The 72,089-nt window shown below is 41.2% G+C and overlaps 2 protein-coding genes across 2 annotated transcripts; both read left to right on the top strand.

The window, feature by feature from the left end:
* The first annotated feature begins 5,636 nt into the window (after positions 1-5,636).
* LOC139381593 (leucine-rich repeat-containing protein 10-like) lies at positions 5,637-7,575 on the top strand. Its single transcript, XM_071125247.1, has one exon. The coding sequence runs from the start codon at positions 6,126-6,128 to the stop codon at positions 6,990-6,992; it is 867 nt and encodes a 288-aa protein (XP_070981348.1). The 5' UTR covers positions 5,637-6,125; the 3' UTR covers positions 6,993-7,575.
* Positions 7,576-25,709: 18,134 nt separating this feature from the next.
* On the top strand, positions 25,710-37,270 carry LOC139370045 (formin-binding protein 4-like). Its single transcript, XM_071109353.1, has 17 exons — positions 25,710-25,870; positions 26,435-26,512; positions 27,350-27,471; positions 27,945-28,125; positions 28,273-28,423; positions 28,572-28,671; positions 28,783-29,109; positions 31,277-31,469; positions 31,677-31,786; positions 31,918-32,022; positions 32,463-32,596; positions 33,608-33,762; positions 34,086-34,357; positions 34,656-34,782; positions 35,020-35,219; positions 35,432-35,589; positions 36,077-37,270. The coding sequence occupies exons 1-17, from the start codon at positions 25,762-25,764 to the stop codon at positions 36,168-36,170; spliced, it is 2,616 nt and encodes an 871-aa protein (XP_070965454.1). The 5' UTR covers positions 25,710-25,761; the 3' UTR covers positions 36,171-37,270.
* The last annotated feature ends 34,819 nt before the right edge of the window (positions 37,271-72,089 follow it).

Raw genomic sequence — 72,089 nt, forward strand, 5'->3', positions numbered from 1 at the left:
TATAGACAGGTGTGTGCCTTTCCAAATCATCTCCAATCAATTGAATTTACCACAGCTGGACTCCAAGAAAGTTGTAGAAACATCTCAAGGATGATCAATGGAAACAGCAAAGGGTCTGAATACTTATGTATAAAAGGAATTTCAGTTTTTTTTATTTTAATACATTTGCAAAAATTTCTAAAAACCTGTTTTTGCTTTCTCATTATGGGGTATGGTGTGTAGACTGATGAGTAAACAAATCATTTATTCAACTTTATGCACAAAACCATTACCAAGTCGCATTATGCTGATGTCTAATTCCTATTGGAATCCAGCCTGAGTGTGGATATTCAACAACTTTTATTCACCAACAATCTGCATTCAGAATAACTGCCAGATTTAGAACGATGAACAATACATCACGCCAAGCAGCCACAACAGTCAGTAAGAGTGTCCATGATTGAGTCTTTGAATGAAGAGATTGAGATTGCCCATCCTTGACCTAAACTATCTAAATTGGAAAAACCATTTCAAGCATACACTACAGGCTACATATTGTAGTGAAAATAAGTTAAACAACAATAAGTTACTGAATTTTTACAGCCGAATGCTGGTTACTTGAGACTATACCTCACTTGGGATTTGAACTCACAAATTCTTGGGTGCTAATGACCTGCATTTCCTGCTACGCCACCAGGTCTGTGGGCATGACAGAGATTGGCCACAGATTTAATGGCAGGAATACAGTTCTGTAATTTGCTGAATGTTGCCCAGAATCAAGTCAATAATTGTCCGACAAAACCACTTTACTTGATGTAAACAATTATAAAACACAATACTTGATTAAAAATCGAATTTGGGTCTTACTGCTAGTAGCACATGAAAACGCACTAAAAAACATATTCATACATGGCAAACAGATAGTCAAAAAATAAACAAAAGGAAGTTTGTTTTGAAATGTTTGGCATATTGTCACGCCCTGACCTTAGATATATCTGTTTTTCTATATATTTTGGTTAGGTCAGGGTGTGACTAGGGTGGGTACTCTAGTTTTTGTATGTCTAGGGTTTTTGTATGTCTAGGGGGTTTTGTATGTCTATGTTGGCCTGATATGGTTCCCAATCAGAGACAGCTGATTATCGTTGTATTTAGGTAGCCATTTTCCTAATTTGTGTTGTGGGATCTTGTCTACATTTAGTTGCCTGAGTGCACAACAGTAGCGGTTTGTTCGTGCTTTTGTTGTTTTGTTCAGTGAGTTTCGGATTATTAAAATTATGTGGAACTCTACTCACGCTGCGCCTTGGTCTCATCATTATGACGACCGTGACGCATATCTTAGAGATATAAGAAGGATCATTAAATGTGTATATATACACAGTACCAGTCAAAAGTTTGGACACATACTCATTGAAGTGTTTTCCTTTATTTGTACTATTACTATATTGTAGAATAATAGTGAAGATATCAAAACTATGAGAACATATGGAATCATGTAGTAACCAAAAAAGTGTTAAAAAATGTTATATTTGAGATTCTTCAAAGTAGCCAACCTTCGCCTTGACAGCTTTGCAGACTCTTGGCATTCTCTCAACTAACTTCACCTGGAATGCTTTTCCAACAGTCTTGAAGGAGTTTCCACATATGCTGAGCAATTGTTGGCTGCTTTTCCTTCACTCTGCGGTCCAACTCATCCCAAACCATCTCAACTGGGTTGAGGTCGGGTGATTGTGGAGGCCAGGTCATCTGATGCAGCACTCCATCACTCTCCTTCTTAGTCAAATAGCCCTTACACAGCCTGGAAGTGTGTTGGGTCATTGTCCTGTTGAAAAACAACTAAGCACAAACCAGATGGGAAGTGTTTAGTCCCACAGTTCTTAGCTTAGGGATGAGCTTCGTGGGCACTGTGATGTTGAACGCTGAGCTGTAGTTGATGAACAGCATTCTGACATAGGTGTTCCTTTTGTCCAGGTGAGAAAGGGCAGTGTGGAGTGCGATTGAGATTGCGTCATCTGTGGATCTGTTGGGGCGGTATGCGAATTGGAGTGAGTCTATTGTGTCTGGGAGGATGCTGTTGATGTGAGCCATGACCAGCCTTTCAAAGCACTTCATGGCTACAGACGTAGTTTGATGGATTTTGCGACAGCACTTGAAGAAACCTTCAAAGTTCTTGACATTTTCATTTTGAATGACTCCAACCTAAGTGTATTTAAACTTCCGACCTCAACTGTGTACACTACCGTTCAAAAGTTTGGGGTCACTTGAAATGTCTTTGTTTTTCATGAAAACATACATGAAATGAGTTGAAAAATGAATAGGAAATATAGTCAAGACGTTGACAATAATGATTTTTAATTGAAATAATAAGAGTGTCGTTCAAACCTTGCTTTCGTCAAAGAATCCTCCATTTACAGTAATTACAGCCTTGCAGACCTTTGGCATTCTAGTTGTCAATTTGTTGAGGTAATCTGATGCTTCCATGATTCCTGAAGCACCTCCCACAAGTTGGATTGGCTTGATGGACAGTTCGTACGTACCATACGATCAAGCTGCTCCCACAACAGCTCAATAGGGTTGAGATCCGGTGATAGGCTAGCCACTCCATTATAGACAGAATACCAGCTGACTGCTTCTACCCTAAATAGTTCTTGCTTAGTTTGGTGCTGTGCTTTGGGTCATTGCCATGTTGTAGGAGGAAATTGGCTCCAATTAAGCGCCGTTCGGGTATGGCTTGGCATTGCAAAATGGATTGACAGCCTTCCTTCTTCAAGATGCCTTTTACCCTGTACAAATCTCCCACTTTACCACCACCAAAGCACCCCCAGACCATCACATTGCCTCCACCATGCTTGACAGATAGCGTCAAGCACTCCTCCAGCATCTTTTCATTTTTTTCTGCGTCACATGAATGTTCTTCTTTGTGATCCGAATACCTCAAACTTAGATTTGTCTGTCCATAGCACTTTTTTTCCCAATCTTCCTCTGTCCAGTGTCTGTGTTATTTTGCCCATCTTAATCTTTTCATTTTATTGGCCAGTCTGAGATATGGCTTTTTCTTTGCAACTTTGCCTAGAAGGCCAGCATCCCGGAGTCGCCTCTTCACTGTTGACGTTGAGACTGGTGTTTTGTGAGTACTATTTAATGAAGCTGCCAGTTGAGGACTTGTGAGGCTTCTGTTTCTCATACTTGTTCTTGTCCTCTTGCTCAGTTGTGTACTGGGGCCTCCCACTCCTCTTTCTATTCTGGTTAAAGACAGTTTGCCCTGTTCTGTGAAGGGAGTTGTACACAGCATTGTACGAGAGCTTCATTTTCTTGGCAATTTCTCGCATGGAATAGCCTCCATTTCTCAGAACAAGAGTAGACTGATGAGTTTCAGAAGAAAGTTATTTGTTTCTGGCCATTTTGAGCCTGTAAACAAACCCATAAATGCTGATGCTCCAGATACTCAACTAGAGATGGACTAAAGAAGGACAGTTTTATTGCTTCTTTAATTAGCACAACAGTTTTCAGCTGTGCTAACATAATTGCAAAAGGGTTTTCTAATGATCAATTAGCATTTTAAAAGGATAAACTTGGATTAGCTAATGCAATGTGCCATTGGAACACAGGAGTGATGGTTGCTGATAATGGGCCTCTGTACCCCTATGTAGATATTCATTCAAAATCAGCCGTTTCCAGGTACAATAGTCATTTACAACATTAACAATGTCTACACTGTATTTCTGATAAATTTGATGTTATTGTAATGGACAAAAATTTGCTTCTCTTTCAAAAACAATGACATTTCTAAGTGACTACAAACTTTTGAATGGTAGTGTATATATATATATATTCCCCCATATTTAACCTCTACTTCCATATATACTCCCATAAATTTTTTAAACTGGTACCGGGCTACCTTCATATGAGTCTTGTGATGCTTCTGGGTATCCTAGAGCAAATCCGGCATGTACGTGTTTGTGAGAGTCTCACCTTTTGGTGGTGGGGTCATATCAGTGTGTAGTCCAAACGGTTTGGATGCTACAGACGTTTTCGTGAGAAGACCGATTTTTGGGGTGACTCCTATTCTGATAATAACCAGCTGTAGTTCTGCCACCTTCAACCGCAGGTGCGGAAAGCTGATGTCTGCTGATGTGGTAGATTGAGACACAGCCCATTCAAATAAACTGATATCTCTAGCTTAATCAGACGTATATTGATCGGGATGTTTTTATTATGCTAATTTGTTTGTATTATGCTAATTTTATTGTGCTAATTAAAAACTCCAGGGGGTTCATTATTGTACTCACAGATCCTGTGGCACAGCAGGAATGTCAGGTTGCTGGCAACCGAGAGGTTGTGAGTTTAAATCCCAAGTGATGTTGACTCCCAAGTAATGCACACTTTGCTGGTCTGCAAAACCATGTCCATCATTATCATATTTCCCAGCATGCTCTTTTGCCGATAGATTTTTTGAATTGTTTGTTTCAATATCTGTTTTGGCATGTAGATTGATTGATTAATCTATCTTGTGCTACACAAATATAAATAATTGACCTTTTTCTAAACAAATTCAATCTGTTAGTTGGATATATTGCACCTGTTATTGAAATGGTTGATCTAGTTTAGATTGTTTAGCTAGTCTCAAATGTGTATCTTTCTAACCCTAGCAGTCATTTTGAATGCTGATTGTGGGAATCCACTCTGCCTGGATTCCAAAAGAAATTAAACATCACTTTGCAAACCAGTATAATGTGACTTGATGCTGGCTTTCCTTTAGCTTATGCTTGTCACCAATGTCCAAAACACAACGAAGGCTAGTCACCAGCAAAAACACAACGAAGGCTAGCCACCAGCAAAAACACAACGAAGGCTAGTCACCAGCAAAAACACAATGAAGGCTAGTCACCAGCAAAAACGCAACGAAGGCTGGTCACCAGCAAAAACACATCAATGGCTGGTCACCTGCAAAATACAACAAAGGCTGGTCTGCCAGTGAAAAACACAATGAAGGCTGGTCTGCCAGCATAACCAGCTAGACCATGCTGGTCAGACCAGCTTGACCTGCTAGACCATGCTGGTCAGCTAGACCATGCTGGTGTGAGCTGTGAGTGGGACCTCACACACTCACAGCTCACACCAAGTCAATGTGAACGAAGCAGACAGGACTCCCTAACCTGGGGTTGACGAAGCCCAGACCACTCTGGCATTTACACCTCCCTCATACGCTGCTTTACTTTTTTTGGGAGGCTGTTACTTCATTTTCCACTCCCTACAGCAAACATTTCAAACCACCCGATGATTTACTGGTTTTCCAGTTTGACCAAAACACTCTCTGGCTCTCTCACATGGCTGCCTGCAACACTGTGCCATAGCTCAGAAACATGACAGGCAGCCTCTGCTAACAGTCACAAATTCTGCACATCATAGTGAAGGGCGAATGGCCACTTGTGTGGCGATGTTAAAGGTATGAATCACAGGCTGTGTGAGGGCTTGTATACGGACGGAATGTAGATGACCTCCCATGCTTTCTTTATTTAACACCTCTTACACTTATTAACTGACTACATTCTGTTCTGTAGACCATAGCCCACCCCCCGCTCTCTCCCGTTATGAAGACGGGAAAAGTCATTAAGCACAAATGGGGAGGAGTGAGCAGCTCGTCATTTGCTTTTGCTTGAGAGGCAAAGCTCAGAACCATAGACAGACAGAGAGAGAGCCAACAGAGGTCTGTGCAAGGGTATGGGAATATCAGCAACACTTTCACTATGAGGGATACAACAATGGCATACCACTATTTGGGGGAATGCTGGCAAACATCATTTGGAAGTCTGTGTTTTTTGAGAGACCGTCATGTATAATCTCCAGTTTTGTGGGGGTCACAACAGAATTGGCTGATGCATGGACCGGTAGCTTGACATTGGAATTGCCTTTCAGGGTTTCAATCAAGTCGTAAGTTATTCACTCATATAGTGTGATATTTCATGTTTAATTCTTGTTTTTTTCTATAAAATAGCAACAGACTTGACAGCTTATATTGCTAAGTAATCATGAAAGATAAGGAATGGACTTTCCTGGACTTTCTTCCATGAGCCCCTCACTCCTCCCTCACCTCTGTGGCTAAATCAGAGGTGAGTGAGGGGCAGCATCAGGTTGAGGACAGGGTGTTCATGATGGGGAACGTCATGCGTGGCGCTGTGGCCTTCATCCCCTCCGAGCGCTGCCAGCGTTTCCTGGTGGGCGACCTAAAGGAGATGCCTCTTGATCGGACACTAGACCTGAGCAATTTCCAGCTGCGTCGGCTTCCTATGGCTGCCTGCCTGTTCAATGAGCTGGTAAAGCTCTACCTGAGTGGCAACAACCTGAACACCCTACCTGCAGACCTGCAGGACCTGAGGAAGCTGCAGCTCCTAGCTTTAGACTTTAACAGTTTCGAAGAGCTGCCTGCGGCGGTGTGTCAGCTACCCCAGCTTAACATCCTGTATCTGGGCAACAACAAGCTCTGGAGCCTCCCCCGGGAGCTGCGTGAGGTGAAAGAACTTAATACCCTTTGGTTGGAGACAAACCGCTTCATTGAGTTCCCTAGTGTAGTCTGCGACCTCTCCAACCTCAAGACCCTCCATCTGGGGTACAACCAGATAAGCAAACTGCCAATGGAGCTCAGTGGGCTGAAGGAGCTGAGGAGTATCTGGCTAGCCGGGAACCAGCTGTTTGAGTTCCCGCCAGTGTTGCTTGCCATGCACTTTCTGACTGTGATTGATGTGGACAGCAACAACATCTGCCGTTTTCCCGGTCTCTCCCACTTGCAGGGGTTAAAACTGGTAATCTACGACCACAACCCCTGTGTGAACGCACCTGTGGTCGGGGAGGGGGTCAGGAGGGTTGGACGCTGGGCGGACAGCTCAGATGATGAAGAGGATGGTGAGGATGGGTCGAAAGTGTGTGAGACGCTGACTGAGGTGAAGGAACTTGCCACAGAGCTTGCCTCAGAGGGAGAATTGGACACACTACTTGAAAAGGGTCGTGGAGGAATCTGACCTTCAGCCGTGGATAGGCTGGAGAACAGGATGCCAGTCAAGTGGAGCACTTACTGGAGAGCGGCCATTTGTCTCGGCATGTTACACAAGCAGACAGGCCTGATGGTGTTGGCTTCCAAATATGGTAAAGCCAATAATATGGACCTAAACACAGATGACAAATAATAAGCCATTACAATTGGTTTTCCATCATGATGAAACATGGACCTCATGAAAAGCTCCAGGAGAAATCTCACATGAAGTTCTCTATTACATAACTGTCTGCAGACTTGAATGAAATTGTGGCTAGTTTTTAGTTAATGTAACAGGTGATTATCCAATTTAAATAATTTATTGAGTCATGAAGAAATTCTACCAGGTGTCCCTATTCATGAACTTTTGCTGGGGACAGTATACTGTTTGTATAGCATTGAGTGCAGAGCAAATTCTCCTGTGTTAAATCAATACTGACTGTATAAATGTAACACTGGCCATGGCTACACAGGTCCACACTTTTGAGTGTTAAATGAACACTGTGCTTAGTGCTGACACTATTACACTTTGTCAGTGTTAAGGAATTAAAACTTTCAGTGTTGTGAAATAACACCTTATATTGTATTTTTACCCATTGCACCAAGAGGTCAGTATCTCTTGACAAGGTCACACAGTTGGGTTAAGGACATTACAATAATGTTTCAAGTCTTTATTGTAACATGCTCTTATGTAAGAGTTTATAAAAACTTCAGAACTGGAAGCAGACATGCTCAAATGTTTATTAACATAACTATAGACCACTTAAACTAGTACAACGCTTCCACTCACAGGTGGCCAAAAATACCTAATTGAAAGCCACGTCCCCAATAAACCACACCTCAAATATAATTTCCCAGTGTGCCTTGCCTTTTCGAGTGAATTGTATCCTTAACGCCCATGACTGTATTAGTTAGTGACAGAGGCATCGTTGTTAAATTAATTCCTTTTCAGTCCTGTGGACTTCAAGTGGGTTCCTACTGTAGGCAAATGTTATCATTAAAATTAAACTGTTTATGACAATACATTACATATATCATAAAGACCTTACTTTGACGGCCAAGTTTTACACAGAGGTGTTAGGAACCTCCTGGTTTACAAGCCACATCAGGCCTGCAAGTCATATTATGCTGGTTTGCTAAATTATGTGTAATTTCTATTGGAATCCAGCCAGAGTTAGGACAGCCAACAATTAAACATTTTTATTCACCCGCATCCTGCGTTAATAATGATTATCAGGGTTAGGAACATTGATAAAAGAGACTACCTAAACCATTTAAACTGGAACAATGGGCGCAATAAATCTACATTGAACAAAAATATAAACGCAACATGCAACAATTTTAAAGATTTTACCGAGTTACAGTTCATATAAGGAAATCATTGAATTAGGCCCTAATCTATGGATTTCACATGACTGGGTATACAGATATGCATCTGTTGGTCACAGATACTGTAAAAAAAAGGTAGGGCCATGGATCAGAAAACCCGTCAGTATCTGGTGTGACTACCATTTGCCTCATGCAGTGACATCACCTTCGCATAGAGTTGATCAGGCTGGAATGTTGTCCCAAACCTCTCTAATGGCTGTGCAAAGTTGCTGGATATTGGTGGGAACTGGAACACGCTGCAGTACACGTCGATCCATAGCATCCCAAACATGCTCAATGAGTGACATGTCTGGTGACTATGCAGGCCATGGAAGAACTGGGACATTTTCAGCTTCCAGGAAAAGTGTACAGATCCTTGCGACATGGGGCCGTGCATTATCATGCCGAAACATGAGGTGATGGCGGCGGATGAATGGCATGATAATGGTCCTCAGGATCTTGTTACGGTATCCCTGTGCATTCAAATTGCCATCGACAAAATGCAATTGTGTTTATTGTCTGTAGCTTATGCCTGCCCATACCGTAACCCCACCGCCACCATGGAGCACTGTGTTCACAACATTGACATTAGCAAACCGCACACCCACAGGACGCCATACCTGCTGTCTGCCATCTGCCTGGTACAGTTCATGGATTCATCCGTGAAGAGCACACTGCTCCAGTGTGTCAGTGGCCATCGAAAATTAGCATTTGCCCACTGAAGTCAGTTAAGATGCCGAACTGCAGTCAGTTCAAGACTCTGGTGACTACAACGAGCACGCAGATGAGCTTCCCTGAGACAGTTTCTGACCGTTTGTGATGAAATTCTTCTGTTGTTCAAACCCACTGTTTCATCAGCTGTCCAAGTGGCTGGTCTCAGATGATCCCGCAGGTGACAAAGCCAGGTGTTAAGGTCATGGGCTGGCGTGGTTATACATGGTCTGTGGTTGTGAAGCCAGTTCGAAATACTGCCAAATTCTCTAAAACAACATTGAGAAATCAACATTCAATTCTCTGGCAACAGCTCTGGTGGACATTCTTGCAGTCAGCCTGCTAATTGCAACTGTGCAAAACTTGAACGATCTGGGGCATTGTGTCGTGTGACAAAACTGCACATTTTAGAGTAGACTTTTATTGTCACCAGCACAAGGTACACCTCTGTAAAGATCATGCTGTTTAATCAGCTTCTTGATATGCCACCCCGGTCAGGTGGATGGATTCATTTAGATTTTTTAAATGTTATTTATCTTTATGTAGCATAAGATGAATCAATCAACGTACATGCAAAAACACAGATATTAAAAACAATTGTGAGAAAATCTAACTGCAGTAGAGTAAGCATGAAAATATTATAATGATGGGCATGGTTTTGATGGGAATGTTTTACTCTCCACAGAGTAAAACTGACACAATCACACTCTCATATTCAACACTTTTTATTAACACCAATGAGTGTTACATTCACTCTTAGAAAGTTAAATGAACTCCTGAATCAACACTAGAAATGTTACACTGAAAAATCAACACTTGGTAACACTGGTCAATTTGCTGTGTAGATATTATTTTCATGAAAGGATTGTATACAGATATTGTCGTCATAGGCTCTTACAGAGCAGTGTTGAGACACTTCTTAGTTATCAGAATTTACATAGACCTACTTCATTTTCCAAATTTCTCGAGAATATGAAATACTGTCTCAACCTGCCAAGCCTTATTTCGGTGAGGTGATTAACATCTTTGATATATGGTTAAAGTCAAGCTACATCTTTCATCCAGAATGATGCATAATTTAGGTTATATGACAGGTAGGGCTGTAGATTTGATTTAAAGGTGTTTAATGGGTTTTTAATATTATCACAGGAGCTTCTTACCTACAATAAAAACACAGCTGTATGAGACTAGCTAAAGAAATGACACACAGGTTAAATATTGTGCTACCTCAATTGGCCTAGCGTCGCCCGGGTTAGGGAGGGCTTGGTCGGTAGGGGTGTCCTTGTCTCATCGCGCACCAGCGACTCCTGTGGCGGGCTGGGCGCAGTGTACGCTAGCCAAGGTGGCCAGGTGCACAGTGTTTCCTCCGGCGCATTGGTGCGGCTGGCTTCCGGGTTGGATGTGCGCTGTGTTAAAGAAGCAGCGGCTTGGTTGGTTGTGTATCGGAGGACGCATGACTTTCAACCTTCGTCTCTCCCGAGCCCGTACGGGAGTTGTAGCGATGAGACAAGATAGTAGCTACTACAACAATTGGATACTACGAAATTAGGGAGAAAAAGGGGGTAAAATTCAACAAAAAAAATAAAATAAATTTAAAAAATTTTAAAAAATTGTGCTACCTGAGAGAACACTATAAACCCCAATGTGCTGTCGTTACTCAAAACATTGGAGGAAACCACTTAATACTTAAACACTTAATATATCTCAGTACAGTTACTTAAAGTGATTTTGTAGTCGTTACTCAAACCAATAGAGTCACTGTGACCCTGTAGGCGGTCCAGATTTGGAGTTTTATCAGCTTGAACATTTTGAGTAATGTCCCCACTAAGGCCATATTCCAACTACGAGATATGAAATGAGTCTGAGAAGCTGTGGCGAAAGAGCCCACTGTGCACAGATGTCAATTCAACATCAATTCCACTTTGGTTCAATGTAATTTTGTTGAAATTACGTGGAAACAACATTGATTCAACCAGTGTGTTCCCAGTGGGAGATTTCTACTTTTCAATTCACATTACATCCTTGCCTTACCTTTCGTTGTGGCTGGCAATGCAACATTCTTGGTCACAGTACCCACTATAGCCAGTAAACACAATTATTCAACAATGACAGAAACCTTTCTTCTAAAACACATTACACTATTCAATAATGCAAAAATGCTCAAGCATGTGGAGACACAGTTGGGTTTGTTTTCTGGTCTGTAGGCTACACATGACATTTTAGCTTCAAGACAAAAGCACAGAGTTGCTAACAGAATGTCTTCAAGTAACATTAGTTTATCAAAAATTAACAATTAACCTTCTCATACGAATATAAAAGTACACTGGGTCTACCTGAGGTTAACACAGGCTTATGAGATCATATCTGTTTTGTTCTATGAGATAATAGCAGTCAGTTAACCCTACAAAACAACTATACATTTTCCCATTGGTGAAAAATATATCTTCTAACCTTCAATTCAGCACCTGGAATGCACGTGATGTCAACGTCTGGAATCAACATCATTTCGCTTACTGGGATGTTTGACTTATTAGCTATGGATTTGGAGTTTCTGTATCCCAATTTGCCAAGGCAAAAAATTATGGAACGCCGTTTGGGCCTTTGCGTGTCAAAAAAGATACACGTCAGTGTTATTTGACGTGTCAAATAACACTATTTGACATGTCAAATAAGCTTGTTGACCAATCAGGACCTGAATATGACTTCACATCACATTAATTTAACACGTTCATACATTTTTTACGTAACTGTTACACATTGATTACACCATCACTCGTATTTCTTACGTCACAACGATTCATCGATACGTATCGATGCTGGTAAAGTTGTCTCGCGAATCTACAGTGTTGGTCATAAAAAAGCTAGCAAGCTCAGGGATGCAAACAATGTTCTTCTCCAAAAACAGAAAAATTACAATCTGTTTCAGTAGCTATAGTTAGCTAGCTAGCTAGCTAGCTAGGTGTCGTCATCTAAAATAACCCTAATTCAAAATAAAAGTATGGAATTGACAGTGATGGAAATGAATACAAACAGCATAATTATACCATAATTGAACAGATCGAGCTAAACGAGGCTGGAATGTTGCTATATAAAATTTTAAAAAGACAAGAATTTGTTAATTTGACAAAAATCTGTTGAAATCACACTGGATGCATTATACTTCAGAATTGCATTGGGGGCATACCTATTTAACTGTTCAGCCTTACCTATGGATTGTGGATCAATGACATGGGGTATCAGTCTACTCAGTGACACCCAGAGAACATTAGCGTTGTAGCTCTTATTGCGTGAATTGAGCCACATGTATTGTCAACCTATGTATTGAACACTAGTTCAGAGGAAAAACAATAGTGCGTGAATTAATGATTTGGAGTCTGATAACTCTGAGGAGGACGCTGGGAAAAAATATATTGGGTAATGAGTAGACTGATACCCCATTTCATTTATCCCCAATCCTTAGGTAAAGCTGTACAGTGCAATATGAATGTCAATACAGACAATAGGCTGACTGGGGGGTGATTTCACAGTCACAGACCCGCGATAAGAGCTACAACGCTAATATTTGCATAAACCCTTCACAGTTGTGTTCTGTGGGTGTCACATAGTAGATTGATACCCCAATTTCACTGCTTCACATTCCATCCTTGTTTAACATTATCTAGTCTAAATATGGCATGATTCCACCAATTGCATCACTTTCAAATAGGTACTTTTATATTGAAGGCAAAATAGATTCCACTTTTGTGCCTAATCCTTGTTGTGGCTAGCTTCACAACACATAACCCAGTCGAGCGTCACTAGCCAGATGAAGCTAGCTATCTGCTTATAACGTTAGCTTTGGGCAACAGGGTTAAGTAGCTGGCTAGCTATTTATTTTCATGAACTGAAGTTCAATTTCAATAGGCGAACAACAAGTGGCAACCTATCTAGTACTTACTCACAAGGATTCCTAAATCATTGCTAAGAATAATGAAAATGACTGGAGTTTCTAATTGTCATTGTTTTCAGGCTGGTTGTATTGGTGCTAGCTAGGTACCAAGCTAAAGCTAGCTACCCCAGAAGTTTCGGTTGAACAAATAATGCCTTATTACCAAAGCGGTATTGTAAACACATCGTTCTTTGCCGGTGTTTGCTTGTTTGCAGACTTTTATGTACAGTTTTGACAGTGCTACTAGTAGTGGTTGCGCTTGGCTTTCACGTGCAAATTCAGAACATGCATCATTCTATAATAGAACTGTGTTATTTGACGTGTCAAATGAAAAGCTTATTTGACGTGTATCTTTTTTGACATACAAAGACCCAAACGGCGTTCCAAATTTTTTTTGAAAGACTGATATTTCAGTGGAGGATATACACTTATTTGTTTTTTACATAGCTGAGTGCCCACTCAGCTGTCTATGTAGCTGCTGTGCTGAGTGCCCCGCTTCCCCCTCTTTGATGCCTCGGTCTGGTCACTCGTCTAGCCTACAAACTTCATGCTGTACACAAAACTGTTCGAACTATTGCATTCCCTCAGTAGGCTATTAAGCATAAGCACATTTTCCTACAAGCTTTGTTGTTCACAAATCTGTTCGAACTATTGTATTCCATGCCTCAGTAAGCATACCCTTACAAAGAAAATTGCTGTTTTTAAACTACCGTATATGCAGTCAATTTTGGACACAGTAATTGCAGAATAACTGCAGTTTTACTGCACTGTGACTGCAGTTACGCTTCGAACACACCGACAGTGTCTTACATTTTGGTACACCAGAATTACATTAATTTCCAAATAAACGCTGCCTTTGCCTTGCAGCATTGGTTGCAGAGGCAGTTTCAGTGCGTTCGGTGTGGTGCATACATTGGATTTATCGAACACATGCGTCAAACTGTACGTGTAGACGGCTTGACATAAATGTTAGCAGAAGTTGAATGTTGAACTTTTATTGCATACATATCAAGATGATGCTGCATATTATTTTGCGCAAAAATGCTGTCAGTGTGTTCGAAGTGTTAGACTGCAAAATTACTATACAGTTTGAGGCATACCTTCGTTAAATCCAACATATGCACCACACAGAACGCACTGCAACTCTGTCTGCCTCTGCAACACAGCAAGGCAAATGCAGCGTTCCATTAGACATTAATGTACTTCTTGTGTACCAAAATTTACACAATCAGCGTGATCAAGGCAATGGGCTACACATCATCATGGTTCAGAAGAGGGTGGTAAATATCGAAACGTGAAGGGAGGGGGAGCAGCAGCATTAGAAAAACTAATGTGTTTGTAACATGTACAGAACGTGAGCCAGATCCTAATGCCAAATTTTAGAGCTTTGAGATAACACTAATTAAAAGTGCTATACAAATTAAATGTATTATTATGTATTATTATTTTAGCTTCAAAAAAGAGGAATGGAACTCACACTTGAATGCGCTCATGACTCCATTCAATGCGCACCAAAATTACAATCTGTTTTGCTTTTGAAAGCCAAACACTGTAAAATCATATTTTATAACTTAGCCATGTTGGCAATTGAATGCTGTCAAATGATGCCCACCTGTCCTTGCGATTTATAATTTAACTTTTTTGGAATGCGTAAACACAAAAGTAATTGTGTGGTGGTGGGGATTCAGGGCTGTGTTCCAAACAAAAAATTACAAACTGCTTGCTTCAGTTCCTCAATGGCAAAGCTAGGAGAGCTAAAAAATAAAAAGCAGCTTTCCTTGAGTCATATTAGTGCATTGGAATTACTTATAGGCTGACTACACCACTCGCATTGTAAAATAAATGTAGAAATCGATGTTATTCAATTATTGCACCCACACTGCTCGCACTCCATTGCCAAGGGCTAAAATAGAAGTCTGTTCTATTTCTGATGCAGATCGCACTGCACATCCTGCCTCCCATCTCCTCATTGGTTTATAGAAGCAGGTACCCACGTGCCATCTCCTCATTGGTTATACCCACGTGGGTGACTGAAAGACGAATGAGGTCAGTGGCGGTAATACACCTAATTTATGAAAGTTGCCAATCTCAATATAAAGCCAAGAGAAGAAAAAGCCTGGAAGGAAGAGAGATGACTAGAAACAATTCGGTTGACCGGTGTCACGACTTCCACCGAAGTCGGCTCCTCTCCTTGTTCGGGCGGCGTTGGGCTGTCGAAGTCACCGGCTTTCTAGCCATCGCCGCTCCATTTTTCATGTATCCATTTGTTTTGTCTTGTTCCCTGCACGCCTGGTTTTCATTCCCCAATCAATTCATATGTATTTATTCCTCTGTTCCCCATAATGTCTTTGTGTAGGATTGTTTGTGTTACATGTATTTTGTTATTGTGGATATTGTTACGCGCATTACTTTTTGTCTATGTTCCGTGTTTTGGGCACATTTTATGTTATTTTGTGCTGTCATTTTGACCGGAATAAAAAGTGCGCCTGTTCACTACACTCTGCTCTCCTGCACCTGACTTCGCCCCCAATACACACTCCTAACAACCGGTTTATGTGTGGATTAATTGGCGGAGTAGAGGACTTTGTGCATTTCAGGTAAAATAACAACTCAATGTTTATATCCTAGGACAAATTAGCTAGCAACAGCAAGCTAGCTAAATAGGACAAATTAGCTAGCAAGTGCAAGCTAACTAGCTAAATTGCCATACATGTTTAATGCTTTTCGACCTGTCCCCAAATTAATATAATTGGTTCAGAGTTTGTTTTGATGTTTTAACCTGCGTGTCGTGATTGCGTTTGGTGTGGGGGGACAAAATACATTTATGCACGATGGCGCACGCATGCAGCCGGATTGGTTCCCGTGTTAGGCACTTTGCACAGTATGTGGCCACTTGGAGACACCAGTTAGACCTCTCACTCAAACCCTTGTAATAGTTTTTTTTCCATCTTGCACCTACTCTAAAAATTGTCTGAATGTTATTATTATGTTACTGAATGTATCCAGTGTATTTTCAAATGTAGTTATTTACAAATGCTGTGAAAAGTACAGTAAATGTAAAATGCACATAAAATCAACTGTGTAATGTTTGAATTCAGTCTTGTGTCAGGTGAACTGTTGTGTCCTCACCTTTGGTCTGATAATTTCCCCATCATCTCGAAAGTGTTCCCTTTCAATTGCTACTATGGTTATAGGGTGAATTCAGAAAGATTGGGACATCATATAAACTGGGACAGCTTAATCCTGATGTGTTTATTTCTGACAAGAGAAAATATATTGTTACTAAACCCATGAAGAGAAACCACATCTCAAAATCACATCACTTCAATGGTGTGACATAGAGGGGGGCTGAGCAAGCTTCAAACAGGAAGCTAACCACCCAAGCCCACAGTAAGATCTGTGACATAGCTGTTTTTCAGTTTTGATGTTTAGGTTATAAAATGTATAAATAATGCACTGTGCCACATTGTGATGTAAATGTGAAACATCTGTACTGCTGCATCAAAATACATAAAAAAATGTGCCAATATTATCTTAAAATGTTGGAAATCAGTAATGTTTTTTGTTTTCCCACTTTACCAACCATAGCTAGCTAAAGTAGGACAGCATGGAGTAGCTAAAGTGTGACAGTCTTATAGGAAAGAGATCCAGTTTACATTAGGGATCCCCTGTACTTAGGTTAGGCAGGGCTCTGGTTCTTGTAGTACTTTTTCTTGTTATTTTTTTTCTTGTAGTTCTGTTATTAGTACTGTTTATTTGAGAAAGTGGGACACTTTTTGCATTTCCGTCTCCTGGTAACCCTCTTCAGACATATCCAACATATTAGCCCAACACATGATGCATTTATGAAAACTTCAGATGTTTCTGAGTCACACAACATTGAATTGAATTGTCATTGGGGTACAATTTGGACTAAAATAATGGTGTCACACAGTCCAAGTGTATCTAACCTGCTTCCCAGTCTACCAAATGCAAACTAAAAATATGGTTTTGTCTCAGTGTACACAAATGGGTGTGTCATGCCTTTTTTTGTAGTGTGATTAGGAAACATCTTGAGGATTGCAGAAATGTATCATGTGTTGGGCTAATATGTTGGATAGATGTCGAAAGAGGTTACAGAAGACAGAACTGCAAAAAATGTCCCACTTTTTTCCAAATTCCCCCTATATGCTTTTTAAAGTGCTTCTGTTAGAAACATTTAAATTTGGCCCTATCCATATAGATAGGGCCATATATAAAAATGTACCAACAGAAAAACAACAACAACAAAAAAAATAATAATAATTAATGTTCCTTCAATTCGCAAAAGGCTGAATATATTTCACCGGAGAAAGCATCTGAGCGAAGGAATCAGCGCCCCTCTGTCTTTGTATGTTTAGCCCATCTATCTGATGCTGTCTGGTCAAAAAGAGTATTACATAATAAAGTATAAAATAATAGCCAATCAGCTTTGAGGTAAACTGAGTGAGCTATAGTGTGAATAGCACTGGTGCTCCAAAAACAAAGTGTCAAGGGAAGCCAGTTTGTAGTTGGCTTCACACCAATCACATCAACTACAAAAAACGTCATTGATAGAAAAAAAATGAATTGTTGTTCTCTGGTTGCTAGCTAGCTAGCTAGCTAAAATTGTCCCTTTCCTGTCACGCCCTGTTCTGTTTGACCTGTTCCTGTGATTGTTTCCACCTCCTCCAGGTGTCGCTTATTTTCCCCAGTCTATTTATCCCTGTGTTTCCTGTCTCTCTGTGCCAGTTCGTTTTGTATTTTTCCAAGTCAACCAGCATTTTTCCTGTTCTCCTGCTTTTTGAATTCTCCTTTTCTAGTCCTCCCGGTTTTGACCCTTGCCTGTTTCTGGACTTTGTACCCGCCTAACCTGACCATTCTGCCTGCCTTGACCACTAGCCTGTCTGCCACTCTGTACCTCCTGGACTCTGTTCTTGTTTTGACCTTTTTGCCTGTCCACGACCATTCTCTTGCCTACCCCTTTGGATTAATGAACATTGTAAGACTCCAACCATCTGCCTCTGTGTCTGCATTTGGGCCTCGCCTTGTGCCTTGATATTTCCTAAATTAGCCATGGATGGAGATAGGGATTTGTACTTGTGGTTTTACTTAATTGTCTGTACTGGCCAATTATTATAACGGAGATTCTGATCCAACCATAAATTCTTACATTGTGCCCCTGGCCTGAGAGGATGGAAGTTCAATATGTAGCTAGATGTAGTATGCTAATGTTAAGTAGCTGGCTCTTTGTTGCCCATGAAAGGAAGTTAGGCTAGCGAGCAAGCATTTTAACCAGGTAGCCTAGGACAACAAACTAAAAGTGTGTACTGTATGACAGAGTCATAGATTGTTTTGTCAACTATGGTGGAAATTACAAGATTATTTTATAATACTTTTATTGCATCAAATTGTTGTTTTATGCAACAGAATAGAGGGTTCTTATAACTCTTTTGTGTCTGTGTGAACTGAAAGTGGGCCTCTGGGAGATAACACTGACAGGAGATTTATGATGTCTTTGGGGATACGCATTCTAGAGCATGAGTTAATGTTTCTGTACTGGGGTACCAGGGGGAGATGGTTGCAGTATGGAGTTGGGGGGCCAGACACTGGTCTCTACACAATGAGAACTGTTTTTACAGCAGATTCTGTCTGCTGTGAATTATAAGTATCTTTCATACAAATCTTAACCTTGTGACCCACACATACATCTGTTGTGTGTCATGAGACTGAATGAGGATGGACTTTGCTATAAAATGCTGTGGCTCAAACCAGCTGGATGAGTTCTCAGTGATTACCTCCAGGCGTTATTACCGACCAGCTCCATTAGCAGCAGTATTTAGCACTAACTGAAGTTTATTTAGTGCTTTATCCGGGTAGCCGGAAAGTAGAGCATTGCAGTAGTCTAACCTATAAGTAACAAAAGCATGGATTAATTTTTCTGCATCATTTTTGGATAGAAAGTTTCTGATTTTTGCAATGTTACGTAGATGGAAAAAAGCTGTCCTTGAAACAGTCTTGATATGTTCGTCAAAAGAGAGATCAGGGTCCAGAGTAACGCCGAGGTCCTTCACAGTTTTCTTTGAGACGACTGTACAACCATCAAGATTAATTGTCAGATTCAACAGAAGATCTCTTTGTTTCTTGGGACCTAGAACAAGCATCTCTGTTTTGTCCGAGTTTAAAAGTAAAAAGTTTGCAGCCATCCACTTCCTTATGTCTGAAACACAGGCTTCTAGCGAGGGCAATTTTAGGGCTTCACCATGTTTCATTGAAATGTACAGCTGTGTGTCATCCGCATAGCAGTGAAAGTTAACATTATGTTTTCGAATGACATCCCCAAGAGGTAAAATATATAGTGAAAACAATAGTGGTCCTAAAACGGAACCTTGAGGAACACCAACATTTACAGTTGATTTGTCATTCACAGAGACAAACTGATATCTTTCCAACAGATAAGATCTAAACCAGGCCAGAACTTGTCCGTGTAGACCAATTTGGGTTTCCAATCTCTCCAAAAGAATGTGGTGATTGAAGGTATCAAAAGCAGCACTAAGGTCTAGGAGCACGAGGACAGATGCAGAGCCTCGGTCTGATGTCATTTACCACCTTCACAAGTGCAGTCTCAGTGCTATGATGGGGTCTAAAACCAGACTGAAGCATTTTGTAATCATTGTTTGTCTTCAGGAAGGCAGTGAGTTGCTGCGCAAAAGCTTTTTCTTTTGAGAGGAATGGAAGGGATAAAGCCCTTAGCCTTGGTATATTGGCCATATAACACAAAGGTGCCTTATTGCTATTATATACTGGTTACCAATGTAATTAGTAAGCAGTAAAATAAAAAAATGAATCCAAAAGTAACTGAAAGTAATGAGATTACTTCACTGAGTTTGGTTAATCCAAAAATTATGCTATTGATTACAAGTTTGGATAGGTAACTACCCAGCAAGCACAAGTACCCAGCAAGTTCTGAGAACAATATGTTTTTTAGAGCTCGGTGAGAGTGTTGTTGTCTTATGGTTGTTGTGCATACAACCTTCCCAGGTTCTGGGAATGGTACTGGATACCCAGCTAGCACATAACATCCTGAGATTCATATGTTTCTGTGAATTTAAGTACTTCAGCATAATGTTTCCTACAAGTTTCCTCATGGTTCCATTTAAAGTCATGTTCTCAGGACATTAAGAAAATGTTCTATAAAAACAACAAGAAAACATTAGTAACGTTCAAATAACGTTTTAATGTTATTTCAAAACATATACATTCCGTTCTCAGTGTCTATCTTGTTAAGTGTCTTCAGGTGTGTGGGCAATTAGTGGGTGCAGCCAACACACCTGAACACACTTAATAAGATAGAGAGAGTTTTGGTGACACTGAGAACAGAATGTATATATTTTTAAATAACATTCTTAAAACGTTATTTGATCTTAATGAGTGTGTGTTTCCTTTGGAATGGGATCTGTTTGAAAATAATAAAATGAACTGCTTTGTATGAGTAAAAAAAACATGGTATACTAGCTCCATCCTGGTGGTGCAGTGGACTAATTCCAGGGATAGCGAACAGAATATTATAGGCTGAATCTCACTGACTTCGTAATAAAAAATAAATATGCTGCTTCCTACCTTTGCTTAGAGTTCAAAACAGTTAAACTAAGCTAGCAGTGCTGTTTTTGAAAAATGTTCTCAGAATGTTATTTAATTACCTTCAAATAACCTTTTGCAATCGCAACAAATAATCTGCTTAGACTCCATCCGAGGATCATCCAAAGTCATGCTATAAATTATCGGACAACCCAAAGATTCCTAGATGCCCTTCCAGACTCCCTCCACCTACCCAAGGACGTCAGAGTACAAAAATCAGTTAACCACCTGACTGAGGAACTCAATTGAACCTTGCGCAATACCCTAGATGCAGTCACACTCCTAAAAGCAAAAAACATTTGTCATAACAAACTAGCTCCCTGTTATACAGAAAATACCCGAGCTCTGAAGCAAGCTTCCAGAAAATTTGAACGGAAATGGCTCTACACAAAACTGGAAGTCTTCCGACTAGCTTGGAAAGACCGTACCGTGCAGTACCGTGCAGTATCGAAGAGCCCTCACTGCTTCTCGATCATCCTATTTTTCTAACTTAAATTGAGGAAAATAAGAACAATCCAAAATGGCTTCTTGACACTGTCGCAAAACTAACTAAAAAGCAACATTCCTCAAGGGATGGCTTTCACTTTAGCAGTGATAAATTCATGAACTTCTTTGAGGAAAAGATCATGATCATTAGAAAGCAAGTTCCTCTTTAAATAGCACTGAGACTGCACTTGTGAAGGTGGTAAATGACCTTTTAATGGCATCAGACTGAGGCTCTGCATCTGTCTTCATGCTCATAGACCTTAGTGCTGCTTTTGATACCATCAATCACCACATTCTTTTGGAGAGATGGGAAACCCAAATTGGTCTATAAGGACAAGTTCTGGCCTGGTTTAGATCTTATCTGTCGGAAAGATATCAGTTTGTCTCTGTGGCTCTGACAAATCAACTGTAATTTTTGGTGTTCCTCAAGGCTCCATTTTAGGACCACTATTGTTTTCACTATATATTTTACCTCTTGGTGATGTCATTCAGAAACATAATGTTAACTTTCACTGCTATGCAGATGACACATAGCTCTACATTTTAATGACACATGGTGAAGCCCCAAAATTGCACACCCTGGAAGCCTGTGTTTCAGAAATAAGGAAGTGGATGGTGGCAAATGTTCTACTTCTAAACTTGGACAAAACAGAGATGCTTGTTCTAGGTCCCAAGAAACAAAGAGATCTTCTCTTGAATCTGACAATTTATCTTGACGGTTGTTCATTGGTCTCAAATATAACTGTGAAGGACCTCGGCTTTACTCTGGACCCTGATCTCTCTTTTGACGAACATACAGTGCCTTGCGAAAGTATTCGGCCCCCTTGAACTTTGCGACCTTTTGCCACATTTCAGGCTTCAAACATAAAGATGTAAAACTGTATTTTTTGTGAAGAATCAACAACAAGTGGGACACAATCATGAAGTGGAACGACATTTATTGGATATTTCAAACTTTTTTAACAAATCAAAAACTGAAAAATTGGGCGTGCAAAATTATTCAGCCCCTTTACTTTCAGTGCAGCAAACTCTCTCCAGAAGTTCAGTGAGGATCTCTGAATGATCCAATGTTGACCTAAATGACTAATGATGATAAATACAATCCACCTGTGTGTAATCAAATCACCAGGCAGGTCCGAGATACTGTTGTGAAGAAGTTTAAAGCCGGATTTGGATACAAAAAGATTTCCCAAGCTTTAAACATCCCAAGGAGCACTGTGCAAGCGATAATATTTAAATGGAAGGAGTATCAGACCACTGCAAATCTACCAAGACCTGGCCGTCCCTCTAAACTTTCAGCTCATACAAGGAGAAGACTGATCAGAGATGCAGCCAAGAGGCCCATGATCACTCTGGATGAACTGCAGAGATCTACAGCTGAGGTGGGAGACTCTGTCCATAGGACAACAATCAGTCGTATATTGCACAAATCTGGCCTTTATGGAAGAAGGTGCTCTGGTCAGATGAAACCAAAATTGAACTTTTTGGCAACAATGCAAAACGTTATGTTTGGCGTAAAAGCAACACAGCTGAACACACCATCCCCACTGTCAAACATGGTGGTGGCAGCATCATGGTTTGGGCCTGCTTTTCTTCAGCAGGGACAGGGAAGATGGTTAAAATTGATGGGAAGATGGATGGAGCCAAATACAGGACCATTCTGGAAGAAAACCTGATGGAGTCTGCAAAAGACCTGAGACTGGGACGGAGATTTGTCTTCCAACAAGACAATGATTCAAAACATAAAGCAAAATCTACAATGGAATGGTTCAAAAATAAACATATCCAGGTGTTAGAATGGCCAAGTCAAAATCCAGACCTGAATCCAATCGAGAATCTGTGGAAAGAACTGAAAACTGCTGTTCACAAATACTCTCCATCCAACCTCACTGAGCTCGAGCTGTTTTGCAAGGAGGAATGGGAAAAAAATTCAGTCTCTCGATGTGCAAAACTGATAGAGACATACCCCAAGCGACTTACAGCTGTAATCGCAGCAAAAGGTGGCGCTACAAAGTATTAACTTAAGGGGGCTGAATAATTTTGCACGCCCAATTTTTCAGTTTTTGATTTGTTAAAAAAGTTTGAAATATCCAATAAATGTTGTTCCACTTCATGATCGTGTCCCACTTGTTGATTCTTCACAAAAAAAATACAGTTTTACATCTTTATGTTTGAAGCCTGAAATGTGGCAAAAGGTTGCAAAGTTCAAAGGGGCCGAATACTTTCGCAAGGCACTGTATCAAGAATGTTTTAAGGACAGCTTTTTTCCATCTACGTAACATTGCAAAAATCAAAAACTTTCTGTCCTAAAATTATGCAGAAAAATTAATCTGTGCTTTTGTCACTTCTAGGTTAGACTACTGCAATGCTCTACTTTCCGGCTACCCGGATAAAGCCCTAAATAAACTTCAGTTAGTGCTAAACACGGCAGCTAGAATCTTGACTAGAACCAAAAAATGTTATCATATTACTCCAGTGCTAGCCTCTTTACACTGGCTTCCTGTTAAGGCAAGGGCTTCTTTCAAGGTTTTACTGCTAACCTACACAGCTTTACATGTGCTTGCTCCTACCTATCTTCTGATTTGGTCCTGCCGTAAATACCTACACGTACGCTATAACAAGACGCAGGCCTCCTTACTGTCCCTAGAATTTCTAAGCAAACAGCTGGAGGCAGGGCTTTCTCCTATAGAGCTCCATTTTTATGGAATGGTCTGCCTACCCATGTGAGAGACGCAGAATCAGTCTCAACCTTTAAGTCTTTACTGTAGACTCATCTCTTCAGTAGGTTCTATGATTGAGTGTAGTCTGGCCCAGGAGTGTGAAGGTGAACTGAAAAGCACTGGAGCAACGAACTGCCCTTGCTGTCTCTGCCTGGCCGGTTCCCCTCTCTCCACTGGAATTCTGTGCCTCTAACCCTATTACAGGTGCTGAGTCACTGGCTTACTGGTGCTCTTCCATGCCGTCCCTAGGAGGGGTGCATCACTTGAGTGGGTTGAGTCACTGACGTGATCTTCCTGTCCGGGTTGGCGCCCCCCCTTGGGTTGTGCCGTGGCGGAGATCTTCATGGTCTATACTTGGCCTTGTCTCAGGATGATAAATTGGTGGTTGAAGATATCCCTCTAGTGGTGTGGGGGCTGTGCTTTGGCAAAGTGGTTCGGTGTTATATCCTGCCTGTTTGGCCCTGTCTGGGGGTATCGTCGGACGGGAACACAGTGTCTCCTGACCCCTCCTGTCTCAGCCTCCAATATTTATGCTGCAGTAGTTTATGTGTCGGGGGGCTATGGTCAGTCTGTTGTATCTGGAGTATTTCTCCTGTCTTTTCCGGTGTCCTGTGTGAATTTAAGTATTCTCTCTCTAATTCTCTCTCTTTCTTTCTCTCTCTTTCTTTCTTTCTTTCTTTCTTTCTCTCTTTCTTTCTTTCTTTCTCTCTCTCGGAGGACCTGAGCCCTAGGACCATGCCTCAGGACGACCTGGCCGGATGACTCCTTGCTGTCCCCAGTCCACCTGGCCGTGCTGCTGCTCCAGTTTCAACTGTTCTGCCTGCGGCAATGGAACCTGACCTGTTCACCAGACGTGCTACCTGTCCCAGACTTGCTATTTTCAACTCTCTAGAGACAACAGGAGCGGTAGAGATACTCTGAATGATCGGCTATGAAAACCCAACTGACATTTACTCCTGAGATTGCACCCTCGACAACGACTGTGATTATTATTACTTGACCATGCTGGTCATCTATGAACATTTGAACATCTTGGCCATGTTCTGTTATAATCTCCACCCGGCACAGCCAGAAGAGGACTGGCCACCCCTCATAGCCTGGTTCCTCTATAGTTTTCTTCCTAGGTTCTGGCCTTTCGAGGGAGTATTTCTTAGCCATCGTGCTTCTACACCTGCATTGCTTGCTATTTGGGGTTTTAGGCTGGGCTTCTGTACAGCACTTTGTGACATCAGCTGATGTAAGAAGGGCTTTATAAATACACTTGATTTTATGTTTTACAGATCAATAAATGTCTAGCTTTGTACCAAGAACCAATGGGAAACCAAAAACGTACCTTCCCACAACTTCCAAGGAACCAAATGTGCTATTTGCGTAGTAACTGTAATAGATTAGGCCTACATTTAGAGAGGAATCTACCCAACACTGCCTGAGAGTGAGTAGTAGGCTAAAACAAGAAAAACAAATGTAGCCTAAAAAAATCATGCTGTAGATGATGATTTTTTATCTTGACAGGCTTTCCAAATAAAGAGAACTGAAATGTTGCAAACATATGAATGTACTTCATGGTGAATCTACTCCTTTAATGCAATCAAATATTCATACATTCAATTGATCAAATATACTACTGTGTACTAGAGACAATGCCTACAGGACTTCCTTATGATAATCCCTCGTTCAACATGATGTTCCATATACACATGCAATAGAAATGTAAGAAATACACAAATTGGCTTATAAAACAGCATTGCAACTGTGATATTATGCAAGATACAAAAACATATATACGATTTTTTATAAATCCTCCCCTCCCTTTGACACCGGATGTGGCTAGTTTCTTCTTTTTTTTCAACTGTACAAGCAGCAACACCTTGGTTCCATGGGATAGTGCTTTGGCGCTACACAGACCAGCGATGGGAAAGAAAACTCGCACAGGAACAGGAGGACGCAGAACAATACTGCAACTTTCCCCACCTCGAAGCGGGACAGGCGGTGGAAGAGAAGACGCTTTAGGTTCCGAAGGTAAAAACACCATCATATTTTCTGTTTTAGTTTATGGTTGGTGGATGATTCGTTCAAAATGGGGCCCATTTTTCTACTGATCAACACTGAAGAGAAACTAGCTAGCCTAACGTTAACTAATTGGCCTCGCCGGTGACGTAGCCTAGCTAGTTGTTCAAAATGTAGCTGGCTACGTTAGTTACCGATATTCCGGAAATATATGCATTGCTTGACTTGGTTACTATATTTAAATAACTGGTTGCTCTTTTCGAAACAAAGTATGCCAATGCTATTTATGTATGTTGGTGTTTTTCGGTTTCTAAATAGTGTTAGCTAGTTAGCCTAGCCAGCTAGCATGTTAGCATATTGGTGAAATAACGATTTGTAGTGGCGCGCGGCCTGTGTATTTCGCGAACAAACGCCGCGACACCAGCGAACTAGCTAGGCATATCAATGGTAACGTTAGCTTACTGTTGATTACGAGTTAATAGACTCACTCTACTGAGGCCTCTGGTCAATCCAGACCACATATATAACTACATAATTCAGCTACTTTGACAATCGCAGTGATGCCTTTTTCTGCAGACGAAGGTAACGGTGATGGATACAGTTTTCTGAGAGAAGTAACAACCGAAATGAGGATCCCAGCAGTTAAGGCCACAGGTAAGATATAACTTGTGTGTAACTTTGTTAATGCACCCGTTTGTTTGCAAGCTTGTGTGAACTCGTGAACGACTGGGTTCAAACCTGGGTCTCCTGCCACAAGACTGTCATCCTGCCACAAGACTGTCATCCTGCCACAAGACTGTCATCCTGCCACAAGACTGTCATCCTGCCACAAGACTGTCATCCTGCTGAGCTCTAGCCAAGTAGCTATCTCAACTCCACTAGACCATGTCCATGGAGTTGAGCGCAAGTGTTTTTGGAGTGAACCTCTGACTCGAGTCGCTGTGCAGTCAATTTCAAAAATGTATATTCTTACACCCTTACCATGTACCTATGTTTGTCATCTGTTGTGTGGTTATTCTTTGTTAGCTAAAATCCTTTCTTTTTAACAAAACGTTAATAAAATATAACTACCAACTGTTTCATTGTCGCTCTTGCTCTAATGGCAACTGAGCGTGAATGCATGTTCCGATTGAATCTCAGAGGAAACAGTCAGTGGCTTTATTTTATTACCATTTTATTAAAAGTTCTGGATTTCAGTAAACAAATACATGCAACAGAGGACAAACATATGTACACGATAAGGTTGTAAGAATGAACATTTTTGAACTATTGACTGCACTATGAGTCAGAGGTTCACTCATCTCATCTGCACTCAACTCTGCGGATATGGTATCGTGGAGTCGAGGTGTACTTGGCTAGCTGAGCTCAAGCCTATGCATTATCTGGGGGGGCAACACAAGATGTCTTCAGGTCTCAGGTTACTAATCACACACAAGCATGTTTGCCTACAAACAGTACATTACCTCACCAGTTTGTTGTGTTTCTTCCCAGAGGGTCTGTCCCTCCTGGGGGCCTATGAGGACAGTGATGAAGAAGAGGATACAGACTCACAGCCTTCCACCATCAGGACCCAACACAACCAGTCTGCAGACATACTCGCCAACTTCATGGCCGTCAGTATAAAAATGCTGTTTTTCTGTTAGTTTCATAGTCTTTTCTCAGTCGGCTGTGTTCCTACCTCAGTCAGTAGGTGATGTGATGAACTGTTTGTTTCCATTAAGCTGTGTCACTGACGTTGGTAGTGTAAATCCTTCTCTGCACACCACAGCCTTGAAATAGCTTCTCACAGAAGAAAATATACCTTAGGCCTTGACATCCTTTTAACTTTCAACCCATTGTTTTATGTCATACATTTTATAACCGTATTGGTACTTGGGAAATTCAAATTTATAACAAAAGAAATGAAAATACATCTTACTTTTTCTACAATAAATATGGTGATATCAGGGCTCTCTTCCTAGTTGTCTTAGAATGCTATATACCTGTGATTGTCTCGTGTAGGCCTGTATTTCTCTGCTTTGTTCATGTCTTTAGACAGGTGGTGTCCTTCGACAACCTAATTTAATCACCCCCCCCCCCCCCATAGGAAATTGATGCCATCACCACACAGCCGGGCTCAGAGGAACCCACAGGGGATCTGTCGGCCCCAGCCCCCACCCCACCACGTCCAGAACCCAAAGCCCAGCAACATGCCTCTGAGACTGGGACAGAGCCGGAGAGCACTGAGGCGGACTTCCAGTATGATACCCATACTTCACTAGCTGGAGGTGACTGTTTTTTTTAGTATTTAATAAATAGCATAAACTTACCTGAGAAGTAGCAGTTAGCCTAGCCATTGTTTGGGATTGTGACATGTTAAGTGTATGTTTTTGAAGACTGGAGTTCCTTCCTTATTTGTGTTTCCTGTCCACCAGTTGGAGGATTGGAGATGGGTGACTGGCAGGAGGTGTGGGATGACAACACAGGTTGTTACTACTACTGGAACACTCAAACCAATGAGGTGGCTTGGCAGCTGCCTTACTACCTGGCCCACCAGGTGCAAGGCTTGCAGCAGTACGCAGACAGGTGAAGTGTAAAAATGGATGGTACTACATAATAATATACAAATGTTAGTCATACACAAGTGGTTTTGTATTTTACAGCATGACTCTGAAATGTGTATTTTCTACTTGGAGTTGAAGATTTCACCTGTTTTCTATTTCATCCCCTGTAGCTCAACAGTCAATGGCAACGGAACTACACAGAGTGCAGGTTACCATGTTGAACAACACTCCACTGGCGTCAGTGCTCCGACGCCTAAGACAATAAAGAAGGTGAGTTATTTGAGTATTTTTGTGCGCTCAATGATTTAGTTTTAATCCAAACATAGTACTCAACTATCCATTTGTGTGTGTGTCTATAACTCTGTGTCTATCCTCTGACAGGAGGTGATGGAGAGCGTGGTTGCCCTGACCAGTGAAGAAGAGGATCGTCATGGTGTGGCCGCCTCCCTCCTCGGTCCCCTCATCCCCGCAGAGGTGAAAGAAGCGGAGGAGAAGTGGAGGAAAAGGCTTGTAGGAGGGCTGGAGGAGAAGGAGAACAGTCTGGAGGATAGCTTGCCAGGGTCCCCCGCTCCCCCCCTGAATGAGCCAGACACCCCCACGCACCCCCTGAGAGACCAGCGCAGCAGGAACCAGTCTGTGGAAAACTCTGAGGAAGAGGAGACGGAAGAGGACACCATGGAGCTGGAGCTGGCTCTGGAGAGGAAAAAGGTCAGCTTAAGTCTTTATTCATCCTTTATTAAACCAGGGATGTTGACATTGACATCTCTTTCAAGTGAGTTTATACACTGAGTGTACAAAACATTATGCTCTTTCCATGACATAGACTGACCAGATGAATCCAAGTTAAATCTATGATGCCACCTGTTAAATCTACTTAATTTAATGTAGGTGGAGGGGACAGGTTAAATTATTTTAAGGCTTGAGACATGGATTGTGTGCGTGTTCCATTTAGAGGGTGAATGGGCAAGACACAAGTTTTAAGTGCCTTTGAACGGGGTATGTAGTAGGTGCCAGATGCAATGGTTTGAGTCAAGAACTGCAACGCTGCTGGGTTTTTCACTCTGTGTCCCATGTGTATCAAGTATGGTGGACCTCCCAAAGGACATCCAGCCAACTTGACACAAATGTGGGAAGCATTGGAATCAACATGTCTAGTATCTCTGTGGAACGCTTTCGACACCTTGTAGAGTCCATGCCCTGACGAATTGAGGCTGTTCTGAGGGCAAAGGGGGGTTCAACTCAATATAATGAATTTGTCCTAAATCTTTTGTGCACTATGTATGTTGTGGTTATTTTGAAAAGGTCAGACCAGAATGTTGACACAATTAAATACTTGCAGAATTAAGTGTACCTTCGGGAGTTATCCTGTTTGGGATAGGGTGCAGCATTTTCACGTTTGAATGAAAATCATGCCCAGAGTAAACTGCCTGCTACTCAGTTCCAGTTGCTAATATATGCATATTATTAGTAGTTTTGCATAGAAAACACTCTGAAGTTTATAAAACTGTTTGAATGATGTCTGTGAGTATAACAGAACTCATATGGCAGGCGAAAACCTGAGAATAATCCAACCAGGAAGTGGGGAATCTGAGGTTTGTAGTTTTTCAACTCATTGCCTTTCTACTATACAGTGTAAATGGGGTCATATTGCACTTCCTACGGCTTCCACTAGATGTCAATAGTCTTTAGAACCTTGTTTGATGCTTCTGCTGTGAAGGAGGGGGGAATGAGAGGGGGAGTGCCACGAGCTGGTCACGCGCATTCACGTGAGAGTTAGCTTGAGCTCCATTGCATTTCTGAAGACAAAGGAATTCGCCGGTTGGAACATCATAAATCTTCAATAATAAAACCACCCTAAAGATTGATTCTATACTTTGTTTGACATGTTTCTACGAACTGTAATGACTTTTCGTCTGAACTAAGCAATTGAGCATTTGGATTACTGGGCTAAACGCGCAGACAAAAAGGAGGTATTTGGACATAAATTATGGACTTTACTGAACAAATCAAACATTTTATTGTGGAACTGGGATTCCTGGGAGTGCATTCTGATGAGGATCATCAAAGGTAAGTTAATATTTATAATGCTATTTCTGACTTCTGTTGACTCCATGGTGGATATCTGTATGGCTTGATTTGTTGTCTGAGCGCCGTACTCCGACTATTGCATGGTTTGCTTTTTCCGTAAAGTTTTTTTGAAATCTGACACAGCAGTTGCATTAAGGAGAAGTATATATTTAATTCTGTGCATAACACTTGTATCTTATATTAAAGGTTATGATGACTATTTCTGTAAATTGATGTGGCTCTCTGCAAAATCACCGGATGTTTTGTAAGCAAAACATTACTGAACGTAACGCGCCAATGTAAACTGAGATTTTGGGATATAAATATGCACTTTATCGAACAAAACATGCATGTATTGTGTAACATGAAGTCCTATGAGTGTCATCTGATGAAGATCACCAAAGGTTAGTGATTAATTTGATCTCTATTTCTGCTTTTTGTGACTCCTCTCTTTGGCTGGAAAATGGCTGTGTTTTTGTGACTAGGCTCTGACCTAACATAATCATATGTTGTGCTTTTGCTGTAAAGCCTTTTTGAAATTGGACACGATGGGTAGATTAACAAGAAGTTTCTTTCATTTGGTGTATTGCACTTGTTAATGTATGAAAGTTTCATATTTCAAAAAAATATGTGTATATATATATATATATATATATATATATATATATTACACAAATATTTGAATTTCGAGCGCTGCCTTTTCAGCGGAATGTTGTTGAGTCTAGCGAAACCCCTAGCCATAAGAGGTTATCGTTTACAATGACTTGAACATGAAAATTTGTCCTCTTTTTGTTGTTCTGCCCCCCAGGCTGAGTTACGGGCGTTGGAGGAGGGTGATGGTAGTGCGGGGGGCTCCAGCCCCTGTTCTGAGGCAAGTCAGGAGGCCCCCGAGCCCTGTAGCCTGCTCCTGAAGAAGGCCAAGTGGAAGACGGCCTTCCTTAGAGCAGCCAGCCCCGACTCAAACAGCAGGGGCTCAGATACACGGGAAGACCCCGACACAAGTGAGTGTCTGGAGAACAGTTAGGGTGCGATCTGGTCCGGATAAACTGCCAAGAATTTGTGTATCATTCAATTTTTCTGATGTGGTTCATCCTAAAATGTAAACACTTCTCAAGGTCTTCTGATCTGATATGCTGCATAGACCAATTGTCATACAAATGTAATGTGTAGGCGTCATCTTAATACTAGTCCTCTTGTGTGTCTTGCAGCACATTCCAAAGTCCCAGAGAAGGCCGGGGAAGAGCAGGAGAAGGAGACCGGGGACAGAACGTTAACCAACGTGCCACCAAAAGAGGAGGTGGAAACTCCGGAGCTCAGGGTATGGAACCTTTTTAACTACTCCCACACCGATTTAACTCTCAGTAGTAAAGCCTGAGCAGGAAAAACCCAGAGTGATAAAATAACTGGTGGATAACATTTAAAAATTATTGTTGTCTTTTGAATGATCAGTTTCAGATCGGAGAACTTGCCAACACCTTAACCAGCAAGATGGAGTTCTTAGGGATCAACAAGAAAACCATCTCTAACTTCCAGCTGCTTCTGTTACAAACTGAGGTGAGATGACCATGACCTGTTTATTATAGCTTACCTCCAGTCACAGTGAAAGCCTATATCTTTAGGTCCAGATTAGATTATTTTGGCCTAGAAACCACACTAGTTAGCTAGCTGCATGACTCTCAATGGTGAGAACTTTCACAGACCTTTCAGATTGTGTTTACTAGTCACATTTGCAGGTGTGATTGCAGGGTACAACCTTTGAGCACCAACATGCAGGACTAAGTCAAATAAAATAATACAAATGGTAATAAAAAAACAAGAATATACTGTAATAGAAAAAGCTCCTATTTACATAACAATCTGTACTGAATGACGGCAATTGATCATTCTGATGGGCGATGTTTATTTTTTTAAAATTAATGTTATAACATTATAGAAAATAAATGTACATGCCTAACCGTCATTGTTTCCCCCCCCCATGCTTCTCTCCCTCTCAGACGCGGATCGCTGACTGGCGGGAAGGGGCTCTGAACGGGATCTATCTCCGCCGTAGGCTGCAGGAAGCCGCCGAGCACATAAAACATTACGAACTTAACGCCGCCCCTAAAGGCTGGTCCTGCCACTGGGACAGGTACGCGCTCCTTACCTTTAACATCTCTTAAACACCCCCCACCTCCCCAAACCCAGTGTGACCACGACCCCCTCAGAGCTGGGGTTGCCATCTATTTAACCTGATATGAGGGAGATCTTAACCAGTCCCAGTGGATAAAATGAAACCGAGACAGACCCTCAAGGTTTCTGTGATGCAATGCTGGCACTGTCAGTGGTGATATGGGAGCAGCCATACAGGCCAGCTTGATCCCCTAACACTATACCACCAGATGCGGATACGGGATCCCTGTCCTGTCCACCCATAGCCCAGACTCTGGCTCTTGTCTTTGGGGGGCCCTCTGTAGACTGTTTGGGGGGTCCAGTCAGTGGAACGGGGGTACGTAGCTAGGAAGGTGGTTGTGTGCACTTTACAGGACTACAGCCCCCAGAATGCATTGCTGGGCGAAATGAGTGACAGATTGAAGCCCCGGAAACGCGGAGTGTCAAAAACATCAGTTAAAGCGAAGACGGAGCGTTGACGAGGACCCAGCAGGTCAGACCAACTCTATTTCATATGTTTCCTGTTTTTACTTTTTATTCCTTGATTGACTGAATGTATAGATAGTTCTGATGTAAAAAAAAATATTAAAAAAAAGTTGAATTGATGACTGTCTCTTTTGCATCTATCTCTGTTTGGGGGGGCTGTATGTTGTCATAACAACCATTATGTGGACCATTATTCTGAACGTCTGAACACTGCTTTGACGATCAACTTTGCAGGACCCGAGCTGATAGGTTTTGGTTTGTTAATTTGGTTTTAAGAAAGTTAGTGGGTTCACCATCAATGTCCCCCATCATGATCCAATCTGGCTCTTCTCCTGGATGGCTAACCTGGCTGTCCAGCCCAACATTCCCCCTCTCCTCCCCCCCAACGGGGCATTGTCCCCCCCCCCCCCCCCCCCCCCCCCCCCTCCTTGGGGTATACTGCGACTCAGCTAGTTATAAGGCCAGCTGTTGAGACTCTGCCTTGTATCTCTGTTCTCCCTCCTAGAGAGCACAGGAGGTATTTCTATACCAATGACCGCACCAATGCCTCCCAGTGGGACTTCCCAGCTGAGGAGGAGGAGGAAGGACCAGAAACCACGTTGTCCATACAGGGGGAACCCAAACCCCCACCCGTACCCGCTGGTGGGCTCGCAGTTGCAGGTCCGTTCTCAAGACCCCTCACCATTTATTTTAAAATCCCCTTATTTTCTCCTAAGTGACAGCCTCTATCTTTAGATCCAGATTTATCGCTTGGCCTTGAAACCACGCTAGTTGTGTAGTTGCATGACTCAAACTTTCGCAGACCTGTACTGAAGGAGGGATGCATAGAGCATTCGGCTTAGTAACTAACAAGCATGTCTTGCGCTATGGAACCTGCCACGGTCATATGTTACTAAAAAGTTAGTATTTGGTGAACCTTACTCACTTCTCCCCTCTGACAAAGAAAATGGGTAAATTTTTATACATTTTCTATCATATTGCAGGAGCTTCAGTCTTCTCACCCGTCGTCCCCCCTCAGCCTAGCCTTCCCTCCTGTTGGTCTATGCCTCAGCCCCCACTTCCCCCTGACCAGCCCCCTCCCCCGTCCGACATCCCCCTGCCCCCCCCTCCACCCCCGGAGTCGCCTCCCCCGCCCCCTCCTCCTCCCCTGGAGGAGGATGGTGAGATAGAGGAGGTAGAGATGGAGGATGATGACTGTGAGCCTCCAGCACCAGGAACAGAGCCTCCCCTCCCCCTGGGTGTCGGCGGCATGAAGGTATGGGACCGTTCTACACATCCAGACCTCAAGTCTCATCTCAGTAGGCTTGTGAATAGACTAACCAAGCACACTTTCTAGGTGACAGCCTAGTCCAGCAGTTGTCAAGTGCCAGTCAGTGGGCCTGCTGGTTTTTATGTTAACATGACTCTCTCAATGATAACTTTCACAGACCTGTACTGAATTACTGTGATTGCAAACCATTTTTTTGTTGTTGATGGGAGACGTGCATAGCGAGCATTTTGTTGGACATTAGCATAAGCTTTTACTGTAAGCTTATCTTTTTGTCTTCACTCAGGTTGTGGAGTCTACAGCTTCCCTGGGTAAGGGTCAGAAACGCAAAGCTTCAGGAGCAGGTCAGCTGACCAAGGCAGTAACAATCGGCAGCAGTGCCATCCTCTATACACAGATCACCTCCACGGCAGGTAAAAAGCTATGATATCATCGAGTCGGTGTGCCTGCTGTTTTTTTCATGAAAACATGATTCTTTAAAGTAGTAGGACTCTCAATGATGACAACTTTCACAGACCTGTACTGAATTACTGTGATTGACTGATTTTTCTGATTGGAGATATATGGCCCTAGTGTATCTCTGTATAGGTGTCTGGCTGTTTAATTGCAAACCATAAAGTTTTTTTGTGTGTTCCTTTCTGTGTCCTCAGCCCCTGTGATGTCAGGAGCTGCCTACTGGGGAGTGTCTGCGGTAGCTGCACCTCCACTGCCTTCTGAACCTGCGGCCCCACCTCTCCCACCTCCCCCTACTCGCCCCCCGCTACCCCCCACTCAGCCCCCCTCTACCCTGGACCCCACAGGGCTTAAAACACTGCCCACGGACAAGACCAAGAAACTGAAGAAGGATAAGGTTGGGCGTCTTTGACTTATACAATGGCATCTGTTCTATGCATTGATAAGGAAAAAGGATGGTACAAGATTGGCACCGTCTAATTCGATGTAATAACTATTTAAATTGAAAGCTTTCTCCTAGTTGTATCGAACCACAGTGACGCTCTTAAATGACAATCCCCCATTGTCTCCTTTATTCCCCTTCCCCACATCCCTGGTTGATGTGTCCAGTCGAAGAAGAGCAAGACGAAGATGCCGTCCCTGGTGAAGAAGTGGCAGAGCATCCAGAAGGAACTGGATGAGGAGGAGAAGTCTAGTTCCAGTGACGAGGACAGGGACCAGCTCAACAAGAGGGGCATTGAGGAGTGGAAACAGCAGCAGCTACTCACGTAAGTGGTTCCCCTGAACTACTGTGATTTCAAGCTATTTTTCTGACGAGGACAACTATCTATCAATCTTACTAATAAAGCCCTTTTTACATCAGCCGATGTCAGTGTTATACATAAACCCAGCTTAAAACCCCAAACAGCAAGCAATGCAGATGTAGAAGCACGGTGGCTAGGGAAAACTCTCAAGGAAGAAACCGAGAGGAACCAGGCTATGAGGAGTGGCCGGTCCTCTTCTGGCTGTGCCGGGTGGAGATTACAGTACATGGCCAAGATGTTCAAACGTTCATTGATGACCAGCAGGGTATAATAATAAACACAGTGGTTGTAGAGGGTGCAACAGGTCAGCACCTCAGGAGTAAATGTCAGTTGGCTTTTCATAGCCAGTGCGGTAGAGAATGTCAAACATACTTTTTGTATATTTTAACAACTTCTAATGTTTTTTTTGTGAAAATAATCTTTCTTACTACCTCTATCTTTTGGTTTGCAGGGGAAAAGCTGGAAAGAACGCAAACTTTGAGGCTTTACCTGATGACTGGCGAGAGAGACTGTTGAAGAAGAGGAAGATGATGAAGAGCACGTAACACGCACACTCCTCTCCCTGCCTCCACATATATGCGTGTGTGTGCACACGCCATCCTCCCCTAAACCCTTACTGAGAAGAATCAGTGGACTGTGCACTTTTTACGCTTTCACTGTCATTTTGAAACGGTTTGAAAAGCCCCTCATATCTTGGATGAATACATTGGATGGGTTTGAATGTTCTTTTTTTTTCTTTTTTATTCGCTGTAATACCCACTATTGTTTTTACATGTTACCTTGGAGACTCCCCCTACCAAGCCTCCCTCTGCTTGACCTGTTTTAAAGCATAAATGCTGTTTTCTGTGAAATGTTTGGGAATGCTGGAGTTTCTAAACCTTTGTTTATAGTGGAGATCAACTCTATATGTAGTTGTTTTGACCTCCCCCATGTCCTTGCCCATTTTCATAAACTATGATCAATGACACCTTCCTAATAACTCTGGTCCATATTCAGTTTTTAATGTTGCTGTATCGCCCTCTGCTGTTACTCGAAAGTATCCAGGCAGGGCAGAAGACTGCTGGATGCTACAACTATAGAGACTGACAGTACTTTTAGTTTATTCATGGTATACCCTCTACATATCCTGTCAGATTTTTCTTGTCGTCTGACTAAAGATATGATCTTTAAACCGTGTATACAAGTGCGTTTTCACATGGTCCAATAGTGGAAACCACTTCATTGCAGACTTTCTCTGCACAAATTTGAAGTAAAGCCAGTAGGTGAAATGACCAAACAACCCATTTCCCAGCCCACTATTTTTGTCTTGTATTTGTCAACTCTGGACAAAGGGAAAATACATGATGACATGCCAATAATAAAAATATGTGCCAATTGATTTATCATACTATTTGCATAAATATATTTTCAATTTGTGCTGAAAATCAAGTATAGTTTGGTGGCAAGGACAGTGTCCTGTTTTTTTTGGGGAGCAGTTTTCAGTTGTGTACATTGCATATGTCTTAGTAAAAACGCCCTTGATGTTTATGATATGGTGGTGGGGAAGGAATGCAACAATATTGTATATTGTTTGGGGAAAACATATGGGGTCAATTTCACGCCTTTAAGAATTGAATTCAAAATAAAATAAATCGTAAACATCAAATTAAGTTGGAAATGTGAAGAATGAGAGAAGTGATGGATGTTGAGAGAATTGTTTGTAGATTTGTAAACACAAGGAGCAAAACTAATTTAAAAGCAGAACAAATTATTTGAAAAGTAATTTAAAAATAGTCTTTCATTTGAACTTTTCAAACAACCAACCCTATTGAATCCATTTTGCTCTTGCCTGCAGTTACTACCTTTGGTTAGTTGACTTGGATCTTTGCTTTCACTGCCAGTTTTTTTTTTTCAATTGTGAGTTTTGGTGGTTTTATTTTGTCCTACTCAGTTGTGTAATTTTATGATTTCATGTCTATAGACTGTTTAGTGAGGAGCTAAACCGGAAATTGCTTCTGCTACATTTTTCAAGTACCATCCCTGAGATGACTAATACAAGAAATGATTGACAGTCATTTTCAGCAATCAATATAACCGGTCTAGTTTCCTGATCATATTGGAGCTCCCTCCTATGTGTTGCTCTGGATGTCTTAGTCTAACGTCTGTAACTAGATGCTTAACCTATAGAATGAGAGTAGTTACTCAATATTTTTATGTCGTTCAAGGCTCAAACTCCTATGGGTCCATTTGGCAAAACCACTCCCACCATCACTGACCGAAGTTGCCGCCATTGTGTCCTTTCCAAATAGCCTATATGTTTTGTATTTAATTACTTGTAAACTTCATACTTTTTAGTAGTTCCAGTAGGCCTCCAGTGTTGTTATTTGCTTGAACAGTCACTGAGGCTGTATTTAACTTTAAACTATAATTATTTCAGATGCAGCAGGTTTAGATACTTAGGTAACTAGCATTGATAGCTTAGCACAAAAGATACAGGCTGAGAGACTAGGATTCCTGTAAATTTTTTCAAGTTATTCTTCTAACAGGCTTAATGTTACATCAGAATTTCTGAACCAAGAGGCGCAACATGACAAGACTTTCTTGAATGCTTGAGAAACAGACCAGGGTGGGGTTTGACATGTGAAAAATTCTTGCATTGGTTGTTAATTTTGTCAATCTAAAGGCACAACCTGAATTCGAGCCAATAATAAGTAGTTGAATATGTTACTCCACAACCTTGTGAAAATGACATGTTTTTATTTTAGTCAAAAAAAACTATAGAAGGAGTGCCTTTTGATTTGACTGCCTGCGATTTGAGATTCTTGGATCCAACGTCTGTGTCTTTGTGAGACGCAGAGTAGGTGAACGGATCATTTCTGCATGTGTGATTTCCACCGTAAAGCATGGAGGAGGAGGTGTGATAGTGTGGGGGTGCTTTGCTTTATTTAGAATTCAAGGCACACTTAACCAGCATGGCTACCACAGCATTCTGCAGCGATACGCCAGCCCATCTGGTTTGTGTTAGTGTAATTTGTTTTTCAACAGGACAATGACCTAACCCACCTCCAGGCTGTGTAAGGGCTATTTGACCAAGATGAGTGATGTACCAGATGACCTGGCCTCCACAATCATCTGACCTCAACCCAATTGAGATGATTTGAGATTAATTGGACCACAGAGTGAAGGAAAAGCAGCCAACAATTGCTCAGCATATGTGGGAACTCCTTCAAGACTGTTGGAAAAGCATTCCAGGTGAAGCAGGCTGATAGAATGCCAAGAGGGTGCAAAGCTGTTATCAAGGCAAAGGGTGGCTACTTTGAAGAATCTCAAATATAAAATATATTTGGATTTGTTAAACACTTTTTTGGTTACTACATGATTCCATATGTGTTGCATAGTTTTGATGTCTTCACTATTCTACAATGTAGAAAATAGTAAAAAAAAATAAAGAAAAACCCTTCAATGAGTGGGTGCATCCAAACTTCTGACTGGTACTGTATAGCTTACACCAAAGGCTCAAATGTATATATTTTGAGAAAAATAGTGCGTCTCAGCGTCTGTGGTCTATGATTTATGCCTAATGATATGGATTGCAAATTACATCATGATGGGAGTAGGCCTGGGCTCACAGAAATAAGAATGAATAGAATGGGCTTGGAACTCTAACCCTGGAAATTGACTGGTAACTTCATGGGTACACTCCCAATGGCTGCCAGGTATTGTGACGCAATAATTTCAATGGTATTTTGGAATTTCTATTCATTCTTATTTCTAAGCCAGTTTAATATTCAGTAGCATTTAAGCTTTGGCATGTTGGTTCATTTTTTGGAGACCGAAGTAGGCCTGTAGCATGGACGGCGACGAGGCCCGAAAAGTAAGTCAATTTCTATCGCTATAGGCCTACCTTGAAATTATTGACTGTAGACCGTTTTTGTATTGATTACACTGAAAAATGTACGGAAAAGGGTGCATGTCTGAGTTTATGTGTAAATCCCCTGTCGCCAGCATGGAGTCTATAAATGGATCGATTTGGCTTAGATCATTGTATGTTAGGAATTGCCATGTAATCAGACCCTTATGGCCGAGGCAGCTCACGCACACCCGGCGTCAGGAAACATTTACTAAGGGGGCAGTCAAAATCGATGAGGGGGCACATTTTGGGGGGTTCTTGCATTGGAATTATATTGGATTCTGCTCATATCACAAACATAAAGTTCAAATGCTGAGACTCAGAGATCATTGAGTGCATTTGAAGTGACAGGTAGTTTGGTGCAAAATCTGTAGTATTTCCGCTGCGTATCAGCACAATGGACAGTGCCCTACACACTAAAGCAAGGCCGTTTGGTAATGAATATAGGCTACAAGATAGTTAGGGTAATTCACTTATTACAAACAGCCTATGTGAATGCAGCTGTACACACAACTGTTTTACCAAAATAATACAAACTAAATCCTGAAAGTAGCCTAGTTATTCATGCATGCAAACACATCTTTCTAGCTGATTTACACGCAGAAGCTATGTTGCGCTTGGTGATCTCTGACTGTTTCATCCTAACATCGTTGGTGCCGACGTGGATAACAATATCTCTATACTCTCTACACTCGACAGTTTTAAAATCAAGTATAGTTTGGTGGCAAGGGCAGTGTCCTGTTTTTTTGGGAGCAGTTTTCAGTTGTGTACATTGCACATGTCTTAGTAAAACGCCCTCGATGTTTGAAAATGTGAAGATTGAGTGAAGTGATGGATGTTGAGAGAATCGTTTGTAGATTTGTAAACAAAGGGAGCAAAACTAATTTAAAAGCAGAACAAATGATTTGGAAACTAATTTAAAAATAGTTTTTCATTTGAACTTTTCAAACAACCAACCCTATTGAATCCATTTCGCTCTTGCCTGCAGTTACTACCTTTGGTTAGATGACTTGCATCTTTGCTTTCACTGCCAGTTTTTTTTTTAAATTGAGTTTTGCTGGTTTTATTTTGTCCTACTCAGTTGTGTAATTTTATGATTTCATGTCTATAGACTGTTTAGTGAGGTGCTAAACCGGAAATTGCTTATGCTACATTTTTCAAGTACCATCCCTGAGATGACTAATACAAGAAATGATTGACAGTCATTTTCAGCGATCTATATAACCGGTCTAGTTTCCTGATCATATTGGAGCTCCCTGCTATGTGTTGCTCTGGATGTCTTAGTCTACCGTCTGTAACTAGATGCTTAAAAACCTGTAGAATGAGAGTAGTTACTCAATATTTTTCTGTTGTTCAAGGCTCAAACTCCTATGGGTCCATTTGGCAAAACCACTCCCACCATCACCGACCGAGGTTGCAGCCATTGTGTCCTTTCCAAATAGCCTATATTTTTTGTATTTAATTACTTGTAAACTTCATACTTTTTAGTAGTTCCAATAGGCCTCCAGTGTTGTTGTTTGCTTGAACAGTCACTGAGGCTGTATTTAACGTTAAACGATAGTTATTTCAGATGCATCAGGTTTAGATACTTTGCTAACTAGCATTGATAGCTTAGCACAAAAGATACAGGCTGAGAGACTAGGATTCCTGTATATTTTTCCTGTAAATGTTATTCTTCAAACAGGCTCAATGTTACATCAGAATTTCTGAACCAAGACGCGCAACATCACAAGACTTTCTTGAACGCTTACGAAACAAACCAAGCAGACCAGGGCAGGGTTTGACAAGTGAAAAATTCTTGCATTGGTTGTTAATTTTGTCAATCTACAGGCACAACCTGAATTCGAGCCAATAATAAGTAGTTGAACATGTTATTCCACAACCTTGTGAAAATGACATGTTTTCATTTTAGTCAAAAACAACTTTATCGAAGGAGTGCCTTTTGATATGACAGACTGCGATTTGAGATTCTTGGATCCAACGGCCGTGTCTTTGTGAGACACAGAGGAGGTGAATGGATGATTTCTGCATGTGTGATTTCCAACATGAAAGAATGGAGGAGGAGGTGTGATGGTGCTTTGCTTTTTTTAGAATTCAAGGCACACTTAACCAGCATGGCTACCACAGCATTCTGCAGCGATACGCCAGCCCATCTGGTTTGTGTTTAGTGGGAGTGCAATTTGTTTTTCAACAGGACAATGACCTAACCCACCTCCAGGCTGTGTAAGGGCTATTTGACCAAGATGAGTGATGGAGTGATGCACCAGATGACTTGGCCTCAACTCAATTGAGATGGTTTGAGATTAATTGGACCGCAGAGTGAAGGAAAAGCAGCCAACAATTGCTCAGCATATGTAGGAACTCTTTCAAGACTGTTGGAAAAGTAGTCCATGTGAAGCTGGCTCATGCCAAGAGTGTGCAAAGCTGTTATCACGGCAAAGGGTGGCTACTTTGAAGAATCTCAAATATAAAATATATTTGGATTTGTTTAACACTTTTTGGTTACTACATGATTCCATATGTGTTTCATAGTTTTGATGTCTTCACTATTCTACAATGTAGAAAATAGTAAAAATGAAGAAAAACCCTTGAAGGAGTGGGTGCATCCAAACTTCTGAATGGTACTGTATAGCTTACACCAAAGGGTAAAAGCTATATATTTTGAGCAAAATAGTGCATCTCAGCATCTGTGGTCTAAGATTTATGCTTAATGATGTGGACTGCAAATTACATCATGATGGAAGTAGGCCTGGGCTCACAGAAATAAGAATTAATAGAATGGGCTTGGAACCTTAACCCTGGAAATTGACTGGTAACTTCATGGGTACACTCCCAATGGCTGCCTGGTATTGTGACGCAATAATTTCAATGTTTTTTTGGAATTACTATTCATTCTTATTTCTAAGCCAGTTTAATATTCAGTAGCATTCAAGCTTTGGCAACCTCAGATGAAGTACGATGTTTTACCGGCTCATTTTGGAGAACGAATTAGGCGTGTAGCATGGACGGCGACGAGGCCCGAAAAGTAAGTCCATTTCTATCGCTACAGGCCTACCTTGAAATTATTGACTGTAGACAGTTTTTGTATTGATTACACAAAAAAATGTATGGAAACGGGTGCATGTCTGAGGTTATGTGTAAATCCCCTGTCGCCAGCATGGAGTCTATAAAATCAATCGATTTGGCTTAGATCATTGTGTGTTAGGAATTGCCATTTAATCAGACCCATATGCCCGAGGCCGCTCACGCACACCAGGCGTCAGGAAACATTTACTAAGGGGGCAGTCGAAATCGATGAGGGGGCACATTTTTGGGGGGTTCTTGCATTGGAATTATATTGAATTCTGCTTATATCACAAACATTAAAATGCTGAGACTCAGAGATCATTGAGTGCATTTGAAGTAAGGTAGGTTGGTGCAAAATCTGTAGTATTTCCAGCTGCGTATCAGCACCATGTACAGTGCCCTACACACTAAAGCAAGGTTGTTTGGTAATGAATATAGGCTACAAGATAGATAGGGCAATTCACTTATTACAAACAGCCTATGTGAATGCAGCTGTTCAAAATAATACAAACTAAATGCTGAAAGTAGCCTAGTAACCTAGTTATTCATGCATGCAGACAAAAATAGGCTACTGAATAGCAGTTTGGCTTGGAATAGCCTACTGACACAACTGTGAATGCAACGAATGATCGTGAACAGCGGTACCAAGTAGTATGACTAGTAAACAAAATGTAAGATTGATAAAGATATGACACAATCTACAGTATATTAAGGCTAGTTACATTAACAGTAAACAAATGCAGCAAACAAAAGGCAAATAACCAAAACATAGTCTACAGCCTGCTACAGTGAGATGCAGCCATGCACAGCTGTCTTGCCAAAACAACAGGCCCGCTTCAAACATGGAAAGTCGTACTGCTCAGGGGTTCAGCATCACGTTGTGATGTGGTACAATGCACTTCTGTGGATCAAATTAGACCCACATAATCAATTAAGCAATGCCAGCCTACCATAAATCCGTTTCCAATATGTACTATTCCATTTACAACCACGAAACCAATAGGCTACAAAGAAAACCACAATAGAATGTATCTACTGTATTTCTATGATTAAACATACCAATATGTACAGTGCTTTCAGAAAGTATTCACACCCCTTGACCTTCTCCATATTGTGTTGTGTTACAGCCTGAATATAACATTTATTAAATTACGTTTTTGTGCCACTAATCTTCACATAATAACCCATAATGTAAAAGTGGAATTAAGTTTTTTAGACATTTTTACAAATTAATAAAATATTAAGAGCTGAAATATCTTGAGTCAAAAAGTATTCAACCCCTTTGTTATGGCAAGCATTGGCTGACTGGGACAAAAATTCAGCAATTTAGCAACACATCATACCCTAGTGGTAATCATTACTCCCTCACTAGCTTTAAGCACCAACTGTCAGAGCAGCTCACAGATTACTGCACCTGTACATAGCCCACCTATAATTTAGCCCAAACAACTACTTCTTTCCCTACTGTATTTAATTTAGTTATATATTTTGCTCCTTTCTATTGCAAATCTACCATTCCAGTGTTTTACTTGCTATATTGTATATACTTTGCCACCATGGCCTTTTTTTTGCCTTTACCTCCCTTCTCACCTCATTTGCTCACATCGTATATAGACTTGTTTATACTGTATTATTGACTGTATGTTTGTTTTACTCCATGTGTAACTCTGTGTCGTTGTATCTGTCGAACTGCTTTGCTTTATCTTGGCCAGGTCGCAATTGTAAATGAGAACTTGTTCTCAACTTGCCTACCTGGTTAAATAAAGGTGAAATAAAAATAAATAAATAAAAATTCCATATTATGGAATTGGCATTACATTTGTGTCTCTTTCTGTTTTCTTCCTACCGCCACTGCACCTACCTGTCACGATCGTCGTATGAAGGAGACCAAGGCGCAGCGTGGTATGCATACATTCTCTTTATTAAAAGAATGAACACCGAACAAACTAACAAAATAACAAACTAAACATGAAGCTATACAATATAGTGCAAACAGGCAACTACACATAGTCAAGATCCCACACCAGAAAGTGGGAAAAAGGGCTACCTAAATATGATCCCCAATCAGAGACAATGATAAACAGCTGTCTCTGATTGGGAACAATGTCAGGCCAACAAAAATATACAATATCCTTAGACATACAAAAACCCTAGACATACAAAAAAACCTAGACATACAAAAAACTAGAGTACCCACCCTCGTCACCCTGACCTAACCCTGACCTGACCCTAGTCACCCTGACCTGTATAGAAAAACAGAGATATCTAAGGTCAGGGCGTGACACTACCGCCACTGAGCCATCTCTGCTAGGCCTAGCATCCTTTCTCACAGCTCTGGTACCAGTAGACCAGGGGACCACAATGCCTATACTGACCCAGCAACATCTTAGTTGTGAATGAATAAACAAATGTATTAGATAAAGAAGAAAAAAATACTGAATAAATGCCTAATAGGTGACCATTGGCTCATAATACCTTATATTTATTTGGCTAATTAGTGCCTGGCCATCATCAAATCAAAATATATTGGTCACATTCCCAGAATACAGGACGTAAATGTTGCAGTGAAATGCTTACTCACAGGCTCTCCTCAACAGTGCAACACACACACACATACACACAGACATAAATACAACCAAGTAATAGAAACATATTTTTAAAAGTAGGAAGGGTAGTAGGAATATATACTATGAATATACTATGAGGATACTATGAATATACTATGAATACTACAGAATATGCTGGGATGGAAAGGTAAAGAAAGAAGATACCTAGTCAGTTGCACAACTGAATGCATTCAACTGAAATGTGTCTCCTGCATTTAACTCAACCCCTCTGAATCAGAGAGGTGCAGTGGGGTGTTCGTAGTAAGGATGACTGGCTACTATTTGGAACTTTGTGAGGTGAGCTTTCTGATGCCCAGAAACACTGAGGCATCACCCAAGTGGGTGCTACCCAGAGTGGAAGAGAAATCCAGTGGCTATAAGACTCAGGCTGGTTCCCAGTCTAGCCCTCTACAAGATCATCAGCAAACTCCATCACCATCATCTACCATTCTCTGACCAGCTCTCCCCGCTCAAGCCATGAACGGACCCTCCATCTTCGGAGGATGCAGCTTTCAAAGACTTGGCCTCTATTGGTTGACCTGTCCTGATATATTGCTTGTTTGTTTTTTGTTGTTGAAGCGCTTTGAGAATCGATGAAAAGCGCTACAGAAATGCCATATATTATTATTATTACTACTACTAATATTATTATCAATACTATTACTACTATTATTACTATAATTATTACTATTGTTATTATTACTATTTTTATTATTATTATTACTATTTATATTATTACTATTATTACTGTTGTTATTATTCCTACTATTATTATTATTACTACTATTACTACTATTATTACTATAATTATTACTATTGTTATTATTACTATTTTTATGATTATTATTACTATTTCTATTATAACTATTATTGTTATGATTATTATTACTATTATTATCAGTATTACTATTATTACTGTTGTTATTATTCCTACTATTATTATTATTACTATTATTCCTACTATTATTATTATTACTATTATTACTACTATTATTATTATTATTACTATTATGGACTCTGCATGGTCAATCCAAATTCTGCATTGGCCGCAGAAGTCAGAGCATTCATGCTTCTTGCGCTTCGCGGATGTCAGGGATCCCGCCAGAACTTTCATTACGCACACCTGTCCCCTATTCCCACTGATTAGGACTTGTATAAGTGTGCCCTTTGGTTTCCATTGGACTTTTGATTATTATTACAATGTCCGTTGGTGCGCATGAGGACCTGTGCTGTGTGTTTTTGGCTTTCGTGCCCATGTGGATTGCGCAGATGATTTCGGGTCTCGTCCCGTGAGTTTGCTAATAAAAACATTTTATTTGTATTTTTTCAAATAACACTTTTGAATGAATAAATAACAGCTTTATGAAGTAATGCTGTTCACAGCCAAGTCATTCCAGAATTGCCTTCGATTTGCAGGCATATCAGAGGACACATCTTGGTGATTATGTCCATCTTCTTGGACTCTTCTATCCCTCTATCCTGTATACATAGTGTCAAGGGTGTCTCTAGAGTGACTTTCTTCATGAGGAAGTCAAGCTCTGTGAAGTCCTTTTCTTCATGGGAGACTTTGTAGAAGAGGCTCCTGGATCCACGCCTCAACTGGATCTCAGCCAATTCTGCCAGCTTTGGTGCTGCTGCCTTCTTCAGCTTGATGATGGAATGGCCAGCTTTCCATGCCAGGATGTTTTCCTTTTTCATTCTGGCCACCTCCACCTTGCCTGCATTGGAAGTAGCGACCACATGGAGGAAGTCCCCGAAGTCGTACACCACACCTCCAGGTCGAGCTTTCATTTCCTGTTCCACGACATGGTGGAAACTGTCTGCACTCATGAAGGTGTGTCCTTGCTCGAACAACTTGAGGGTGGTGTCCTCCATCAAAGTTGAGTCAGCATTGACAACGCTCAGCAGTGATGTTAGGAGGCACCAGTTTTTGTTTTGAGAAGTGCAGTTATCCACCCAATACACTGCATGCTTGACATCTCTCTCACTCTCCAGTGCTGTTACGTAACATGAAGTAATCTACTCTGCCTTCCCGAACAGCTGTTCCTTCATGCCATACCACTGAGATTGTTTACTTCTTTTGAGACTTCTTTCCAATAGTGGTGAATGTCTCGTGATAGGCAACGATTTTTCTTGTGAACAATGCTGTTTTCACACCTGGCATGCGAGGGAGCATGATGACTTTTTGCATATCAACGCTCTTCATAGACCAGTCCTCAGGCCAATCTTTCTGTGCATCAGCCTGGTAATTGCTTCTGCTCTGCCCTGCAGACTTCTTATGTTCCTCATATCTTCCACATTGAATGCAGTCGGGGTTGGTGATGGTGAATTCAGGTGCTGCATGGCTGTTGTCTTGGCAGGCTTGGGTTTCCATGGCCTCATTCGCCCTGTGCTCCATCTTCAGATGATGACCCTGCACCAAACAGAGCTTGCACTCCTCCTCTCCAATCTTCACAAAGCTGATGTTCCTTCCCTTTACTGCCTTGCGATAGGTTTCATAACCGCAGCTGGCATCTTTGTTCTTCTCCTTGTAGTCATTATGCATGAACCGAATATTGACGTCACTAGGGAGGTAGAGGCGATGTGGGGCATGCTCTCGTCTGTAGTGCCTGATTTGGGGATGTAAGGACTCAATGTGTTGCAGGATTGGATTCATGTTCAATTTGCTCGCTGAAGCTTTCTTTCCCCTCTGATCCTTTGGTGGAATCAGTTTAGTTGTGATTGACTTGCCCATCATTGTGACAATCAACCTGTCATTTTTGGGGTGGTAGCCCAATGTTGTCAGAACAAACACTTTGCACACCTGTTGTGCAGAACCGCTCTGGTTTAGAAGATGGTACAGAAACGACCTGCTGCGTCGACTGTAAGCACCAAGTGTAAACATTTTCTTAGATTGCTGTGTGTAACGGATGTGAAACACTAGCTTAGTTAGCGGTGGTTCGCGCTAAATAGCGTTTCAATCGGTGACGTCACTTGCTCTGAGACCTTGAAGTAGTAGTTCCCCTTGCTCTGAAAATCTTTATACTCTCTTTGGATAATTCATTCCAATCATTTAAAAGTTAACAGCAGGTATTTTGTGGAGCGATTGGTAACGATGCTTCGAGGGTGACTGTTGTTGATGTGTGCAGAGGGTCCCTGGTTCGCGCCCGGGTAATGGGCGAGGGGACGGTCTAAAGTTATAATGTTACATTGATACTGTTGACCCGGATCACTGGTTGCTGCGGAAAAGGGGGTTGAGTGTAACGGATGTGAAACGCTAGCTTAGTTAGCGGTGGTTCGCGCTAAATAGCGTTTCAATCGGTGACGTCACTTGAAATAGTAGTTCCCCTTGCTCTGCAAGGGCCGCGGCTTTTGTGGAGCGATGGGTAACGATGCTTCGAGGGTGACTGGTATTGATGTGTGCAGAGGGTCCCTGGTTCGCGAGGGGACGGTCTAAAGTTATACTGTTACATGTGCCACCGTGTGGAAGATCCATGTCCTCTTCTCCTTATAATTAATCTCCCATTCATTTTCCCATATTTCCTTTCGCCTAACCTCTGAAATATTCTGAGTACATTGCCTCGTGCATTTGGGACCACATGGTTTGCCCATTGGTGGAATCTTGGATTTCTTATTTGATAGGTGTTCTGGAGTTGTGTCCACAGGCTCAGCTGCCACTTGTGCTGGAACATCCAACTCTGAAGGTGGATGATACTCTTCATCATCATCATCATTGACAATTGATTTCTCTTCTGATAGTCTGATGTCTAATGAGTCAGAGACCACCCACTGGTTCTCTCTTTCTTCAAATAGTGTTGACACTGTGACTTCAGTTAAAGGGGGTAGATCAGGAATCTTTGTTGAAATGTGGCCCTCAAAATCAACTGAAATAAATAGAGCAAATAATCAGGGACATGCATCCTAATGATTCTAATCTGTCATGGATGATAATAATTAATAGTGACATTTTCTGGTGTGCAAACATATGATCATAATCCTTTTCAGTTATTCTATAATATAGGATATAATCAATGTTGATTTTATCTTGTGCAAACATTATCTTAATAATTTTCACTGTCAAAACTCAGTTCATCTATTAATTCCATACCTGCTCCCAAAAAGGCTCTTACATTTTCATTTACAAATACAAAAATATTGCATGGATGGACATTGACAGGAATAAAACCTAGTATTGACGTGGTTGTACTGTCTAATACACCCTCACATGGCAACTTTGATCCGCATTGATACTAATCATCTAGGCCACAGGGATTGGTGGAAGTCATGCAAAACAGTTTTTCCGCATTCATGTAAAGATGGCACTGAAGCAGACACATTGAGCACACGTTTGGCATGTCAAAGCTTGTTGTACTAATTACATATGCCACCAACAAAGGTGATGGATACAATTTGGGATTTTAACTTCCCTGACCAGGACAGTCACGCAATACTGGAATATAAAAGAAAACCAGAAACATGTGAGTGGATATATTATTAATGAGCTAGCAATGCTGTGTGTGCGCTCATCCGGAAAAAGAGTGTGCGTGGCTTTTGACAATTCAGTATGGGGTGCACGTACAACTGACCGTCAGCTGGCTAAAGATCGTGTGTGTGGTGTAACGTTACGGATTCAAATAACCCATTGAATGTCAGAATACAACTAAAAGGATGATATTAAATCCAGGTATAATAGATTGAAGCTAGTATAAATTGTTGATCGTCTCTTATGGGAACATGTAGCACAAATCTATTGATTCATGCTAATGCTAGCTAGGTAGGTTTTGAAGTTTTGGTAGTGGCGCGTCAGTTTTAGCTAAGTGGCTGTCACTGGCTAGAAATCGTGTGTATGTTGTACTGATTCAAAGAAACCAGCAGATGAAATTTCAGAATATAATTGATTATATGGCTAATAGATTGATGTTAGTATCAATTGCAGATCTCTTATGCGAGCAGGGAGCATTGTTAGTCTATGCTAGCTAGCTAATTTATTTTGATGTCAGATGTACTTAGCTAGTTCTTACCAGTGTCTGAATGTCGGCGTTTCAGAGCAAGTTCAACCATCATTTCTCCCGGGAATGCTGTGCCATGGTGTTGTATCCCTAGATTAGCAATGTATGTGTGTAGCTGTCAGTCAGTGTCATACATGTTCAATTGCATCACTATCAGAATAGAATGATATGATACAAAGGTAAAACGCAGTAACTGCAGCCAATGGCAGGTTGAAACTAAGCTAAAAGGCAGTAAGTTCAGTTACTGCCATTTACCTTGGTTTCACAGTAAATTTTTGCAGTTACTGCTAAACTCAATACAATAGAGGCAGGATACTTGTCCACTGACTCGCCAAACATGACCCCGTGTGAACCAAGGTCCTTTACACCACACATAAAACGGTCAACCGAATCGTTTCTAGTCATCTCTCCTCCTTCCAGGCTTTTTCTTCTCTTCAATATTTCGATTGGCAACTTTCATAAATTAGGTGCCTTACCGCCACTGACCTCTTTGGTTGTTCAGTCACCCACGTGGGTATAACCAATGAGGAGATGGCACGTTGGTACCTGCTTCTATAAACCAATGAGGAGTTGGGAGAGGCAGGACTTGCAGTGGGATCTGCAACAGAAATAGAACTGTCTTCTATTTTAGCCCTTTGCTATGCAGATGCTCGTTGGCGCGCCCAAGCAGTGTGGGTGCAATAATTGAATAATATAGACGTAGTCGTGGTAATGCTTTAAATCCATCACTGCAAATGACTGACAATATCGACATCGAATACATGTGGATCACATTTTAGGGTTGAGATATGATTCTGTGGAAGGCTTGGCAACAGAGTGCACGTGTTGCAGCAAGCCCAGGCACAACTGGAGGTGTGCTTTATGGAGCAGGCAAACCATAAATAAACCTGTAGACTATATCAGTAGGTTAAGGCTACAATATCCTTTCATAGTGTTTATATCAGTACAACAACATAGGTCTATCAGATAGCGGACGTTTGGAGGGCATAGGGCCTACCTTTTCTGGAGACACAGGATAATCAAGTTTCAGTTATGACATCACTTGTTTACAATATTAGTCAATATACCTACTATGTCAAAAAGTGCGGGCAAAGAAGAAGAAAATGTGAGTAGGCCTAGGATAATGCTTTGTTTGTTCTTCATATTAATGTCGCTTCACATTTGTATAATTCTAAAGATGGACGATGAAAGTCTATGAGATGAATATGTAGCCTACAGAATCAGTCATCATGTAGGCCTACGGCTAGTTGACTAGTTTAAGGATAGTTTAACAATGTAAATGGATCAAACTAATTTGTTTTAGAGATAAGCTTGATTAAAAAATTTTCATGCAAGTGAATTGGCAAAAGGTGGAATTATTGCAAACCAAGTGACAGGGATGGGGTCTACTATCAAAACCATTACCAAAACCCCACATCTAAAAAGTTTTGTCATGATTGTCTCTGTCTTTGTAGGGGTTACAGGAAGCCCCAGAAAGGACATTCCCTGTATTCTTCAGAGGAAAACTGGGGGAGAAGGTTGGTGTGATAGTATGACATTCCAAATGATCTGAGATCCTCAATTTCTTTCAAATGAAATGTTACCTAATTATATATTTTTAATTACTTTCTTCCCATTTCCAGTCCTAATTCCAAAACCATTCCCACTGTAGTATCCATTGCCCTGACATTGAGGTTTGTTAAACCACAATCCACAGCTCCATCAGGAGACCCCAGGGTTTGACCTGTTGGACCCCAACATGAGAGTCATAGATGTTAGTTATAACTGCCTCCACGACAAACACCTGAAGAGTTTTTTCCGCCATCCGGAAAGGAAGAAGCGGCTGGTGAAGCAAGGCCTCATCACCTCAAATGAGAAGGCAAGGCAGACCTCCCTTTTCTTTCCAAAATCTAAAAGTGACACTTATATGGAACTGAGAAAATTGGACAGGTGTAAGCAATATGATGGCTAGGTGAAATGTTTGCCATTTTGCTTAGTTTACACAAATCCAAATCTACATATGGTCATTGTTAGTGCAAGTTGTAAACGAGAATGTGTTCTTAATGTCTTACCTGGTTAAATAAAGGCAAAATCAATCAATATTGGGGTTTCGGGTAGAGGTAGATTTGGGATTGGGTGTTTGTACACATGAACTTCCTCTAAAAATGGCTCTTTTGTGGCTCCTCCCATTCAGGTGCTGTGTACGTGTAAAGAGTACAATCGCTACAGTAGCTACATCAAGTCAGTTCAGTTGCTGTGGGAGAAGCAGTGCTGTGCCCAGCAGGTTAGAGTGGTCTGCTTTCTAGATGCATAATTATAAAAACACAAATGCTATATTGTAAGACACCTTTCCATGCGTTTTATTCCAACTGTGTATGTAACTTGCTGTCGCTCATCGATCGGGAAAGGGTTTTCTGATCACGTCACAAGACCAGGAAGATCTTGTGGAAGGCAAGGGTGCAAATTAGTCCCCCTCTCTCTCAGAAAATGCTTTTCAAGCAGTTCCTAGTCTTGCAGCAGCAAGGGGAGGTTCCGTCCCACATCACACTGACGGATGTTAGAGATTGGCTCATTAAGATGATGATGATTTGTTAAAAAAGTTTGAAATATCCAATAAATGTCGTTCCACTTCATGATTGTGTCCCACTTGTTGTTGATTCTTCACAAAAAAAAATACAGTTTTATATCTTTATGTTTGAAGCCTGAAATGTGGCAAAAGGTCGCAAAGTTCAAGGGGGCCGAATACTTTCGCAAGGCACTGTATCTATCTGTTCCTCGTGGTGTTCCCTGTGTACGCTTTACTTGGTGTTGTGTGTTTCTGTCCAGACGCTGTTCCTGTTCTGTTTAATGTCTTTCAGTTATCAAACCTTCTCTCCCTGTACCTGTATTGGCACTTCGTCTCAGGCCTATAAACACCCGTGCCAATATATTCTCCAAACACCAGCTTCTCCGGCATTATCACTTAAATATCCACAGCCATTGGAGGCTGGAAAGTCCCACCTAAAATTTAATTTGCTCATCAGAGGGCCCGTCACTGCTTGCTTGAAACAAAGCACAACGCTGGAAATCTGTCCGCATCCACAGAAACTAGTCCCATCGTTCTATGACGAACACAGATGGTTTTATATCAAATTCAGAGAGAGCAGTGGAGAGACTCTGACACAGATGTACTGCCAGTTCCTTGTTGGTTTGGCTGTACACTGAGTGTACAAAACATTAGGAACACCTTCCCAATATTCCATTGCACCCCTTTTGCCCTCAGAACACCCTTGTCGAGGCAAGGCGTCAAAGCGTCCCATAGGGAGACTGGCCCATGTTGATTTCAATGCTTTTGATCAAGTTGGTTGGATGTGCTTTGGGTGGTGGACCATTCTTGATACACACAGGAAACTATTGGCACCTACTACCATACCTCGTTCAAAGGCAATTCAATCTTAAATCTGTTGTCATGCCCATTCACCCTCTGAACGGCACACAATCCATGTATCAATTGTCTCTTCTTCTTCTGTATTATGGTGGTCCACAAATAAATGTCATAGGTGCATGCTGCTGTATTGGCTGTGTATCAGTCTACTATTCTATAGTATGAATTCATTACACTTTGTGAATAAAAAAAAAACTAAATATAAAGACTAAAACTAATCTTACCAACTAACCCTGATCCCATTAAAACCTTACCACAATGCCACTACTTTGGCCCTATTTGATTCTACTCCAGGCCGGCAGCCTGGGAGGATGGGACATTATCATTCAAAACATCTTGTAACTCTTCGGCAGTGATATCTCGTACACCAAATTATTTCTCTTCAAGCTGCCATCACATCGTCTATCCTCTGTGATTTACATTCTATTCCTGCGGTACAGTTGACAACCATGACCATGAACGGCAAAAAACAAACCCTAGGAAGAAAACAAATACACACTCGCACACCAAAGCTGGTGTTTGGAGGATACCCGTGCCAATATATCCTCCGAACACCAGCTTCTCGGACATTATCACTTAAATAAACCACATTCATATGCAATACATAAGCAAACAAAAATATTAACTTGGGGTTGTTTGTGAAAAGCGGACAAGCATTTATGAAAATAAAATCTATTTATTATTTATTATATATTTTGGTAATGAAGCACAGATGAGATGTTTTTGAGACAAGAATTTGGTGCAATGCCATAGTCCTATGTTTACTGACCAGATTGAATAGGCAAAGGTACAGTATAACTATAAAATACTATAAAAATATGTTAGATAAAAAACATTTCTCTCTCTCATGTATATATAAAGTCAGCAAAAGAAGAAACGTCAGTTTTTTAGGACCCTGTCTTTCAAAGATAATTCGTAAAAATCCAAATAACTTCACAGATCTTCACTGTAAAGGGTTTAAACACTATTTCCCATGCTTGTTAAATGAACCATACTGCCCTCCCAAGCAAAAAGGCAGTAACTGCTCATTTGGTCGAAAATGAGTTAATGTCATTTTTTGTTACATTTAATGCATGCTTAATCATGTGGACATGTATCCCGCCACTATTGTAATGTGTTTTGGAGAAAATGGGGGTCGTATTAGCAGTAACTGCAAAAAGTTACTGTGAAACCAAGGTAAATGGCAGTAACTGAACTTACTGCCTTTTAGCTTGGTTTCAACCTGCCCTTGGCTGCAGTTACTGCGTTTAACCTTTGTATCATATCATTCTATTCTGATAGTGATGCAATCAAACCTGTATGACACTGACTGACAGCTACACACACATACATTGCTAATCTAGGGATACAACACCATGGCACAGCATTCCCGGGGGAAATTATGGTTCAATTTGCCCTGAAACGCCGACATCCAGACACTGGTAAGAACTAGCTAGCTAAGTACATCTGACATCAAAATAAATTAGCTAGCTAGCATAGACTAACAATGCTCCCTGCTCGCATAAGAGATCTGCAATTGATACTAACGTCAATCTATTAGCCACATAATCAATTACATTCCGAAATTTCATCTGCTGGTTTCTTTGAATCAGTACACCATACACACGATTTCTAGCCAGTGACAGCCACTTAGCTAAAAATGACGCGCCCCTACCAAAACTTCAAAACCTACCTAGCTAGCATTAGCATGAAGCAATAGATTTGTGCTACATGTTCCCCTAAGAGACGATCAACAGTTTATACTAGCTTCAATCTATTATACCTGTATTTAATATTATCTTTTTAGTTGTATTCTGACATTCAATGGGTTATTTGAATCCGTAACGTTACACCACACACACACGATCTTTAGCCATTTGACGGTCAGTTGGACGTGCACCCCATACTGAATTGTCAAAAGCCACGCACACTCGTTGTCCGGATGAGCGCACACACAGCATTGCTAGCTCATTAATAATATATTAATAATATATCTACTCACATGTTCAGGGTTTCTGGTTGTCTTTTATATTCCAGTATTGCATGACTGTACTGGTCAGGAAAGTTAAAATCCCAAATTGTATCCATCACCTTTGCTGAGCCCGTGGACACAACTCCAGAACACCTATCAAACAAGAAATCCAAGATTCCACCAATGGGTAAGCCTTGTGGTCCCAAATGCAAGAGGCAATGTACTCAGAATATTTCAGAGGTTAGGTGAAAGGAAATATGAGAAAAGTATTGGGAGATGAAGTATAAGGAGAAGAGGACATGGATCTTCCACACGGTGGCACAGCAATCTAAGAAAAATCTTACAGTTGGTGCTGATAGTCGACGCAGCAGGTCGTTTCTGTACCATCTTCTAAACCAGAGCGGTTCTGCACAACAGGTGTGCAAAGTGTTTTTTTCTGACAACATTGGGCTACCACCCCAAAAATGACAGGTTGATTGTAACAGTCACCACCAAACTGATTCCACCAAAGGATCAGAGGGGAAAGAAAGCTTCAGCGAGCAAATTGAACATGAATCCAATCCTGTAACACATTGAGTCCTTCCATCCCAAAATCAGCCACTACAGACGAGAGCATGTCCCACATCGCCTCTACCTCCCTAGTGATGTCAATATTCGGGTCACTCATAATGACTACAAGGAGAAGAACAAAGATGCCAGCTGCGGTTATGAAACCTATCGCAAGGCATTAAAGGGAAGGAACATCAGCTTTGTGAAGATTGGAGAGGAGGAGTGCGAGCTCTGTTTGGTGCAGGGTCATCATCTGAAGATGGAGCACAGGGAGAATGAGGCCATGGAAACCCAAGCCTGCCAAGACAACAGCCATGCAGCACCTGAATTCACCATCACCAACCCAGACTGCATGCAATGTAGAAAATATGAGGAACATCAGAAGTCTGCAGGGCTGATGCACAGAGAGATTGGCCTGAGGACTGGTCTGTGACCAGCATTGTTCACAAGAAGAATCGTTGCCTATCACGAGACATTCGCCAACATTGGAAAGAAGTCTCAAAAGAAGAAGTAAACCATCTCAGCTGTATGGCAGGAAGGAACAGCTGGTTGGAAGGCAGAGGAGATTACTTCCTCTTACGTAACAGCACTGGAGAGTGAGAGAGATGTCAAACATGCAGTGTATTGGGTGGATAACTGCACTTCTCAAAACAAAAACTGGTGCCTCCTAACATGTGAGCGTTGTCAATGCTGTCTCAACTTTGATGGAGGACATCACCCTCAAGTTCTTCGAGCCAGGACGCACCTTCATAAGTGTAAACAGTTTCCACCATGGCGTGGAACAGGAAAGGAAAGCTCGACCTGGAGGTGTGGTGTACGACTTCGGGGACTTCCTCCATGTTGTCGCTACTTCCAATGCAGGCAAGGTGGAGGTGGTCGATATGAAAAAGGAAATCATCCTGGCATGGAAAACTGGCCATTCCATCGTCAAGCTGAAGTAGGGAGCAGCACCAAAGCTGGCAGAGATGGCTGAGATCCAGTTGACGCGTGGATCCAGGAGCCTCTTCTACAGTCTCCCATGAAGAAAAGGACTTCACAGAGCTTGACTTCATCATGAAGAAAGTCACTCTAGAGACACCCTCAACACTACGTACACAGGATAGAGGGATAGAAGAGTCCAAGAAGATGGACCAAATCACCAAGATGTGTCCTCTGATGCCTGCAAATCGAAGGCAGTTCTGGAATGTCTTGGCTGTGAACAGCATTACTGAGGATGAGGAGTGATATGGAAGAGCACTGAAGAAGTTTTACTTAAAAATGAAATGTTACTTAAAAATGAAATGTAACTATTCAGCGTTTTATCAATTGTAGCTAAATGTCATTTGGGTCCTCTTGTGAATATGAACATGTAAATATGTTTAACATTTATTCTTAAAGCTGTTATTTATTCATTCAAAAGTGTTATTTGAAAAATAAAATGTTTTTATTATCAATCCCATGGTGATTTCTTATAAATTTGTATTACCCTATGGTTAACACATTAGGGACGAGACCCGATTGACCATGCAGAGTCCTCAATAGTAATAATAATAATAATAGTAGTAGTAATAATAGTAATAATAGTAGTCATAATAATTATAGTCATAATAATTGTAATAGTAGTAATAATTATAATAATAGTAATAATGTATGGCATTTCTATTGCGCTTTTCATAGAATCTCAAAGCGCTTCAACAGCAAGAAACAAACAAGCAATATATCAGGACAGGTCAACCAATAGAGGCCAAGTCTTTGAAAGCTTCTTCCTGCGAAGATGGAGGGTCCGTTCATGGCTTGAGCGGAGAGAGCTGGTGAGAGAATGGTAGATGATGGTGATGGAGTTTGCTGATGATCTTGTAGAGGGCATGTCTGGGAACCAGCCTGAGTCTTATAGCCACTGGATTTCTCTTCCACTCTGGGTAGCACCCACTTGGGTGATGCCTCAGCGTTTCTGGGCACCAGAAAGCTCACCTCACAAAGTTCCAAATAGTAGCCAGTCATCCTCACTACGAACACCCCACTGCAACTCTCTGATTCAGAGGGGTTGAGTTAAATGCAGGAGACACATTTCAGTTGAATGCATTCAGTTGTGCAACTGACTAAGTATCTTCTTTATTTACCTTTCCATCCCAGCATATTCTGTAGTATTCATAGTATATTCATAGTATACTCATAGTGTACTCATAGTATATTCATAGTATGTTGTGTATATATTACTACTTCCCTTCCTCCTTTTTAAAATATGTTTCTATTACTTGGTTGTATTTATGTCTGTGTGTAGGTGTGTGTGTGTTGCACTGTTGAGGAGAGCCTGTGAGTAAGCATTTCGCTGCAACATTTACGTCCTGTATTCTGGGAATGTGACCAATATATTTTGATTTGATGATAGCCAGGCACTAATTAGCCAAATTAATATAAGGTATTTTCAGCAAATGGTAACCTATTAGGCATTTATTCAGTATTTTTTTCTTCTTTATCTAATACATTTGTTTATTCATTCACAACTAAGATGTTGCTGGGTCAGTATAGGCATTGTGGTCCCCTGGTCTACTGGTACCAGAGCTGTGAGAAAGGATGCTAGGCCTAGCAGAGATGGCTCAGTGGCGGTAGTTTCACGCCCTGACCTTTAGATATCTCTGTTTTTCTATATATTCTGGTTAGGTCAGGGTGTGACGAGGGTGGGTACTCTAGTTTTTTGTATGTCTAGGTTTTTTTGTATGTCTAGAGTTTTTGTATGTCTTAAGGGTTTTGTTTATCTTTGTTGGCCTGATATTGTTCCCAATCAGAGACCGCTGTTTATCGTTGTCCTAATTGGGGATCATATTTAGGTAGCCCTTTTTCCCACTTTCTGGTGTGGGATCTTGACTATGTGTAGTTGCCTGTCTGCACTATATTGTATAGCTTCATGTTTAGTTTGTTATTTTGTTTGTTTGTTCGGTGTTCATTCTTTTAATAAAGAGAATGTATGCATACCACGCTGCGCCTTGGTCTCCTTCATACGATGATCGTGACAGGTAGGTGCAGTGGCGGTAGGAGGAAAACAGAAAGAGACACACAAATGTAATGCCAATTGCATAATATGTAATCGTGATTACCACTAGGGTATGATGTGTTGCTAAATTGCCAGGGCTGAATTTTTGTCCCAGTCAGCCAATGCTTGCCATAACAAAGGGGTTGAATACTTTTTGAAAGCACTGTACAAATTGGTATGTTTAATCACAGAAATACAGTAGATACATTCTATTATGGTTTTCTTTGTAGCCTATTGGTTTCGTGGTTGTAAATGGAATAGTACCTGTTGGAAACTTATTTATGGTAGGCTGGCATTGCTTAATTGATTATGTGGGTCTAATTTGATACACAGAAGTGTTTTGTGCCATATCACAACGTGTTGCTGAACCCCTGAGCAGCACGACTTTCCATGTTTGAAGCAGGCCTGTTGTTTTGGCAAGACAGCTGTGCATGTGTTGCCGATGTGAAATGGCTAGCTCGTTTGCGGTGGTGCGCGCTAGTGGCGTTTCAATCGGTGACGTCACTTTCTCTGAGACCTTGAAGTAGTGGTTCCCCTTGCTCTGCAAGGGCCGCGGCTTTTGTGGAGCGATGGGTAACGATGCTTCGAGGGTGACTGTTGACGTGTGCAGAACGTCCCTGGTTCGCGCCTAGGTCGGGGCGAGGGGGCGGGCATCAAGTTACACATGGCTGCATCTCACTGTTGCAGGCTGTGGACTATGTTTTGGTTATTTGCCGCTTGTTTGCTGCATTTGTTTACTGTTAATGTAACTAGCCTAAATATACTGGACATTGTGTCATATCTTTATCAATCTGACATTTTGTTTACTAGTCATACTACTTGGTACCGCTGTTTTGTTCTGTTCACGTTCATTTGTTGCATTTCCCATTTGTGTCAGTAGGCTATTCAGTAGCCTATTTTTGTTTGCATGCATGAATAACTAGGTTACTAGGCTACTTTCAGCATTTAGTTTGTATTATTTTGGTAAAACATAGGGTAATTCACTTATTACAAACAGCCTATCTATCTTGTAGCCGATATTCATTACCAAACGGACTTGCTTTAGTGTGTAGGGCACTGTCCATGATGCTGATACGCAGCGGAAATACTACAGATTTTGCACCAACCTACCTTACTTCAAATGCAATCAATGATCTCTGAGTCTCAGCATATGAACTTTATGTTTGATATATAAGCAGAATTAAATATAATTCCAATGCAACAACCCCAAAAAAAGTTTCCCCTCATCGATTTCGACTGCTCCCTTAGTAAATGTTTCCTGACGCCTGGTGTGCGTGAGCGGCCTCGCGCATAAGGGTCTGATTAAATGGCAATTCCTAACACACAATGATCTAAGCCAAATCGATCCATTTTATAGACTTGATGTTGCGACAGTGGATTTACACATGACCTCAGACATGCACCCTTTTCCATAAATGTTTCAGTGTAATCAATACAAGAACTGTCTACAGTCAATCATTTCAAGGTAGGCCTTTAGCGATCCATGCGACAGGCCTAGGTCTTCGCTGTTCTCCAAAATGAGCCGGGAAAACATCATACTTCATCTGAGGTTGCCAAAGCTTGAATGGTACTGAATATTATTAAACTGGCTTAGAAATAAGAATGAGTAGAAATTAAAAAAAACATTGAAATTATTGCGTCACAATACCAGGCAACAATTGGGAGTGTACCCATGAAGTTACCAGTCAATTTCCAGGGTTAGAGTTCCAAGCCCATTCTATTCATTCTTATTTCTGTGAGCCCAGGCCTACTCCCATCATGAAGTAATTTACAGTCCACATCATTAAGCATAAATCTTAGACCACAGATGCTGAGATGCACTATTTTGCTCAAAATATATAGCTTTTACCCTTTGGTGTAAGCTATACAGTACCGTTTAGAAGTTTGGATGCACCCACTCCTTCAAGGGTTTTTCTTCATTTTTACTATTTTCTACATTGTAGAATAGTGAAGACATCAAAACTATGAAACACATATGGAACCATGTAGTTACCAAAAAAGTGTAAAACAAATCCAAATGTATTTTAGATTTGAGATTCTTCAAAGTAGCCACCCTTTGCCTTGATAACAGCTTTGCACACTCTTGGCATTCTATCAGCCAGCTTCACCTGGAATGCTTTTCCAACAGTCTCGACAGAGTTCCCACATATGCTGAGCAATTGTTGGCTGCTTTTCCTTCACTCTGCGGTCCAATTAATCTCAAACCATCTCAATTGGGTTGAGGCCACTCATCACTCATCTTGGTCAAATTGCCCTTACACAGCCTGGAGGTGGGTTAGGTCATTGTCCTGTTGAAAAACAAATTGCACTCCCACTAAACACAAACCAGATGGGCTGGCGTATCGCTGCAGAATGCTGTGGTAGCCATGCTGGTTAAGTGTGCCTTGAATTCTAAATAAAGCAAAGCACCATCACACCTCCTCCTCCATTCTTTCATGTTGGAAATCACACATGCAGAAATCATCCATTCACCTCCTCTTTGTCTCACAAAGACAGGGCCGTTGGATCCAAGAATCTCAAATCGCAGGCTGTCAAATCAAAAGGCACTCCTTCGATAAAGTTGTTTTTGACTAAAATTAAAACATGTCATTTTCACAAGGTTGTGGAGTAACATGTTCAACTACTTATTATTGGCTTTAATTCGGGTTGTGCCTTTAGATTGACAAAATTACCAACCAATGCAAGAATTTTTCACTTCTCAAACCCCGCCCTGGTCTGCTTGGTTTGTTTCGTAAGTGTTCAAGAAAGTCTTGTGATGTTGCGCCTCTTGGTTCAGAAATTCTGATTTAACATTAAGCCTGTTAGAAGAATGACATTTACAGGAAAAATGTACAGGAATCCTAGTCTCTCAGCCTGTATCTTTTGTGCTAAGCTATCAATGCTAGTTAGCAAAGTATCTAAACCTGCTGCATCTGAAATAACTATCGTTTAACGTTAAATACAGCCTCAGTGACTGTTCAAGCAAACAACAACACTGGAGGCCTATTGGAACTAATAACAAGTAACTAAATACAAAAAATATAGGCTATTTGGAAAGGACACAATGGCTGCAACTTCGGTCGGTGATGGTGTGAGTGGTTTTGCCGAATGTGCCCATAGGAGTTTGAGCCTTGAACAACAGAAAAATATTGAGTAACTACTCTCATTCTACAGGTTTTTAAGTATCTAGTTACAGACTTTAGACTAAGACATCCAGAGCAACACATAGGAGGGAGCTCCAATATGATCAGGAAACTAGACCGGTTATATAGATCGCTGAAAATGACTGTCAATCATTTCTTGTATTAGTTATCTCAGGGATGGTACTTGAAAAATTTAGCAGAAGCAATTTCCGGTTTAGAGGTAGTGCGTACAGCCCAGTGCATCACTGGGGCCAAACTTCCTGCCATCCAGGACCTCAACGCCAGGCGTTGTCAGAGTAAGGCCCTAAAAATTGTCTAAGACTCCAGCCACCCTAGTCATAGACTGTTCTCTCTGCTACTGCACGGCAAGCGGTACCGGAGCGCCAAGTCTAGGTCCAAGAGGCTTCTAAAGAACTTCTACCCCCAAGCCATACGACTCCTGAAAATCTAGTCAAATGGCGTCCCAGACTATTTTCAGTGCCTCCCCCCCACACACACCCTCTTTACACCGCTGCTACTTTCTGTTGTCATCTATGCCTAGTCACTTTAATAACTCTACTTACATGTTCACACTACCTCAAATAACCGGTGCCCCGCACATTGACTCTGATCGGTACCCCCTGTACATAGTCTCGCTAATGTTATTTCACTGCTGCACTGAAATGACTTGTTACTTTTATCTCTTATTCTTATCTGTATTTTTTGAAACTGCATTGTTGATTAGGGACTCGTAAGTAAGCATTTCACTGTAAGGTTTACACCTGTTGTATCCGGCGCATGTGACTAAAACAATTTGATTTGATTTGTACAGCTCTGATTCAAAGTCTTTAAGGTGATCGGGACATTCGTGTGTCCTAACAGGGTGAGGAGACAAAGTAGCCATTGATGGTTGTTGTTCTGGGGCCTGACAGGTTGCACAGCTAACTGGCCATTCTGGAGCAGTATCCTTCCTGTATGACTGGCAGGGTATTCAGGGCTGTGTGGTGATCAGTTTCCAACTACATCAGTTGGTTCCAGGCCCATTGACTAACTGGATGATGCTAGGATTCTCCAGTAGTGGAATGGTTAGTTGTCTGGTTGTGAAGGAGAGTCTGTGAAAGTGCTGTCACTAAAGCCTTGTTCACCCTGCAATCATTACAGGTGAAGCTGGTTGAGAGAATGCCAAGAGTGTGCAAAGCTGTCATCAAGGCAAAGGGTGGTTACTTTGAAGAATCTCAAATCTATTTAGATTTGTTTAACACTTTTTGGGTTACTACATGATTCCATGTGTTTTTTCATAGTTTTGATGTCTTCACTATTATTCCACAATGTAGAAAATAGTAAAAATAAATGAGTACGTATGTCAAAACATTTGACTGGTACTGTATAAGAAATATAAAATAATAATAGCAATATATATATATATACATTTACAACTGTAGCAATGATACATGTCCATTGGGGGGGTGGGGGCAATTTTACCAACACAAAAAGATTCAACCTTGTCTAGCGTATTTTGTTTTGTCGACATTTGGAAAGTTGACCAACAAATTTCCTGTTTCCATCAGGCCTGTCGTGATATTTTTTTCATCCGCCATGTACTTTACTCGCAGTAAAAGGTTGGATGGAAACCGGATTAGTGTGACCATTTACGGTATCTAGTTGTTGATTCTAAAGAGCAGAAATGTGTGTCTTACTACTCACAATCATTCCAATGCCAAATTGGTCTGTGGGTGGAAATTGTTATGTTGAATGTGGCAAAATGTCCTGCAGGTCACATTCTACATATTCCTTCATATTCCTTTGGAAGTCAGGTAGGATGGCAGATATTAGCTCTGGGTGGTTGGCTGTGATTACTGTTGGGAGCAGGCCCTGCAGGAGACATGGAGAGGGACAGAACCGGGGAGGGTGACCTCAGGTTAACTACAGGTTACTTAGAGGGTAGGTCATAGACTACGACTAAGAAGCGTTATGAGGGACGTAGCACAACTCCACACCCATATACATTTGAAGAGGATCCCTGGGCTTTGATGGAAAGTAAAGGGTTTACAGAAGGAGGTAGAGCTGGTCAAGCATTGTGCACAAAGACCACTATCTCGCAATAGATCCCCAGCCACCATACACAATGACATATAGCATATCTGTTTTAGTTTGTGGACGTGCTTCCTGTCCCAGACCTGCTGTTTTCAACTCTCTAGAGACAGCAGGAGTGGTAGCGATACTCTTAATGATCGGCTATGAAAAGCCAACTGACATTTACTCCTGAGGTGCTGACTTGCTGCAGCCTCGACAACTACTGTGATTATTATTATTTGACCGTGCTGGTCATTTCTGAACATTTGAACATCTTAGCCATGTTCTGTTATAATCTCCACCCGGCACAGCCAGAAGAGGACTGGCCACCCCTCATAGCCTGGTTCCTCCCTAGGTTTCTTCCTAGGTTTTGGCCTTTCTAGGGAGTTTTTCCTAGCCATCGTGCTTCTACACCTGCATTGCTTGCTGTTTGGGGTTTTAGGCTGGGTTTCTGTACAGCACTTTGAGATATCAGCTGATGTACGAAGGGTTATATCAATACATTTATTTGATTTTGTCCATTTTAAGGGGCCTCTTTTTTGTCATAGATGGCATATGTCCATAGCTGATTTTGCCTAGTTTTTATTGGATTGCTCCTCAAGCGGCCATGACAGAAGCCAAACGTGAGTTGGCTTGGGTGTGTGGTTTGATGTGGGTGTTCTTGAGTGTGTCCTTGCCACCTCCAAGATCAACACCAGGGCAAAATGGAGTGTTAAAAAAACATGTTGTTATAGTTTACTAATGTTCTCTGTACCAGACAACCCAGTGCCTAACACCTCTTTGCTCTAAAATAAGACATTGTCCAGGGTTAGGAGTTTTCCCTGGTCAGTTCATTTGGTAAGGAAAACCTCCTTACCCTGCTCATACTTTACAGATATGCCGCTGGGTCAAGGTCAGATCCCATCCATTCATCATCACTGTGCTTCCTCTATGTATGAAGGGAGTGTATGTAGTGACCTGCAGTCTAAACTCAGGGGCACTCTCAAATTCCAAATGGGGTTTGAAGGCATTTGTCAGTCCACTTCATCCTCGCACAGGAAAAATACACCCATGGCTGTGCTTTTTAAGAAGAGACATGCTTTTAGTATGGAAAATGTTATCCCAAGAGAGGAGCCATTTAATTTCAATGGAGGGGAACAAACAGAAGTGTGTGTGAGCAGACTTCTAAAGGCCACGATTTGGTCACACTAATCAGGTTTCCAACCAACTTTTGTATGCGAGTAAAGGTGTCACGTTCCTTCGTAAGGATCGGACCAAGGCGCAGCGTTTTAGGCGTACATTCTCTTTTTAATGGATAAACACCGGACAAAAACAACCAAACGAAACATGACTCTACTGTTGTGCACTCAGGCAACTAAATGTAGTCAAGATCCCACACCAGAAAGTGGGAAAAAGGGCTGCCTAAATATGATCCCCAATCAGAGACAGCGATAAACAGCTGTCTCTGATTGTGAACCATATCAGGCCAACATTGAAATGCACAGCATAGAATGCCTACCCCAAATCACACCCTGACCTAACCAAATAGAGAAATTAAACGGCTCTCTAAGGTTAGGGCGTGACAAAAGGACATGATGGATTAAAAAATCCACGACAGGCCTGATGGAAACAACAAATTTGTTGTTCAACCTTACAAATGTCAACAAACCAAATACACTAGACAAGGTTGGATCTTTTTGTGTCGGTAAAATGAATTATGCGAGAAATGGCGGTGGAAACGCCTTTATGCGCAAATATTTAAATAATAATCATATCGAAGTAAACTTGGAGTCACGCAATGATATTGTGTGGTCCTCCCACTATGACTCGAGAAAGCATGCAGTTTATTAGGCTACAGATGAAATAAGTTACGATGAACTTGATGGTGTTGATGCTCCTTTCCAATAAATATCAAGGGTCTTATTCTGATGGCATGATGATCGATGCTTGGCTGCCGTTTGACAAGTAAAATCACAGTATAGGCTATACCCGCAAATTATCAGCGAGCTGTTGGGAAGAGCACACGTGCCTAGACCAGAGTGGGCACATTCTCTATATAACGCAAACAATTTTGTGACAAACCATCAATAGAGTTGAAAATGCGATGGAAACCCAATTGTTTTTTATTATTTGGTACAGTACATGGGAATTTAACCGCAAAAGTTATTTTATGTGCACTACGTCTTAATCTGTAACAAGTCAATTTGATGGAAACACTGGTGGGAAAATATGCATAATTTCTTCATACAGAACTTTGAATTTTCGCATGAAAATCTGTCGCCAATTGGATGGAAATCTAGCAACTGACAGGAAAAGAGATTTAGTTTATGCATTTGTGGTGATTTAAGAATGGTATTTACAATATTGCATATGGATAGGAATAAAATACCTCTACAGTTACAGTATGTCAGATACCAAGATTATCATTGACAGAACAGGATGGTATTTAAATTTGTAGATAACAGTGTTACTCAACTGGACCTCTAGAGTTACAGTTTGAGATACAGAGATCAGTTGACAGGTCTTCTAAAAAGGACATATCAGGCCTTTCCTGCCTGTGTGATTTTGACCGTATTGTATCACTTTTTTGTTGTGGTTAGGCACTGTTTACTGGACCGTCTCTGGACTCATGTCCGTTTACTCATGTCTGACTCCCAAATCCAATAGTCTGGAACAATATCCCTTCCTTTATTTTTTACATGATTAATTAGCAGGATGTCTGTTAAGCAGGGGAAACAATAATGTGGGACATAAGGAGGAAATGTCAGCATGGATTTGTGTATTAGCCTCTGGCAATGTGGGTAAGGAGAGTAAACAAACATGTAGAGTTCCTTACTAGTTTATAATCAATTCAGGTGTACTGAGAACAAACATATTTTTTTATTTTTACTAATTGCCTAATCTATAACACATTGGTTGATGTTTGACGGTTTTTCAAAAATGATTTGGACAAACCTTGACATTTTGGCTACAGAGGCAGTTATTATTTTTTAGTTATACATTATAAAGGGGTGGGTGTGCATGAAGTTATGCTTAAATCCTCTAAGGACATAGAAGTCTAAAAACGATCAAGTAGTCTGAAACAAAGTACATCCATTTTTATTAGAACTGTTGTAAGGGTCACTGGGGGATTCATAGTGAAGATTCTAGGATGAGGGCTCTCAAAAGGCATGTAGGAAATGAAGTAGGCAGCCAAAGCTCAAAACTTAAAAACATAAGAAACTTGTGGAAACACAAGAGATTCACACAGTGCAGAATGATTTTCCAGTGGTTGTAAATACAATCTATTTTTCAACAGGATATTTATGTATTTATATTTTAGCACAGTGGTCACATCACAATGTCAGGTGTCATCAGATAAAATAAAATGTTATTTGTCACATGCGCTGAATACAACAGGTGTAGTAGACCTTACAGTGAAATGCTTACTTACCCTAACTTGACTCCAACTTTATATAGTTGTATTGCTATTTAGGACGGGGCACACTTGGGTCTTCTTTAACCCTCATTTTAAGATGGAATTCAGTCAAGACTACCTCTGACTGAAATGAAAGAATATCTGCTCTGAATAATTTTGAGGCAAAATCCTTTCTAAAACATTTCAAAGCCTTATCAGTTCCCCTTTCCAGTTTAATTTGGTTTGTTTTTGTGTTGTTCATTCTCTCTCTCTCTCTCTCTCTCGCTGTGGACAATGAGTTCAGCAAGGCCTGCTACTACAATTAATACGTCTGTCTGGCACTGACAGGAAGTTTCCAAATTGTCATCAGTGGCACTGTTATCGAGTGATTGAGTCTCTCATAACTCACTTGGTTGTCTTGTTGGGACATTTGTGCATATCTCAAACTGATTTATCTGTTGGTTATGTCCCAAATGCACCCTATTCCCTGTATAGTGCTCTACTCTGGTCAAAGGTAGTGCACAATATAGGGAATAGGGTGCCATTTGGGACGTAACCACAGATAAGTAATTTGCTTTGAGACATATTGTTTTATTTGACATAATTACATCATAATTGAATATATAAAGGAAAAGACAAAGGTTAAGAAAAAGGCTAATAGGATTTTAGGGTCATTTAGATTATGTGCTTTACTGTTCTAAACTACTGTAACACAGTTATTAACACTATTACCATTTAGAGCCCACTGCTGTGGGAGTCTGTCAGATAGTGTGCCCATTAAATGTTACATCAAATCAGAAGGCAAGTGATAAATTATTCTGAAGTACTCAGATATTTACCATGGTTAATTTTTTAATGTCTGATTTCAGTCTAAGGGCCACAAATGATGTGTGATCCCCTACAGCAGCACTGGTTCTTTAATATTTTTGATTTGAGATAGACAAGTCATTGACCTGCCTACCCCAGTGCCGTCCCTGGCCAGGATGACTTGAAGAAAAGAGTACAGAGATGACGGATTAACAGGCAGCCTTATGGCCTATGATTATTTTGTCTCAGCACAGAAGAATATACAAGAAAAAGCTGTAGGGTGATTTATTTCCACACAGGGTAGACAACATTTCTCTTTTACCATCCTCCTTAGGTCCGGTCAACAATGATGCTATCACTTTTTGAATAATAAACTTCAAAGATTATAATAACATGAAAGAAAGATTATCAGTGGGCTTTCCACATAAAATTTTGACTTAGGTAATGCACTTGCCTGATGCACAACTGTTGGATGTTCTTAAGTCTGACTTTAAGCCCCTTTCTTCCCATTTTCTACTTGCCTCAATAAACATACCATATCTCATATCACTGACTTTACCCGACAATGAATAATGCCATAGTATAATTTTAGTCTGCTTATATACAATAGGCAGCTTAATTCAATACATTCCTTCTGGTCATTAGAGTCATATTACATAATATTAATTTCTTTTCTTAAATCATGTTTATTCATGCTTTCCAGACATGAAGGAGACATCAGCTTTCTAGTGCTTACCCGCTGAAGCAGAAAGCAATTTAGAGCCACTGTGTTCTAGTGGAGTAATAGGTTCACATATAGATTTTTCTCAGTTGGGCTCTGGAGTGTGTGTTCAGACTATAGCTGAATCTCCTCTATTTCTCATTAGGTGCTGTGAGGCAGATGAGGGAGAAAAAAGAGCCACAAGTTCTCAGGAAATACATGTACAGTATTTGTAACCCTGACCCATGACACATACATATAGGGAGATGTACACTTGTCAGTCACATCTGTAAGTATACTGCATTCAACACATGCATTTGTCTGGCAAGGAGACTGCTCTCTTTGTGATGTAGCATTGGTTAAAACATGACAACAGACAATGAAAAAGGAATCTTCAACCTCTTTTCAACCTTTGGATAAAAGCATCTGCTAACTGGCGTACTTGATATTGAGCAACTCAGGGTATAGAATGTCAAAAGGAACAGAGGTGCCTTTGTACACTGACCATCAGGGCTGGTTCCAGGCATAAGCGACATAAGCAGTAGCATAGGGCCCCCGACTGCTAGAGGGCCCCCTGACCAAAAATAAAGAAATAAACGTACCCCCAAAAATGTAACTCAGTAAAATGTGGTTGTGTATATACATGAAGTATGTGGGCACCCTTCAAATTTGTGGATTCGTTGCTGACAGGTATATAAAATCAAGCACACAGCCATGCAATTTCCATAGGCCTTACTGAAGAGCTCAGTGACTTTCAACATGGCATCGTTATAGAATGCCACCTTTCCATCAAGTCAGTTTGTAAAATTTCAGCCCTGCTAGAGCTGCCCTAGTCAACTTTAAGTGCTGTTATTGTGAAGTGGAAATGTTCAGGAGCAACAACGGCTCAACCGCAAAGTGGTAGGTCACACAAACTCCCAGAACGGGACCGCAGAGTGCTGAAGAGTGTAACGCGTAAATATTTTCTGTCCTCAGTTACAACACTCACTACCGCATTCCAAACTGCGTCTGGGAGCAACGCCAGGACATGAACTGTTTGTCGGGAGCCTCATGAAATTGGTTTCCATGGCCGAGCAAAATGTGTAAAATTGAAGGAAAAAAAACTGCACATTTTTTATCTGTGCCCCACGACATACTGAGTATAATTGCATGACATTTGTTATAAAAAGTTCTCGCTGTCCCATAACAAAAGATGTAGAAATGCAGTTACAAGAATTTGAATGATGATGTCCCATCTTCCCAGGCTGCTGGCCTGGAGTAGTATCAGATAGGGCCAAAGTAGTGGCATTGTGGTAAGGTTTTAATGGGATCAGGGTTAGTTGGTAAGTTTAGTTTAGTTTTTATATTTCGTTTTTTTTTTATTCACAAAGTGTAATGAATTCATACTATAGAATAGTAGACTGATACACAGCCAATACAGCAGCATGCACCTATGACATTTATTTGTGGACCACCATAATACAGAAGAAGAAGAGACAATTGATACATGGATTGTGTGCCGTTCAGAGGGTGAATGGGCAAGACAAAAGATTTAAGATTGAATTGCCTTTGAACGAGGTATGGTAGTAGGTGCCAATAGTTTCCTGTGTGTATCAAGAATGGTCAACCACCCAAAGCACATCCAGCCAACTTGACACAACTGTGGGAAGAATTGGAATCAACATGGGCCAGTATCCCTATGGGACGCTTTTGACACCTTGTAGAGTCCATGCCTCGACAAGGGTGTTCTGAGGGCAAAAGGGGTGCAATGGAATATTAGGAAGGTGTTCTTAATGTTTTGTATACTCAGAGTACAGCCAAACCAACAAGGAACTGGCAGTACATCTGTGTCAGAGTCTCTCTACCACTCTCTCTGAATGTGATATATTCAACCATCTGTGTTCGTCATAGAACGATGGGACTAGTTTCTGTGGATGCGGACAGATTTCCAGCGTTGTGCTTTGTTTGAAGCAAGCAGTGACGGGCCCTCTGATGAGCAAATTAAATTTTAGGTGGGACTTTCCAGCCTCCAATGGCTGTGGATATTTAAGTGATAATGCCGGAGAAGCTGGTGTTTGGAGGATATATTGGCACAGGTGTTTATAGTCCTGAGACGAAGTGCCAATACAGGTACAGGGAGTGAAGGTTTAATAACTGAAAGACATTAAACAGAACAGGAGCAGTGTCTGGACAGGAACACACAACACCAAGTAATACGTACACAGGGAACACCACGTGGAACAGATAAGATATACAGGGGCAATCAACCACGTGAAGGAGTCCATGTGAGTCCAATGAGCGCTGCTGCGCGTAGTGATGGTGACAGGTGCGTGTACAGACGGGTAGCCTGGCGCGGAGGGGGAGTGGGAGCAGGCGTGACAATATCCTCCAAACACCGGCTTCGAGGATACATCAATAACAATGAGCTAATCAGTTACAATTTCACCCGGCATAAAAAAAGGTGCTCTTGTTAGGACACTATTGTTCAGAGGAGCTAGCCAACAACACAGCTAACACAATCACTTCAAACTGGAGCTGGAAAGACTGCAAACTAGCTGCCCTTCCTTTCGTTTAACCTTTTTTCAATTGACATTTCTTTGTATATATCCATAAAAATCATGTCAGCTGATTCATGATTTCGACTGGCTGAGAAACTGGCATCTCTTTCTCGTCCGACTCCCGATCCCTACACGTGAATTACTATGGGACAGTTGGAGATCGAATTTGAATATTTGAAACAATGTTGCAGATGTCGGAGAGAGGCTCATGTTTATACAAATCTCCGCTTTTGAAAACTAAATGTTAGTCTAAAGAAATGTGAGATAATGTCTAGATGCTTTTTATAGTGGAGATCAAGTTTATAACTTCCCTGCCTGGGCTAATGAGACAGTCAGATGGAACAGAGTACATAAGCATTTTAACGTCATAGATTTAGCTGGTGGTAACTTGTGGAATAGACACCGGCT

The sequence above is a fragment of the Oncorhynchus clarkii genome, chromosome 2 (assembly GCF_045791955.1).
Source record: "Oncorhynchus clarkii lewisi isolate Uvic-CL-2024 chromosome 2, UVic_Ocla_1.0, whole genome shotgun sequence".
NCBI lineage: Eukaryota > Metazoa > Chordata > Actinopteri > Salmoniformes > Salmonidae > Oncorhynchus > Oncorhynchus clarkii.

Coding starts and splice junctions, on each gene's coding strand:
- LOC139381593 (XM_071125247.1), top strand. CDS start 6,126: ATGATGGGGAACGTCATGCGTGGCGCTGTGGCCTTCATCCCCTCCGAG.
- LOC139370045 (XM_071109353.1), top strand. CDS start 25,762: ATGGGAAAGAAAACTCGCACAGGAACAGGAGGACGCAGAACAATACTG. Junction 28,126..28,272: donor CCATACTTCACTAGCTGGAG/GTGACTGTTTTT, acceptor CCTGTCCACCAG/TTGGAGGATTGGAGATGGGT. Junction 33,763..34,085: donor TGGTGGGCTCGCAGTTGCAG/GTCCGTTCTCAA, acceptor ATCATATTGCAG/GAGCTTCAGTCTTCTCACCC.